Source organism: Pezoporus flaviventris, unplaced genomic scaffold (assembly GCF_033815535.1).
Source record: "Pezoporus flaviventris isolate CSIRO_AGI_PZ_B2104156 unplaced genomic scaffold, CSIRO_AGI_Pfla_v1 ptg000007l, whole genome shotgun sequence".
Classification (NCBI taxonomy): Eukaryota; Metazoa; Chordata; class Aves; order Psittaciformes; family Psittacidae; genus Pezoporus; species Pezoporus flaviventris.
The window spans coordinates 37521241-37593329 of NW_026892555.1; the positions used below are offsets into that span (position 1 = coordinate 37521241).

General features: G+C 40.4%; 1 protein-coding gene across 5 annotated transcripts; it reads left to right on the forward strand.

The window, feature by feature from the left end:
* Positions 1 to 7188: 7188 nt before the first annotated feature.
* CA8 (carbonic anhydrase 8) lies at positions 7189 to 56768 on the forward strand. Of its 5 annotated transcripts, none has more exons than XR_009742525.1 (9): positions 7189 to 7373; positions 7680 to 7997; positions 11762 to 11886; positions 31898 to 31993; positions 34405 to 34467; positions 35821 to 35869; positions 36772 to 36860; positions 38505 to 38617; positions 44994 to 45012. XR_009742525.1 is itself a non-coding variant. In XM_061448417.1 (9 exons), the coding sequence occupies exons 1-8, from the start codon at positions 7295 to 7297 to the stop codon at positions 45126 to 45128; spliced, it is 978 nt and encodes a 325-aa protein (XP_061304401.1). In that variant the 5' UTR covers positions 7199 to 7294; the 3' UTR covers positions 45129 to 45165; positions 56107 to 56768. The 5 variants fall into 5 exon arrangements, 3 of the variants coding, with proteins under 3 accessions (XP_061304402.1, XP_061304401.1, XP_061304403.1); XM_061448417.1 differs by lacking the exon at positions 36772 to 36860 and adding an exon at positions 56107 to 56768 and having other exon boundaries at positions 7199 to 7373; positions 44994 to 45165; XM_061448419.1 differs by lacking the exon at positions 36772 to 36860 and adding an exon at positions 56107 to 56768 and having other exon boundaries at positions 7216 to 7373; positions 7680 to 7871; positions 44994 to 45165.
* The last annotated feature ends 15321 nt before the right edge of the window (positions 56769 to 72089 follow it).

A 72089-nucleotide genomic window follows, 5' to 3' on the forward strand; every position in this document is an offset into this window, starting at 1 on the left:
TCTGGACTGCACGTGCACACTGAAGCCAGCTCATGTTAAGTTTCTCATCAACCAACACCCCCAAGTCTTTCTCTGCAGGAGTAACTGTGTGAAACGTAATAGCTTGTGATATAGGAAGCCAGGCTGCACTCTGAACGTGTGATTTTATAGGGGCACGTGAGCACTTGGTGGATGTTTACATATTGATAAGCAAAACTTAGTAGAATGAATAAAGGACTGGCTGTCCTTTCAACATCATTTTACAGACTCAAATATGTTGTTATTCCTTTGCCATTTGATCCTTATCTGTGCTTCCCATTTCTCATGAGCTTCACAAATGAAAAGCCAACACCTGCTTGTGCTCTTCTAGTGAAAAACTGCTGAGGCTCATTATTTAGCTCATTCTCACCTTTTATGTTAAACAGTAGAAGATAGTCTTTTCCAGTTTCAGTGCTTCTTTCTTAAACATTTAATTTGCAAGGAGTGGACTTAACATCTATCAGTTCCACTGACAGCCACTTAATTTCAACAGGTATTGCATGAAACTCATAATCCTTCAGGAATCTCATCTAATGTTAAAGATCTGAAATTATTACAGCTAGGTAAATAAACAATTATCATCTTATTGCAGATTTTTCCTCTGAGCTTCCCATCTTCTTTCTTGAATTTGGGTCTGGGTGTATCTTTAGTTCTGCTTCCTTCCTAAAGAAATATTTACATAGGATTTTTGCCATGTCAGGGCTCTTGATTATCACTTACATTCTGTGTTTCAGAGACAACCTATTTCATCCTTTATCTCTCTTTTCCTTTTAGCTTACTAGGGGAAAAGAATGTCACTTCCCTTCTACTCTTCTATTGTCTGCAGGATTTCACTTTACTTTTGTACTTACTTTACTTCATCAGCAATTCCTGTTGCCTTTGCTACTTTTTTATAGTTCTTCACAGATTTTTTTTTTTTTTTTTTTTTCATTTCTAGTACTTGTTAAGGCAAAGAAAACCTCCAGGAGACTACACTAGATTATTCTCCAATTTTCACTGGATTATTCTCTATTTTTTTAGTGTGCCTTTAATTACACTGTACTTTTTTTTTAATGAACCACTTCCCTTTTGACTGTGGTATTTTTCTCCTTAGAAATGGCATTCCATTCCTTGGGTTTTCTTTAAAGAACTTGAAGCTATCCTGTTGTAGTGTCCTCTAGCTTTATGTGTGAATTCTCATGGACAGCTATAACAGTTCTGGGTTACATATTTGAACACTGGAAGAATGCTTGCCAATATGCCCATCAGCTTAGAAATATTAGCATGTTCCCCCTTTTTTTTTCCCCTTTCATTTCTTGTGCACTCTTACAGATGCAATTTTGCATGTAAGAGTTTTGTATCTGAACTGTAAAAAAAGCTTGTGCTCAAACTTTCGGATCAATGTGTTGATCTTTTAATTCCTCCCCCAAATATGCATATTGTAAAGTGAAACCTGTAAAGTGTGAACCTGCTCTCCTATTACCTGCCAAAGGCAAGAAGCACAAATTTATACTTGCAGACCATAAACCACACAAGGCCACTGAAACCACCCTTTAGTATGGATGTAAAGGGAAACTGGGTTCCAGCTGACATATTTTGCAGTGTTTGCAGGATGGCGTTTACCAGTGTAAACCTCACTTGCAAACATACAGTCTTCTTAACTGTAAATGGTTTCTCTCTACTATAAATGGCCCCTTTACTGAAACTGGTCTCTCTTTACCTTCTCATTTTGGACTATTTATACTACTCAGCCATCCATTTCCTTTTTGTAACACATTACTTCAGCTGCAGAAAAAAAAAGATAGGCAAATAATATTATTCCAGGAATACTGGACTATTATTCCTTGTAAAGAACTAGTTCATTTTAAAACGTGCACAAAGATTTTCAATTTTGTTACTTAGAAGGTTGTGTTTTAATGGTCTAATTCAGAAACTTCCTGCTTACACTTCTAAATCTGGAAAAGAATCAAACTTATTTGAGAGAGTAACCTGGCAAGAAATAAAGATAAAAAATGGACCACGTGAGAGATGATTGCTGGCCGACCTTAGTCCAACACAGGAAGCAAAACAGAAAGCCCTCTTCCCTGAAAAAGCTAGACGCTCCTGATCCTTTCACTTGCCTGTGTTGCTATATGGACATTGCCTTTTCTTCCAGGACACCCTGGCAAGAACTGAGATCTGGTTTAGAGAAGCATAAATGGACTCTAAATTGCCCCAAATGGAATACTCTAATACCCCACAGATTATTTCTCTCCTGATCATAACATTAAGTCCTGCATGCCCTTAACTACTCTGTGCTGGCAGGAAGGTAATAAAGTGAGTAAGAAAGAAAATACGATCATCTCACAGTCTGCATTTATCATCCGTCTAAGAAGTGACTCTTAGTTCTGTGGCCTGCAAAGAATCCTGCAGGTCAAAATGTACAGTTTTTTAATTCTTGTAATTCTTCTTTTCTTTTTCCTACAGACATAGAATCATAGAATAGTTAGGCTTGGAAAGGACCTGAAGATCATCTAGTTCCAACCCCCCTGCCATGGGCAGGGACACCTTACACTAAATCATATCACCCAAGGCCTCGTCCAACCTGGTCTTGAACACTGCCAGGGATGGAGCATTCGCAACCTCCCTGGGCAACCCATTCCAGTGCCTCACCACCCTAACAGGAAAGAATTTCCTCCTTAGATCCAATCTAAAGTTCCCCTGTTTAAGTTTTAACCCGTTACCCCTTGTCCTGTCACTACAGTCCCTAATGAAGAGTGCCTTTCCAGAATCCCTATAGGCCCCCTTCAGATACTGAAAGGCTTCTATGAGGTCTCCATGCAGCCTTCTCTTCTCCAGGCTGAACAGCCCCAACTTTCTCAGCCTGGCTTCATATGGGAGATGCTCCAGTCCCCTGATCATCCTCATGGCCCTTCTCTGGACTTGTTCCAACAGTTCCATGTCCTTTTTGTGCTGAGGACACCAGAACTGCACACAATACTCCAAGCGAGGTCTCACGAGAGCAGAGTAGAGGGGCAGGATCACCTCCTTCGACCTGATGGTCACGCTCCTTTTGATGCAGCCCAGGATACGGTTGGCTTTCTGGGCTGCGAGCGCACACTGCCAGCTCATGTTCATTTTCTCATCAACCAACACCCCCAAGTCATTCTCCGCAGGCCTGCTCTGAATCTCTTCTCTGCCCAACCTGTAGCTGTGCCTGGGATTGCTCCGACCCAGGTGTAGGACCTTGCACTTGGCATGGTTAAACTTCATGAGGTTGGCATCAGCCCACCTCACAAGTGTGTCAAGGTCCCTCTGGATGGCATTCCTTCCCTCCAGGGTATCAACTGAACCACACAGCTTGGTGTCATCAGCAAACTTGCTGAGGGCGCACTCAATCCCACTGTCCATGTCACCAACAAAGATGTTGAACAAGACCGGTCCCAACACCGATCCCTGAGGGACACCACTCGTTACTGGTCTCCAGCCGGACATTAGCAACCTGTACAGTTCCCTGCATTGGAATCTTCCTTTCAGATTGGTAAAAGCAATAAATACAGTTGTTGAAATGTAACCTCTTAAAAAGAAGTTGCTAGTCATTAATGACAACTTACACATGCAAATTTCACAGTGTTTGGATGTGGAATTTTGTTTCAGGCCAGTATACACATTTAAAGGTATTTAGGGAAGGTATAATGTCTTTTGAAAACAAATCAGTAACTGTATAAAAATATTAATAATTACATCTAGACATAGGAAATACAAAATAGTTGTTTGCAATCTCACCAGGATTAATATTATACCAAACATATTTCAAAAAGCCATTTCTCATTTCACAAAAGGGGATGTCGGAGTCTTTGCTGCCTCTGAACTACTGTCCTCTGAGTTCAAAGAGGAACTGTTAAACTTTGGATCTGTGCCTGGACTTTTTTTTCCTGGTATCATGAAAGGATGTGAATACTAATCCCAATTAAACAAGAAGTCAGCATGTTCCACAGAATTAAAGGCTGAACTGTGATTCAGGAGAGAGGTGAGCTGCTCCTGCTTTTACTGGTGAGGTGCCATGCCACTTACAAAGGTCATGCTGGCTGGGCTTCTCCTATTTTTTACCCATCAATCTGATATTAGCTTGAGGGCCATCACTACGCCTCCTCTCAGTATATTGAGCCAAGGTAGCAAACACCACAAGCAATGCATTTTTACAGAATAAAGAGTGTATTTACATGTATTACATATTTAATATCCTTTCATAATAAAGCCAACTATTGGGAGCTTCTACACAAACATAAACTTTAGATGGCTGGTATTAAATTTTCTAAAGATTGATATAAAGTCAGTTTAAGAGAGAGATGGAACAGAGAATGGCTGGCATAAACCATGCGATCCCCAAGAAGAGCATGCTTAAAGAAGAAAGGACTGTAAAGTGGATATGGGTGCCTTGGGACAACTGTACCAGGTAACAACGTTGCAACAGTGAGTGTTTATTGATGACTGCACAGTACATCAGTATGTGTCAAAGGGCAGTGCATAGGGCGCTCTCAGCCTACTATACGTAGGAACATGACCAGCCTGACAGAGTACAACACTTTCAAGAGTATCTACATCATTAAAGGAGAAAAAATCCCACTGATCTTGAACAAGTCTCAAATTATGCCACAGTCTCCATCTGATTGTCTCAATCCTTTTAGTTGAAGCTGGGTCCATAAATGAATGAGTTGGTTTGTATAGAGATTGGTCAGGTCAATATCCACGTTTGCTGTTGGAGTCAAATGCGAAGTCTCTGTCCTGTGCTCCATTTCATTGTGGAGACATACCCTTGAACTCCTTTGTTACTTACATACTTCACCATTAAAGATGTAGGAATCTTCAGTGGAATATAATCTGCTGATTAGATCATGCTATGCCTGACAGAAGCTATGGAAGAAATAGGATATTTGCACAGAAAACAACTCAGCAGACATATGGGAATAAAGAAATGCCAGCCATTCATTGAGACTTTACCTGCTATGCCTAATTTTGCAGAGAGGTATGGAAAGAATTGAAAGGTTAAAAGGAAGGGCAACAAGTATAAGTAGCTTAGTTCTTAAGTTCAGTAATGAATGGAAGCCATGAAAATTATGGAAAGCCACAAAAAGTATTTATTGCAAAACAGGAACTTGCAGGTCTGATAATGTTGCCCCTCATAAGGATGAAATTCTAGAACAGATGTCCCACAGGAAAGCTACTGCAGGAAAGGACTTAATAGAGGGCATGAATGAAGTACTGTGCTTCAAGGAGTACAGGAATGAACCCAGCCTCCTAGGACTGTTGTTTTTCAAAATGTGAGACTCTGTTTGAAGATGAAAATTAATTTCCAGTCAGATGGAACAGAATCAGTTATGATTTAGGGGAATGTTTGTTTTTTCCCCATGTGGTTGAGCAATGATTCAAATAGACTGACATTAATAGAAACAACTAGTGTGTATTTAAGAAGCAATTAGAGGACAGAACTTAACCAATAAACCCAGTTTGGTACGGGAGACGGGTATGCATATGCAACATGATCTCTTATGTGACTAAAATTCATGTTCAAAAATATGATGTTTCTGTTTGTACTGCTGTCAGGTGATCATTATATGAGGAAATATGCCTATTTGCTTTTTTGTCTCAGTAAGCTGCACCACTGTTACAGTTTGTTTTCATAGTATATATTCCTTTCAGTCATCAGTTGTGAAGATCATAAGTAATGGTCCTGCAGAAGGAAACCTGTTTCTGTTCTGATCTCAAAAAAAAACAACCCAGTACATTCTACTTCTTTTGTCCTATTTTCTTTTCACCTTGCACACAGCTCATGAGCCAGTACTCTCTTGTTCCATTAATGACATTCCAGCTAAGTCCTCCCTCTACTTCTGTCTCACTTTCACAGTGGTGGTAATTTCTACTCCCGTGCCAACACTACATCTTGTATATTCTGCAGGAGAAGTTGAAGCCACACTCCTGGACGTGGCCTAAATGAAGGGGTCACTGTAAAAAGTGTGGAGGCCACAACCCTTCTTCAGAACAGAAGCGACAGAGATGAACTCCCACACTTACTCAGTGGCTCCCTTATCCTCATTGAGGGCCTCCGTCCCTCTTTAGAAGGGGCAGAGTTCTGTGGTGTGAAGAGGAACCTCAGAACTGCAGAATGGCTGAGACTGGAAGGTATGTCTGGAGATCACCTTGTTCAAATGACCTGCTCAAGCAGGGCCACCCAGAGCAAGTTCCCCAGGACTGTGTTTAGGTGAGTGTCTCCTGGTCTGGAGACTCTACGACATCCCAGGGCAACCAGTGCCAGTGCTCGGTCACTCTTACAGCAAAAAGTGTTTCCTGTTGTTCAGAGGGAACTTGCCATGTTTCAGCTTGTGCTGTCACTGGGCACCACAGAAAAAGACTTGGCTCCATCCTCTTTACATCTTCCCTTTAGGTATTTGTACATATTGATATGATCCCACTGAACCTGCTCTTCTCCAGGCTGAACAGCCCCAGCTCTCTTAGCCTTTCCTTGCAGGAGAGGTGCTCCAGTCCTTTAACCATCTTCATGGCCTTGTGCTGGACTCTCTCCAGTACCTCTACAGCTCTCTTGTACTGGGGAGCCCAGAACTGGACACAGCATCCCAGGTGTGGCCTCACCAGTGCTGAGCAGAGCAGCAGGATCACCTTTCTCCACCTGCTGTTATCGCTTTGCCTAATGCAGCCCGGTACCATTCATGTTCTTTACGGCAAGGGCACATGGCTGACTCACGGTCAGTTTAGTGCCCACCAGGTCCCACAGGCCCTTCTCTGCCAAGCTGCTTCCCAGCTGGTGGCTCCGAGCCTGTCCCCATGCCTGGGCTGCTCCTCTCTAAGGGCAGGGCTTTGTCCTTCCCCTTGCTTGAAGCTGCCCCCACCGGGTGTCCCCGCGGGTACAGACCTCCTGTGCCTAGCCCGAGGGGCAGCGGGAGATGCGGAAGCCCTCACCCAGGCGAGGGGAGCAGCCCGCAGGGGAGGCGAGGAAGACGCCTGGAGGACCGGGGAGCAGAGGCCCGGGGGACATCAGTCTGGGCTGCAGCTCCCGTGGTCGCCCGGTGCCCTCTCCACTATCCGCCACCTTTACCCCTCGCCCACCTCTCCTCGCCTCGCCTCACCTCGCCGCGCCGCTGGGACAGCGACCGGCTCCCGGGGCCCGCCCGGCGCTCCTGCTCCACCACACGACGACACCCGCGGGAGGGGGGAGGGCCGAGGCACGGCGCGGAGCGCAGGCAGCCCGCCTCGCCCCTCGCACAGACACACGCACACAGGGCTCCTTGCAGGGCTTCCGCCCATGGCCGACAGGAGCCTTATCGAGGGCGACGAGCCCTTCCACCGCAGGGAGGAGGCTCCGGAGTGGGGTTACGAGGAAGGTGAGGAGCGGGCGGCGGCGGCGGCGCTGCTGGGGACAAACTTTCTCCGTGGCCGATAAGGGGAGGAGGAGGTGGCCGTGACAGGACTTGGGTAGCGAAGCAGAGGAAAATCGGCCTCTGGCCGCCCCGAGCAGGGAAACGCCGGCCCGCAGCGGGCGGCGGGTCCGTGGCCGCCTGCGGGAAGGCAGCGAGGGGCGGCGGAGGCGCAGCGCTATCTCCGGTGGGTAGCAGCGGGGCGGGCGGCAGGGTCCGGCTGTCCCGGAAGCCGCCGGTTGTCCCCGTTAACATCTTTCCCTTGTGCCTCAGGCGTGGAGTGGGGGCTGATTTTCCCCGATGCTAACGGGGAGTACCAGTCGCCTATTAACCTGAACTCGAGAGAAGCTAAATACGACCCCTCGCTCCTGGAAGTTCGTCTGTCACCAAACTACGTAGTATGTCGTGACTGTGAAGTGATCAACGATGGGCATTCGATTCAGATTGCCCTGAAGTCAAAATCAGGTACGGTGAAACACGGCCTTTGCTTTCCCCCTAAACCTTGGGTTGCCTTGAGACCGGCTGTGCTTGTGTCCCGGAGTATGGGAACAGCAGCTGCTCCCAGCAGCTCGTTCGACATGGGCTGTGCTGGTAAGAGTGTTGCTGTTGACTTCAGTAGGAGAAGGAGCAAGCTTTGCAATGGGAGATGCAAGTTTCAGTGCCAAACTCCGGATGATGGTCAGCCAGATTGCTTCAGAGCATGCCTAGAATTTCCTCTTATAGTGGTGTCATCTAATTCACTGGCACTAACAGCTGTCTGCAGTCAGAAGAAGCAGTCCAGACTACTGCTAAGACAGTGTGATGCCCAACTATTGTACAGCTGGAAAAATTTGGCCTTGGTCCAAAGACTGCACAAGTTAAAAGAACTTTTTCCATTGATGGGAGTGGGTTCTGAATACTAACTACGGAACTGGGCAGCTTAAGCTAGATACTCCAGTTATACATGCTTACAATATTGATGAAGAGCAGGTAGCAAAGCAGTCCTCATTTCTTAAAGGGTTTTTTTTTTGGTGTCATTCATCAAATGAGAATCAGAAGCAAATAATAAAAATACCAATTCCTGCTTAAGTGAAATTGCAGTGTCTCATTGAGATCTTTCATCTGGGTAAACTCTTCTGTGTGAAGGAGACAGCTGTCAAGAAATTAGGGAGAAAAAAAGTCTGTTGTGCTTTCCAGCACTGTGGTAGTTCTTACCATGCGTTTGTAAGAGCATCCAACTTATTCTAACCGGTATTAGCTAGTAACAGCCTTCTGGGGGCATTTAAACAGCTGAACATTGTCAAACCATGAGGCATTTGAACTTTTGTTTCCTTTGGAGATCCCAGTAGTCCTTGGAGCTACAGCTGTGCTGAGAGTGAGGGAGTCAGTTCAGTGTTACAATGAATTTTTTAAAAAGGAAGGGTTTCTTATTTTATTGATGGTGATGCTTTATTTTACATTTTCCTTTCTATGACAAATTCCATGTATTATTCTAACACAGAATATTTCTTTCCATAAAATTGCACAGATTTCCAACAGGACAGAAATTTTGTTCTTCCAGTCAGTTTTACTGCCTTCATCAGAAGCAGAGCTCTTTTCCCAGGGATTAAGGTTCTCTCTGCAGGATCTGGAAGGTTCTTAAATTCTCCTGTGGAGGAAGTGAGAGTGACTGCAAACAACATGATAATTTGCATGCCACAGTGCAACTCCTTGAACCCTACCTTCCCAAGGGCAGTTTGTAACTTAGTGGGACCAACACACCAAAATGCATGTGCAAAACCATTGGAGACTTAGGAGAGGGAAGTGCTTCTTTTTAAACTTGAAGGTAGTGTGATGCCAGACTGACGCATCCTCAAATATAAGAAAATGTGAGATAGAATAAAAGTTTACAACAGAAGTATGGAATTATGATTTAGGAAATCTTGTTTTAATTTCAGCTTTCCTTTAGATTCCATGTTCCATAATGTTTCATTCTCCATTTGTAAACTGGGGATAATTTTTCCATTTCTTTGAGGGGGAAGACAATGTTATCCCAGCCAAGAAGAGAAGAGTTAATAAGCTGTGTTTGACCTAGTATTTTGGCCAATTTTCAGGGATTGCGGAAAATCCTGCAGCTTCTTTTCCTCACAGGGGATCTCTGATGACAAATCCATTTAGCCAGATTATTTTAATGGGAACTGTAGAGCACTAAATACTTTTGAAATTCTGTCCAATTAATGTGCAAGAGATCCTCATCTATTGTAATGCTAACAGTCAATGCAAAACTTCTTTGTGGAAAAAAATAAACTGATTAAGATACATATTAGAAATCAATTTGTCATTACTGGTGATTGATTTTATCCTTTAATTCAGGACACACAGTCCATCTGGAATTCCCAAATCCTTCTCATTATTTAATTGCAAACATTTTTGCAGGCTGCCTCCAGTTTGATCATCGTACATGTGTTATGCATTAGGTGGAAGAAGCATGACCAACTGTGTAATGGAATTGTGTACTGAAAAATACTTTAGAGAAAATCCTACTAACAAAGAACCTTCTCCTAAGCCAGCAGTGGATTGCACAGTGGATGATGGTTTCAGAATAATTTTCTACTGAGGATCAAAACTTGCTGAAAGGCAAAGTGAAGTTAAACATTTTTCATGCATTGACAAGGATCAAGATTGGAGGAGAGGCAAAGGAGAGATAAACATGCTTCATGCATTGAAATACATTTATCGCGGGATCAGTGTTATAATTTAAGACTCAGAAATAAACTCTTTGAAGCTCCTGGAGTTCCAGAACTGCATCATATAGAGAACATTTATTCTGGTTGCACCGTCTCTAGGAACAGGATTTTAAAACAGAGAAAATGTTCTGTTGTCCTAAGAAATAACACTAAAGAATATCATCTTTCTTTTTATTTGTTCAGATTTCCCCAAATACTTCAGTTTGTTGTTTCCCTCAATGTTCACCAGATCTGTAGGTTTTCCCTGTAGGATATAGGTACAAATAGAATACAGATGTAGCAAGTTTAATCTGGATCTATAACTACATTTGTAGCTGGTTAGATGAGTTATGAAAAATTATTAAAGGAGGATTAATTGGAATATTTTACTTGTTTCTCCAGTGTAATTGCTTATGAAACCTGTAACTGATCAGTTTTCTTTCAGTTTTTTTTTATAGTTCTGTACATTTGCTTTTGTGTTTGTACAGTTGCAATATGTTTTCATTGTTAAATTATGTTTTAGTTGTGTACTGTGCCTTGTGCTCTAAACTAAGGCTGTTTAGTTTTGTGTGTCAAAAGAACTTTATGTTATGTAACTTTAATTCCCTAAAGCTGTAGGTTATGCAATTAACTAATCTGTATCAATCATCTGAGATTGTAAAAGATTCATTCAAAGTCTATGAAATGTAAGCTATAATTTAATGGATTCTGGGGAAGACTGTGAATGCCCTCAAGTAAGATCCATCCTTAACTAGAAGCCAATATTCAGTGATTTCAGGGGGAAGTTCCCTACAGCTTGTGGAATAATATTTGGTCTGAAGCAGATTCAGAAATGCCAGGGAAAAGGTTCCATTGGTTAATTCCAGAGTAGATTTGGCCTCACAAGGTACAGTTGCTTGTTTTTACTACTTATGGTGGAAGTCTCTGTTAGTGTGCAAGTATCAAGCTACTAAATATTTTTGTTTTGTGTGTATGTGTAGCAATTGTGGGCAGAAGTTTTTTAAGAAATACCAGATGTTTAAAAAACCGAAGTAAAAAAAACCCTAAACAAACCAAACCATGGCTGCCTAGAAGTTGTTTTTAAGTAAATGAGCTATGTTGTTGCTACTGTGTGTAGGTTGATTATATTTGGATATGGAAGCATTCTGTATCTCAGAGGCTTGATAGGTGGTATATGCCTGAGAACCTTTGCCTACCAAAATATTGGCAATCAAAAGCTTTCTACTAGTTTCTGTGACTGACAGCAAATACAGGTGATGGAGATTAAGCATCTGGACAAGTTGAAGGTAGTTGCCAGTTCAGTTTAGAACCCCTGCCATCTGTTTAGAGCACACAGGTACTGTCTTGATAAACGCAATAAACATATTCACTGTTGTGACTGATAAAGGTACGTTTGTATTTTGTGTTATGACCAGCTGTTCTACCTCATAGAACAAAGAGTGCAGCATGATAGCAATTACACTGTTGGTTGCAACTGCCTGAATTCAGGTTCTCTACTGGCATGGTATTTCAAAAGCGAAGATACAAACTCTGTCAACTTTACTGTTCCCTTCTCTAGTACTGTTTATAATAAAGAAGCTTGCAGCAATTTCTGCATTGTATTTGGAGAATATATTTGGTGGCTTCTCTGCTTTGAAAACCAACTTCCTTACCATTTGTCTTCTTTCCCAGTGTTAATAGGGGGACCATTACCTCGAGGACATGAGTTTGAACTACATGATGTTCGATTTCACTGGGGGAGAGAAAATCAGCGTGGTTCGGAACACACAGTTAATTTTAAGGCATTTCCCATGGAGGTAAGAGAGACACTGCATTGCAATGCAAAAACTAAATGCAAAAGATTTTTCTTTCATAACCTAAATTCCTGGTAGTTGAAAAGAGTTTCTTTTAGCTCCCCATTTTATTGCTTTGTATTTCCACAACAAAGTTATCTTGCTGAGGTGTGCTTTAGTGCAGGTAAATTAGGACATGCATCTGTAATAGAATGCCTCCAGCACTCATCAGATTGTATGATTAATTGGTCATAAAGTTAACTTGCAGAATTATTAACTTCTGTCTTAATAATATTAGTGTTCTAACAAGATCTGCCATTTCAACACTTCCTGTGTCACCTTGACTAATAGCTATAGATGGGGAGACCTAGCCACTGGAAATACTTCCATGGTGAATAATAACAACCTAGGTAAATTTGGAGTAAGTGTAGAGCAATTTGTTTATGAAATAGCATTACATACCTGAAATTTGAAGATTATGGGATATTCTTGGTTATGTTCCATTATAACTCAATGAATTACAAAATTAGGAACACAAGCAAAGTGATAATGCAGTCTGAAAAAATTAATCTGGTCATGAGATGTCATTTTGGGCTCCTGGGCAACCCAGGGACCTATTTCTCCTGCCCTCCAGCAGCCATCTATCATACTACTTCACATCCCACTGTCCTATTGCTTACATTTGTCATGGAGTGGCTTGGAGTATCCCTTAGACTCTGGGCTGTGAGATCTGATACCCGCTGCGTTGTTTGGCGACTTTAGCTTTGCATCTTTTATTTCATTTGTTGTGCACTATTGGTTTTAAAGAAATTCAAGATTTTTTCAGAGTTCTATGAATTATCCTTGCTTTATTTATCTATCATAATTGCCCAGGAGCCTGAAACTCTGTTTACTTTTTCTCTGTGTGGGTCAGTGCTAGAAATTTGTTACTGTAGCATTATATTCACAGGTGCCAGACTGGAATAAAACCGCTATATGGAAAAGGATATAAAAAGTATTAGAGTAGGTATTGCAGACCTAAGTGTAAAAAGTCTGTGGACTTACACCATCAATTCTTAGGGTTGTTCAGGTACTTTCTTTAAGAGTTGTGGGTCAGAGCCTGGTCTCTGCTGTTCACTATTTTGCACTGGTCCATCACACCCCCCCATATATAAAATCACTCATAGGGGCTTTGCAGGTTGAATTGAGGCAGATCATAGAATCATAGGATCATTTAGGTTGGAAAACACTGTTAAGATTATCAAGTCCAACCATTAACCTAGCACTGCCAAGTCCACCACAAAACCATGTCCACATCTGCATGTGGATCCACTTTGCATGTTGATTTCAGCACATCATAGCAGTGCAGGAGAATTACTTGAATGGGGAAGACTCATCAACAAAAGAGAAAGCAGAAGATTCATCTCTTCATCTTGGTTACCTGGCATATTATATACAACATGATTTTTATGGGCGTTAAGACCTTCAGGATACTGCAGTGTTCTCCTGAGGGAGGAGTAGTTTGCTCATTATGAAACACCTCTGCATAGTGCTTTTCCTCAAGGCTGATCCAGCATGTGGTGATCAAGAAATATTGTCATAAACTGTGTTGAGATCTGTACTTGGGAGTCTGTCAGGGACTTCTGTATCCTTGTTTATTAAGGATCACTTCTCAAACAGCTTTCGTGGTGTGTGGAAAGAGTCTGTTGATAATCTGTGGAAACCCTAGAACTCTACTCCAAATCAGTCCAGAGAAAAGTATACTTGACCCAGAGATGTAAAACAACAAACTTAATCAGTCATGAAGAGATTTCATTTTTCACCTACCATAAAAGCTGCATGGCAGCTGCACAAACAGAATTCTGGCAGAGTTGAAGAACATCACCTGGCAGTGAGCAAGCTGGTGTTATCCCATCTCTTGTATCAAAGCAGCTCTCAGCTAGATTGATCTCCCAGAAATAATTACTGAGGTAAAAATTCTGTAGCAGAAAAAAACCCTGACTCATAATATCCTTTGAATACAGTGTGAACGTTTAATTTTGCAAACAGATCCTTATGCAGATTAATTCTTCTGGCAGAAAATGACAGCATAGCATGCCATATCCAAGCTCACTTGCACACAGGTGTACTGGCTGAGCCAGTTCATCGCCTTCTGGCCTGTGCTGCAAGGAAGTGCAGGGCAGTTTGTTTGACAGATGAGCTGCTGTTCCTTCTGCTATATGCACAAAGAGCTGCTATATTAAATTGTCCAAACCAAATATTATACTTGAGCAATAATAAAACACGTGCTTGTGACCACTGTACATGTTTATGAAGTCTGAGACTCCAGAATGGGAGATTTTCTGTTTCCATTCCAGAGATTTCCCCATCTAGGTTTTTAGTTTTTTTTTTGGTGAATAGCAATCATTTTAAGCAGGGGACCAGGAAATCTTACTTTTTTAACTTCTAACATTAGCATTGATATATATATTTGTTGGAAAGCACCATATTCTGAACACATATTGGGCTTGAGTTTCACTGGGTTTGTTAGTTACTGAACACAGTGATGAGTGCCTATTTTGGCTATATACAAGCAGTCTGTTGTAGTCTATGCTTTTGTCCAGTACTAAATACAAAATAAACTGGCAGTTGTTTGTGCACAGATGTATGCCTAGAAATACGTTGAGCACCAAATGCGTAAGTTTGGATCTTCTGCCAGTGGAGTAAATCTAGTAGGTTGTTTTCCTAAAAAACTAGAAATGATTTACAAAAATTATAAGGATTTTCAATTCTCCTCTCTTTGTGGGAGGAACACAGGTCAAAGGGATAAGCAATATCTTGAAAACGTAAGTGCTTGGTTTAAGTGGGTGCATTAACAACACAACAAACTAGGCCCAGATTATATACTCCATTATGCTGTTATAAAACCTGAGCAGTTCTACGTAATCCAACTTTGAGTCTGAAGAGATCTATGTGAGGTGAGTATCTAAGACTATTTATTGACTGGAACAGCAGTCTGTTTTTTTAGGACTGCAGGCTGTAAAGCTTTATTTTATTACCTTAGACCAAATAGTTGTGGAACAGCTTCAGATTATCAGTGTAATGGTCTTCGTAAAGAATGACTAAAAAAGAGTGTTATTTTTCAAAGTTTGGAAGCTTACTCTTCAGTTACTTCCTTAGTCTCTTCATCTTTGATACCATAACTACTTTTTGAGAAATTAGGCAATATCCTGTATTAGTTGGGTAATATCCTGTGTCTTTTAATGTAATCTATTATTTATTTCTAGACAGCTGGGGCCTTTGCATGTGATTAGTATATATAGGTTCATGGTGAAATGTGTTAGACTACTAAGCTTATGTAACCCCTGGAAAAGCTCCTTGAAATAAGTCACACTGTCAATAAATGTTGTTCATGTGGCTTGGAGGTTGAGTTTATTGTAATTTTTATTATTATAAGAAGTTCAGCAAAGATGTGTTTCCACCTTCCTTCACTGAAGAAACCAGAGTGTTGACAGTAATACGCTGGTGTTATAATTTCCACCAAAACATCTGTGTTTGCAGTCATTCAGGAGGACAGGACAAAACAATAAATAGTTATCAGAGGTAAATACTGTAACATATCTTTTTAAACAAAGGAAAGCAGAGAGCTGTGCATATTGATACAATACTCCTCTCTCTCTCTGTTCCATTAAAACAAGAGCATGAGGGCCGTTCTTGCCTTTTGGCCAGAAATTGGAAGGAGACATTTGTGCAAATTTCTCCCAAAACCTTCCTTACCAAGTACTTCTACTGCAGATAAGCAGTTTTACTTTGCCTTTTGGCATTGCTTGTGCTAAAGATTTAGTAATGGTCTTAACAATGAGAGACTCTTTCTTGCCAGCACATGGATGCAGGTACCCAAGATTAGATTGTTCTTTACAGCACACATTTTCACAGGGAAGTAAAATCCACAATTATACATGTGATTTGCCTGGAAGTGTAAGAAAGATACAAATTATTTGATAACAGGAAGGGGAAAATGGATGAACCAGGGAACTACAGACCAGTCAGTCTCACCTCTGTGTCTAGCAAAATCTTGGAGCAGATTCTCCTGGAAGGCATGCTAAGGCACATGAAAAACAACAAGGTGCTTGGTGACAGCCAGCATGGCTTCACTAAGGTGAAATCCTGCCTGACCAATTTGGTGGCCTTCTGTGATGGGGCTACAGAATTGAAGGGCAGGGGTAGTGCAGTTGATGTCATCTACCTGGACTTGTGTAAAGCGTTCGATATTGTCCCACACAACATCCTTCTCTCTAAATTGGAGAGACATCAGTTAGATAGGTGACCACTCGGTGGATAAAGAACTGGCTGGATGGCCACACGCAAAGAGTTGTGGTCAATGGCTCAATGTCCGGCTGGAGACCGGTAATGAGTGGTGTCCCTCAGGGATCGGTGTTGGGACCGGTCTTGTTCAACATCTTTGTTGCTGACATGGACAGTGGGATTGAGTGCGCCCTCAGCAAGTTTGCCGATGACACCAAGCTGTGTGGTTGGGTTGATATGCTGGAGGGAAGGAATGCCATCCAGAGGGACCTTGACACGCTTGTGAGGTGGGCTGATGCCAGCCTCATGAAGTTTAGCCATGCCAAGCTCAAGGTCTTACACCTGGGTCAGAGCAATCCCAGGCACAGCTACAGGTTGGGTAGAGAGGAGATTCAGAGCAGCCCTGCAGACAAGGACTTGGGGATGTTGGTCGATAAGAAACTTAACATGAGCCGGCTTCAGTATGCGCTCACAGCCCAGAAAGCCAACTGTATCCTGGGCTGCATCAAAAGGAGCATGACCAGCAGGTCGAAGAAGGTGATCCTGCCCCTCTACTCTGCTCTCGTGAGACCTCACTTGGACTATTGTGTGCAGTTCTGGTGTCCTCAACATAAAAAGGACATGGAACTGTTGGAAAAAGTCCAGAGGAGGGCCACGAGGATGATCAGGGCACTGGAGCACCTCCCGTATGAAGACAGGCTGAGAAAGTTGGGGCTGTTCAGCCTGGAGAAGAGAAGGCTGTGTGGAGACCTCATAGCAGCCTTCTAGTATCTGAAAGGGGCCTATAGGGATGCTGGGGAGGGACTCTTCATTAGAGACTGTAGTGACAGGACAAGGGGTAACGGGTTAAAACTTAAACAGGGGATGTTTAGATTGGATATGAGGAAGAAGTTCTTTCCTGTTAGGGTGGTGAGGCACTGGAATGGGTTGCCCAGGGAAGTTAAGAATGCTCCATCCCTGGCAGTGTTCAAGGCTGGGCTGAACGGAGCCTTGGGTGAGATGGTTTAGTGTGAGGTGTCCCTGCCCATGGCAGGGGGGTTTGGAACTAGATGATCTTAAGGTCCTTTCCAACCCTAACTATTCTGATTCTACGATCTTTATTCTTCTCCTTCATGCCAGGAGCATGAATTGGAGAAGAAGGGAGATCAAATAAAGAGCTAATGAAATGCTGACTCCCTTACCTTTGATGTATAATGGAGATAGAAGGGAATAAAATAGCAAATTACTGCTATTAATTTTTATTGTTAACAAAGTTAAAGCAGGGGCAGCTAAAAATGGGGACCCACTGTACTCAATCTCTGTATAAACACGGCATACTATAGTGCAAGGCCAAATGAATTTACAGTCAAAAAGACAGGAAAGACAGCAGGAGAAAGTGAACCATATGATGGCATCAATGCTGTTTTATGGAAAAAAACCCAAACCAAACCAAACAGGTTTTCACTACTTCTGAAGTGAAGGGAAGCAGGGAAAATTATGCCTTAAAGTCATCTCTTCCTCTTAGTTACTCAAGTGGTGGTGTGACCAAAGGCACAATCTGACCATAAGGGAACAATCTGACCATAAGGGAATTTCCAGGCCACTGCTCTGAAATAAAACTCTATCTGAGAAAATAAAAAGGTTCCTTTCACTGCTTGCACTATAAGCAGGAGGATAATTCTCTGTAATCCATCCTCTTTAAAATGTAGGATTATATTAGCTGTGAACCATGTGAAAGCTCTCAGTAGAAGAGGATTGGCAGTAAATCATTCCAGTTTCCAAGATGTGTAGGAAGATTAAAAACTGTATTATTGTCTGTCCTATAGTTTTTGAGTAGAACAGAAGAAAATCTAGTTGCCTGAGGGACCAGAATCAGTTCTGTACAGTAGAAAAAGATGTTCCTTTCATTTGTGTAATGAACAGCAGACTAATTCATTCTGTAGACTGTTTCAGAGCTACTGAAATATCTGCTTCAATGAAGTTAAATAGAATGCAAGAAACATATCCTACCCTCAGTCTGATTTAAACCATTAAGTTTTCCTTTGTTCACATGAAATGGTGCCTGCCTAAGGATCTCATCTAACAGAGTTATAGCTTTAGGGCTTCAGGTTAGACTGTTAACATTACGCTTATCTACCCAAGTCTTTACAGTATTTGGTTTGGAGTTTTCTCTGAGCCTGACTCTGAAGTCAGATATCTGCACACTGCATCCCCTTTCTGGTCTTTCTGGAGAGGAGGTGTGTCCTGGGTTCAGCAGTAGCAGTCATGTTTTCAACATGGAAATTTATTCTTTGCCAACTTCTAATATTCTTTGCCAACACTACTTAATCTTGCAGTCCTTTTTTTAATCAGTTCATTTCTAGTTTGTTAGCAAATTATTTGGGTTAAAAAAATAAAACAGAGTATTTGTAATTGTGATAGAAGGCCTGGGAGATCATGTGCATGCAAATATGTCTCTGTCTTTATGAAGAGACTTAAAAGCTGCAATGGGGCTGGGTAGGTGTGAATGGCAAGTGGGATTTAACCTGTAGTGACAGTAATTTCTAATATGCGAGCTCAATTCTGATGCCTATGGATTTTTGCCAGTAGCTTTAATGGGACTATGATACTAGCTATAAACCCTAAAAGAGAAGGTTTTAAACCAAGGGGTTTAAATATTGTTGCCTTAGCTGATTGCACTGATCACCTGCTTGTAAAAAAAAAAAAGAAAAAACTCATTCCACTCTAGCAGCACAAGAGCTGTGAATGGAGAATCTTGCTTAGGCTGTCATGAATTTAACAGGAGGCAAAAAGAACATATTCCAGAAGGGTTTAAGTAGCTGAGGTCTGGAATTCTCAGAAATTATCCAAGTTTTCTAGTGGAAAGTTAACTTGCTACTCCAAGGCTTGGACAATTTTCTAAATTTTGGGATCACTGCAGATCAATACTGTGAGCTATGATTGAAACAGTGTGTCTTATAAGGAAATGTCATTTGTGTAATAGCTGTATACTTGACAGGTTATGAATAAGAGATTAATAATAGTTTAAAGTAGATACGTCCATTGGACATTATCTAACTTTTGAGGACATAATTGTGGAAAAGCACAGGAAAATCAGGCCAAAGTCTAAGCAGATGTTTTCAGTTTTATTTTCCAAATCTGCAATGATTTATGTAAGAATTTTTTGCACATTATGTAGATGCTATTTATGAACATAACAATAATACTTAGCTTTACGCAGCACTGTATGGACAAAATTGGTCCAAGCGCCAATCCCAGGGCTGTCAGTGAATTGTATTATGTGGGATACTAGCCCCATATGTGCAGGTCTTTAAGAATTTTTCTTCATTTTTCTATGTACTGTACACTCTGGTCCCCAAATTGATGTGACTTCTGTTTGCTTTTTTTTTGTAGTGGTCCAAAGCTAGGAGTTCTCCATCCCCTCCCAGTATACAGAGAAACAGAAAACCAGCAACAAAAGAAAACCAAAATTACCATCATTTTAAAAGCACACATGAAGAGCTTATGACTCTTGACACTGCTAGTTGCTAATCTCTTTCAGTATTATATTTTTATTGTGGTTGAGGGTTAATTTGACCTAAAGAGGCACAGCGCAGTCTCTGAAGTTTACCTTGTTTCTAGGTAATTTGTCAGTATGAGCTTGGATTGGCCTTTGTTTTGCTCAGTCACATACAGTTTGAATTTTTTGTATTATGGGTTTGTGAAAGCAGGTGCAAAAATGGGCTGATGTGCTAGCACAAACATGCTTTTATCATGGCTGTCACCTGAGAAATGCTTCGTTAAGCCCTGTGGAAGAACTGTACACATCTTCAAAGATATCAAATGAGAATTCAGTTCTGTGCAATATCTGCAATTTATTTGTTGGATCGTAAAGGATGTACAAGCTGCGGGACATCAAGTGAGAGAAGAGTGGCATTAACAGTCTGTACTGAAGCTTCTTTATCCTTTTGTCTCCCTTTTATGAGTTATCTTATTAACAGTGAGCTGTGTGTGTAGAAGCTCCATGGCTCTGAGGTGGCAGTTGCAGCAGTCCGTAACTTCTACCAGTATAGAGAATTTCAGTATTCTTTTAAGAAATGAATGGTCCAAACTACAGATGACTGAACAGAATTCTTCTAAGGAGAAATGTCACAGGTGGAGAGAAGTTGGGTGAAGGACATGAAAATGAAAAGAAAATGAAGAGTGTCTCAAGGAAGGCCCTTCTCTGGGCTCCCTGTTCTGTCTTACCTCAGCTCATTGGTTTAGTTCTGCCATAAGCTGCAGACAGTTTTTGTGCTTCACATGTAATAGACATTTTGCACAAAATTATATTGCAGTTGTGCTTGGCTATGATGCAATGTTCAGTTGCAGCCTGTAGTAACAGGTCTGGTGGTGAGGTAGGCAAGAGACTGAACAAAATAGGTTGTAGCAACCCCTGTCTGAGGTGGAAACAATATAGCCCTTGATGCTTTTTGAAAAGATGTGAATCTTTTTAAGTCCTTGAGCAAAATTACAGCACTGCCTTCTCCTTTCTCATACAAGTGTCTTGGTGACAATGCTTGTACTTTTGGATACAGAGGCTGCTATCATGGCATCCCTTATTGTGAACCCCATTCTAAACTCTAATATGGCTGCATATATTTTCTCTCTGCTGTAAGAGAAGAGCTTGTGTAATCACTTAGGAGATGGCGCTTCTGAAGAGAATTGAAACCCAGGTTTGAGTACAAGAAGATGGCTGCTCTTGTCTCTTCCTTGTCATTTTTCTTGCTGTGTGCCTTCGACACAATTTGCTTCATTTGTACATGATTTTCTAATTTCTGCCATGATTGCTGCTGGCACTCTGCTCCTATCTTACTTAAGTTTCCTGGTGCCTTGGTTTTCCTGTTTGGTTTTCCTTAGCACTTTGCCCTAACCACTAGGCCTGACTGCTTTTCTGTCTAAGACCTGTCAGTTGGGGAAGAAGCTGAGAAAGGAGATTCCCTGTTTTCCCATTTTCCACACTTTGTGCTTGAGTCAGGACCAGTTCCTAGGGTGGCCCTGGTGCATGAGTGAATACCCTGAGTTATAATAGCTTTCTAATGCTAAACCCAAAATTTTATGTTATTTGCTCTAATGGTGCGCTCATGGCTCTTAAGAGGTAAAGGATGAATCTTGTAGATCATCTAAGAGCTGAAAACCTTTGAAGGTTTTCATAAGCTTTTGCTGTCATGCCTGAATCCTTTATAAGCGCAAATAATTTAATCCTTAAAACATCAGTACAAGGGAGACAAGTTCTGATATTGCAGATATTTCTGGTAGAAAACAAGTTCAAAGGGATTAAGTTGTTTAGCCATGGTCACACAGGATGCCTTCTTCAGAACTGACAGAGAACTGACTCATGATTCCTAGATGCTGAATTCTAAGAGTTTCAGACACTGTAGTACTGAAATACCTAACTTAGGCTGTAAATCCCAGTGCAGCATTTTAACCATGGGGCTGTCTGTTGCCCCAGTCTGCCGGCTACGCTGTTGACAATGAGAGAGTCTCACTGCACATTCCTGCCTTTTTGCTGTGCCAGCATCAAGCCACATAATGAACTGGACTGGGGAACAGTTAAGTTTGATAAAATTTAAGGAGTTTATGGAACTGTGGGGAAGGAGAAAAGTGTTAACACCATTATGCAATGTGCATACTAGCAGTTTGAGAGAAAACTGTTGGAGGTGTATAATGAAGTTTATTATTTCAATGGAAGCTTAGCCAATATTACAGGAAAAAAGCCTGACAGAGTTTCCTAGAGGAGTGTAGTATGGAAGAGCAGCTGCTCACTGGAGAGCAGTCAAGATTATGGCTTAAGAAGATAAAATGCAGCTGCAGATTCTCATCTCTTTAGAGACCCTTAGCTTTGAAACACAGAGGGATTCAAAATGGTTGCTAATAAAACTTAGTAAATTAGCAGGGAAGGAGTGCTTTTTATTCTGCCTTCATTAGAGAACCTATTGTTGAAAATTAAATCAGTGATTTAAATCCTTCTACATACAGTCTGGGTTTAAATCCAAGACAACAGATTGCCGCCAACGCTTTGTGGAATTGGACATGCTTATATTAAATGCTTAGTCATATAAATAACACTTCCAGAATTAAATGCTTAACCGATAGCACTTTGTGTTTTCTGTCTTCTTGATGTAATATCGCCAGCTATTCATCAAAGGCCAGTCCTTTATCCAAGCTTCGTGTTTTCTAACTGTGGAGCTATAAAGGAGCTTTATATGAAAGCACATGGAGACACACCCACACCCACTCAGGCTTGCAAGAATCCAGAGTAAAAGCAGGCTGGAGAGTCCTGCACTAAAGTACTTGCATTTTCCTTCCTGGCCTTCATAGTTCAAGGGAAGGAAAAAGAAAAGCTTAAATGTGTATTTGTTCCTGTCAGCACAGGTAAGGGCAACCCCAGGGCACCTCAGCCTACATGTTTGCTGGGGCCAGATGTAGTATCAGGGAACAATAACCTGCTCTGTGTGCTCCTTGCTTCATGCACTGAGCAGAAAGTTGGCACAGTGAAGAGTCTGACCTATGAATTTGACAGTAACAACTGTGTAGCTTTTGTTTTCTTATAGATTAGGTTATCATCAAAAGAGATGGAAACAAGGGTATTTTGTCTTTTTCATTCCTTTTCTTAGCCTGCATACTTTTATTACAGTTGGAAAAATGTTAATTTTTGATTAATTACTGTTTTCATCTCCTGTGCCTGCCAGTAGAAATAAGCAGTGCCTGTGCTTTCAAATGGGAAGAAAAAATAAATAGACACAAATGATGAATTACAGCATCCTCAGATTCCCCTACACCCTTCGATGTATTGCCAATGGTTTTCCTAAGAAACAGGCAAGCTGATGTTGCATGTCAGCAGCTTTCATAGGCAATCAAGGAGATATTTTGATCTTCTATTCAAGGCCTGAACAAAAAAGGTCTACAGGGGGTTTGCAAAGCTTTCTGGAGACTGGTGTCCTTCATAGAAACTTAAGATAGGTAAAGACATTGGCATGGTTGTGTTACCATGAAGATAGTTTTTGCCTCCCTGTGAGTGCTGAGAACTGATGTGGTGTTCAGCTTTGTGTCATCCTTCATGTGTCCCCTTCCTGTTTCCTAGCCTTGTATATGCTGGAAATGAAGCCTCTCCCTGAAGAGTTAGTCCATCTCTGGTTAGACAAGGGACACTGGATTTAACCTGCTTTTCTTTTTTAAATTGTGTTTAAATTAATTTTTTTGTTTTATTTTGCTGAAGAACCTTTTGGCGTCTTTTGCCAGAAGAGAAAGAATACCACTCGAGTGGATTTTTTATGGTTCCCATAACTTCTTTTTAGCTTACTATTTGTAGCTGCAGCCTTCTGAGTCTTTCCATATATGTCAGTGCTTCCTGCTGTTACTTTCATTTTTTTCAGTGGGCCTGTGGTTCTTTGTCTTATATGAAATGAGGCTACTGCATGTGATTAGACTGTTCAAAGGGAACACAGATTCCTGCTTACTATTAGATGTTGCAATGTTTTTATTATTCTTTTTCAGTATAGGTTACCACCATAGGTACTTCTTTAGAACAAGCAATTTGCCACAGCAACTGCAAGAATGTTCCCTGAGGTGCTGCAAATAATTCAGTAGTTGCACTGTTCCTTGCCTTTTCAGTGGCACACCTGAAGGTATGCCACACAATTGCCTCGGCTACCTCTGCTGTTGCTTGGCTGGCTTTTTGGAAAGAAAACAGATTTTGGAAGATATGTATACCTTCCTTTTATGATCCAGTTAGAAGAATTTATTTAATGTCAAGTTACAGTTCTGCCCTCTTTCAAAGATACTTGTGGAGAGAACACCAGTCAACAAGCGTTCTGGACTATGATGTCCCAGTCAAGTATCTGTTCTGCATGTTGCAGGTGTGAATTTAGTTTTTGAGCTGAGACGTATAGTATTTCACACTGTGACCGCAAAATTGTTTAAATAGTGTCTCCAGGATACCTTGGACTCTGCTCTAACTCGATTTGTTTGTTCCTAATTTCTCTGATTTTAGATTACAGACTTCTTTGTTCAGGGAATGTCATCTTGTTCTGTACAAACTTAGAGTCTGATGGTCAACCCACAGACTAGACCTGCTATATCTTTAACACTTTCAGTAAACTGTAACAGGCAGAAGTTCAGCAGAAGCTGGGCTTTCCCTTCTCCCATGTTGTATTGATAAGCAGGTTCTTAACGCTAATGGTGTTGTCATCTGTGTTTCTTGGTGCTGCTTTCAGTTGTCTCAGTGCTGAATTTAGCACTGCATTTAGAGTTCTTTTTTATTTTTTTTTTTTAATGGCAAGGATCTATGTATGAAATTTTGAAGGCTTAATTTCTGCTGAGATTTGGTGACATTTTGCCATCTACTCACAACAGAAGCCTTGAAAAATTCAAGTCTGCAGGCATAAACCAAGTCTACTGATTAAGAGCCTAACTCCCTTGGCTGCTTCTTCATCCTTTTCTTGATTTTGCCCAGAGTTCAGGATCGAGTAACTTTCTTTTATTTGCTTTTGCATTTTCAAAGGAAGCATATTGACCTTGACTGAACTGTAATGTTTAACCATGAAGGCTTTGTTAAGGTTTTATGCGGTTTTGTTTGTTTGGTTTTTTTTTGTGGCATGGTGTATGTACACATACTCCTGCTTCTCCTAAGATGTTTTCAAACAGCCTCTGTATCAATTCCATTAACTTTAATTTCCTAAACCTGTCCTTCAGGCTGTTAATAACTAACTTTCTGCTTTCTTAATCACTTTTCTTAAAGCTTTGTGCCCTGGTCATATTCGTGGTTTGGTCCCCTTGTGAGGATTTGGAACTTAATTACTGTACGTTATGGTCACTGCCAACAGCTTAAGTCAATTGCTTCCTGAAACAATTCAGTGCCAAGTCAAGTATCAAGTCATAAATTCTTGTGTGCATATATAATAGCAAGACACAATTTTTCCACATTTTGTCCTCCTGTGATGTCTTTTATGAAATATTTCTGATGTTGAAATTACACATCGTTATTGTACAAGTAGGCTGTGTTGCCTTCCATTATTACCAGCTGAAAACCTCAGCTTTATTTCATCCTCTCAACCCAAGAAAAAGACTTTATGCTGGCCCTAGTTAGGTAGCCAGAGTTTCCCACTTGTACTGTTCCCTCCTCAGCTTTTATGGCATACTGTGAATTAAACTGGAATATACTAATCTCTAACAAACTTGGGTGAGTTCAGGACAACAGTTCTGAGATCTACGATCTTCAGCAGAGCAGCTGTAAAGCTGCTTTAATTTACCTTAGGGATATAGATTCATCCCTGAGATGATATTTATGTGGAATCAAAACAGAATTTCAGCTCCACTGTCTTTCTCATCAGTGACAGAAATATGGCAAAAAAAAAAAAATGCTTAGAATTTCCAGACTTACATGTTTTAGATGCAACTCTGGTTAAGATATGGTAATGCAATATTGGCTTATTAGTCTTCTGAAATACAGCCTATGTGAATTGAGAGCAGGGACACGTCTCAGATCTCATCCTGTAATATTACTAGACTAGGCAGACTTTTCTGGAGCTTGTAATTGCTAGTTGCACAGCTAACAAGAAATAGCTGCATAACCTAGTCCTGACCAAGGAACAAAGCTTTCCCGAAGATTATTTTACATATGATGCAGAATGCATTGAAGAAAGAAGCTTTTGTAGTAATTAGCTCCTTAATAAAGACTAAGAATATAGACAGTGGAAAAAGTACAATGGGTGATTGCGACAGCAGCATAGCGTCAAGCAAGCCTGGTGATGATAGTATCACAATCTGATGTATAATAGGTTAATGTGCAGGTCTGACGAGGAATTATTTAAAAATTACCATCTTCTATTGTGTATAGAGCATAAACAGGAGCCAACTGAACAAAAGGATCCCCTGTGTCACAACCTCTTGCAATATGGGCTATAATTACAAATGAGGTTGAGGCAGGACCAGGACCTACACCCGGGCTGGGCAGGTGTTCCATGTAGCCTCCTGCTGCCACAGCTGTGGGTGGTTTTATCCCACATGAGTCCCCTGTAGGGCCTGTGTCTGGTGCCAGGAAGGTCAGGAGAGGTTTTGTTGGCACATTTCCTCTTGACTCCCAACTTTCTTCCCAACTGCCTGGCATAGCCAGTGGAAACACTATACATTGAACAGTGTTTTGTAGGGATCCCAGTAACAAATTAGGGTTTCAGTAGTTTAGCAGCAAACATTCATAAAGAAAGCAATAATTCTATGTGGGCTCCTTTTTATGGTACTAAGTCATTCCAAATTGTGCAGATTTATGGTAGATTTGTAACATTAAGATTATATAAGAGTGCAGAAACGTTGGACTACAGTCCTTCTTCTCCTCTTACCATTAATCAGATATGTCATAACAAAAGAGGAGCTGTGATGTATTTCAGAGTGTATTTTCCTATATGGGATGAGCCTGTCTCATGTTTGCTCTGGCACTTGCGTGACAGGTGCACACTAGCATGTTGTGGTAAGGAACAGAGCTAGCAGCAACTGTCCTGACATTGCAAGAATCGGGTAAACTTAGGTTAAAGTAAGCTTAGAGGTGAAACATGGCCATTCACATAGGTGGATGACTGAGAGGGTCTGAGAAAGAGGGGTCATTCAGCAGTCAATCAAGAAGCATCACTTTGGTAGTCATGGGCAATTCATGCCTGGGCTCCTGAACAGAGACTCCTGGGAGTGTGAAAGGGCAAAAGGTGAGGGACATAGGTTGCAACAAGAGAGATTCCGATTAGGTACAAGGAGGGAAAAGCCCTTTATGATGGGGGAGGTTAGACATAGAACAGGTTACCCAGAAAAGTTGTAGAATCTCCATTGCTGGAGATAAGCAAACTTAGACAAGGCCCTGAGCAGCCTGATCTCATGTTGCTTTGATCAAAGCATGATCTCATGATGACTTTGAATTAGCAGCTAACTTTGAAGCTGGTGCTGCTGTGAATGGGGGAAGGAGGCAGTTGAACTTCAGAGGCCACTTCCAAATAAATTATCCTGTCATTGTATGTTTTTATGTGTGAGCTGGGAATAAAGTAAGATCAGCAATAGAGCTTAAAGGATCATTTTTTTTGCTCTTAGTGAGCTTAGGACCCTGCAGATTTCCTCAGAGTAGGCAGTGCCCCGGACCTGAAAAATGTACATGTTTTTTGCAACTTTTTTTTTTATTAGAGAGAAACTGGCTTTCAGAACAGCTAAATGTGCTAGGTCATATACAGTAACTCTGATTCCTGCCAGAATCTGTCATTCCAGGGACTGATTCCGTGTAAAAATTTACCATCCCAGTCCTTTCCTTTTTCATATTGACATAAAAGAGATATGTGTAGTAGAGAAAGGAATGGATTCAAGTGCAGAGTTTTCATTTGTTGATTTTAAAGCCAGAATTTTTAAGTCCTTCCTTAGTTTTGAGAATGTTGCGTTGAGATGGGCCCCTTGTTCATGTCAGTGTCAGCTTTTCCTAAGCAAGGACATTAGGACTGGGATCAGTAGTCTTTTGGTTGAGTGGGGACTAGATGAAAATTGGGAAGATTCTCAGAATATGTCCAATGCAGAATAATTCTTCTGTGGGGTTTCATCTGCTACCTGGAATAATTTCTTAATCTTTCCTGTGAAGGAGAGTCCCTCCAGTCCCTTCACAGAACAAATATACTTTATCAGCACTTTATTATTATTTGTCTTCATGAGTTTACAGCTTACCTGATTTAAAGGAAGTCACTGCTACAATTCTTTGATTTACAGCTGGAATATTAAAAGGCTCCAAATTATTAATTTGCCTGAGAGAAAAATGCCTTTTTTGAATGCTCAAAGGCATTTCTCACAGTTTTCTGATTATTTATTGTAAAAATATACTGCCTGGCATGCTGAGCCAGATACCAATAATCAGTGACAGCATGGATGACTCATTTTGGTTGTATAGAACCATCCTATCTACTGAGTATCAAAACATTAGCTAGCAAGTTGAGCAGAGCCTCTCCTGCTCTACTGGCATGTGCAGCTTGTTTGTGCTCTGAATGAAAACCACACAATGGTAAGCTGCCAACACACTGCAGCTGATTATTTAAAAAACCCCACATGCTTATGTTCATATCAGAGACTGGCACCCCTTGTGAGTATGCACTTTTTACGTAGCTGTCTCAAATCAACGTGAAACTGAAGGTTACCAGAAATACGGAGCACTAATCTAATAAGCCTCTCTTGCTATTCCTACTTGTAAGATATAGATGTATGGGTATGAAGCTGTCAATGTGCATGGCCATTATATTACACTGACAGTTTCAAGATTTGTAAAAGCACTTGAGTCTTTCCTCTCTGCACATCTGAGTCCCATAAAATATTAACAAGAGTTACAGGCCATGTTGTTTGTGGACTGTACTCTCTAGAGTTCAAATTTTGTAATGTTTGTGGACTTTTTGCTATCTTTTTTTTAAACTGTTATCTGATGTTTTCATCTGATGTCATGTTACAAACAAAACCAGAGCCAACAAAAGGCAGAACAGCTCCAGAGAACCACACAAATACACAGGATAAACCACAACTTGAAAGCAGTACTTTGCTCCACTCAGGCCTTACCACTTCCTTGCTAATATTTCCCTTTCTGAATCATTTTTTTTGTACTTACCCAGCCCCCATCTGAGCTATATTTTTCCTGCTCTGTAGAAGAATTAATTTGATTTGACTTCCATTTATTTAAGTGCATGTTGAAAACCATTTATTTATTTCGGTGTGCATGCATGGTCTTATCAGAGAGCAAAAGATGTGGAGCCTGTTGGTATGTTGTTAGGAAATATTATGGTATTAATTATTATTTTCCATTAGGTTGCCTGTCTGATTTCAGTTTGTAAATCCCTAATGACAGAACCTTTTCTTTGAATAGCTATTCCAAATATCACCTTGCTGCAGAACATGGGAATGTAATAAATTTGCTGCTGGATCAGGTCAGCAGGCCATTTTTTCATGTTGATACATTTAGTAATATTGGTTACTAAACCTGAAATTAATTTAGGGGTGTCTACAGAAGCCTTAAGTACATCCCTTTTCTGTCTTTGTGTGATGCTGGGGTTTTTTTAGTAGACCATCCTGACCTCTATTGAGCTGGTAGAAGGAAAGGAGGCCTGGAGGGGATTCAGAGCCCTAAATATACTCTTAAAATGCATAGCTAATACTTAAGTTACTCTCCCCATATCTGCTGGAGATGTGGGAGGAGGTGCCGGCCAGTAGGTATGTTCCTTGGAAAGCAGTTTCAGCCACAGGGCTTTTTGCACTGTGCCCCCACCCCCCCCTTTAAGCAGCAGCTCAGTATATTTTGCAGCATGTCTTCCTGTTAGGCTACTTACGCTGCTGCACAGACTAATTCTAGACCTATTCATGTTTTATAGTATTACAAAGAAGTTTTGGCATCATTTTTCTAACTGCTGTATGGCCTTGTCATAGGAAAGTGTGTCCTCATGAGCCTGCTGCCTAGGACAGAACAGGAATCTGTTCCTGGATGAACTGTAGTCATTGCTGGTATGGTCAGAAGCTCTTGCTCATTTTCCTCTTTGCTGGGGCTCAGCATTTTGCTTAAAAGCTTCAAAAAAAACCCACCCCAGTGTTGTCAGAATGCTGACAAACGTCAGATTAGACTTCACCTGCAAAGGAGTGTAACATGCTGAAAGCCACGGCTGCTTTAGCCGAGACCCGCCTGTTGACACAGTCAAAGTCATGGTCTCATTATATTTGGCGATAGCCCTCAGTGCTATTGTTCCAGCTACCAAAGGACAAGCTTGCTTTGACATGTCCAGCCAACCGCGTCCCGGTGCCATGCTGCGCTGTTCTCGCTGCACCAAGGGCATTGCCATCCCGACTGCGAGTCGTCCTCGTCTTTCGTGTTTGCTTCTTAACGGCAAGGTTTAGGTGAGAACTGTGGGGCTCTCTGAGCCCCCTCTAGTGGATAGCTCATGGAAACGCCAGGCTAGTCTTTGCGAAAAGGCAATGCTCCGGCTCTGTCTCCTCGGGTGGTGGTAGTTCTGTGTCTGCTAACGTGAGCCTGGGAGACTAAAGCCTCATTATTTGATCCTGCGGTTTTGTTCCTTTAAAAGCCAAAGGAAAATCAAATGTGTAGCAAAGCTCTTTATAGCTGATAAAGTACACGGCGCCAAGTAAATCCATGGGCAATAGATAACTTAGTTCTAACAGAGCATTTGTATGTCTAGAAGTTTTATAGCTGTGGGCAAGTACATTTGTATTAGTGTTCTCATGTACAAAGGGATTATGGTATTTTTAAAGAAAAATGTTTCATATTTTTAGCACAGCAGGCACCTTTGATCAGCAGGAATGGAATTATTTGTGTGATAATTTGGAATTAAATTTGATTTACAGTATGTTAATTTAAAATTTTGTATTGACTTTTGAAATGACAGTCATCAAGAGGAGTGCCCAAAATTCTCATCAGAGATTAAATAAAGGGAGAGTGATTGCTTGAGGAACTGGTCTTCTGAAATGCTGAGATGCCTGACTAAACTCCTGTTGTCTGAGGGTCAATAAGCATTTCAGAGAGGCTGTAACTGTGCAGAAATGAAACACAAACTAGGAAGGCACACTTATCTGTTTTAAAAACTAATTTTGCTGAAGGTGGAAAAAATGTTAGATAACAGCGTGACATTTTAACTTCTTAGACACATGACTGAGCAAAGCGTTGATCACGATTTTACAACAGGAATTAAATCTAAGAGTTTGTATTTTTTAGCTGTTCTATCTATCTGAAATGTGGAAAAGTTGTTGGCAGATAAACTTCAAAGCAGCTGTGCTCAGGATGTTGAAGCTTTGCAATGTTATCAGACCCAGCCACAGAGATTGCATTTTAGCATTAGTGCTGGAAAAACTCATATTTGAAATGCATATTACCTCTCAGTACAGTAGATACTGCCCTCCCTCCCTCCCTCTCCTTCTCTCCCTTTCTCCCTCCTTCCCTCCCTCCTTCCCTCCCTTTCTTCTGCCCCCCCCGCCTTCGTTTCTGCCTCTCTTCTTCTTTTCAATGTCTCTTTCCAATTGTTCTGTCTTCCAGAACTATTTTCAAACACCACTTCCCAAATCATGCTGTGACATCTCACCAGAAGAGACTTTGTGTTTACTATCCTGTGTCTGTTGCCTGACTTGCATTCATGCATTACCTCCTACAGGCCCTGCTACCATGTAGGAGAAGGCGGTTGAGGGCTCATATTTTACTCTTTGGCATCCCTTTCACTGCTGTCCCTAAGGTGGTCCTCCAGCCATTTTTCTCTGCTTGACTTTCTGTATGTTTAACCTTTCCTGAAATCACTTCTCCTACTCTTACTACTGACATTTGGGTGACTCATCTTGGGAGTTGATAATGTGAGACAAGTGACATTAAAATAGTACACAGTCAAATGTGTGTTTGGACAGCCTATGTCCATAATCGTACTCCTGCCGTGGAAGAGTGCTGGATGGCTGAGAGGTAAAATTGGTGGGTTTTATCAGCGACATTATTTCAGTACTCAAAGTGAGGAACTTGGTAAATCGCCATTAACTTCATTAGCATAGTTACACTTTTGTTGGTAGACATTTGGTAACATCACTTTTTCTGCAGCTGACGCTTTTTTTTCCTTGGGATTACTTATGTTTATAATAGGAATCCACTTATATATACGTGCACAGCCATAGGCATACACGTATGTATACTCTAGCATGCACACACATGCCGAGTCTTTGTTAATTGTTGTTAACTGCTGGTGGTTTTTTATTACAAAACATATTTCTCTATCAATCTGTTTTCACTGCTTTGTTTTAGCTTCACCTAATGCACTGGAACTCCACACTGTACAGCAGCATTGATGAGGCAGTAGGGAAGAAGCATGGCATAGCTATTATTGCTTTGTTTGTGCAGGTAAGTTTCCTGTGTTGCACTATCATTTGTCTGAAGAGAATGAGTTCCTTTCCATTTTCTTTCATTTTTAATGATTTCATAAAACAATGTATGACTGCTGGTATTCTATTTGAAATATACTTCTCAGTCATGTTTTCTGGGTGTGTGTATTGAAATTCCATTGTGAATTAAACAAGTAATCTTTGTTTAAATGGGATGTTGGGAGTATGTTAGTTAAAGAAGGGATGATACATAATTGGCCATCTCTCTGTGACTCTGGCTATAAGCAGATATCCACTCTCCATTCTTCTGAGGACAGAATGAGGTTGTCAAGAGGCACAAATGCTTCACTATATCCGTGATGTGTTGTTCTCCATTCCTGGCCAGGCCTGCTGTTTGGGGATTGAGGAGCTATACAGAGGAGGTGAGGAAAGGGGAAGAAAAAGCCTAACCCATTGGCACAGCTGAAAACCAATAGTAGGCTTGTGCTTTTCTGAACACAGGGACAAGTGTGTTTCTTCACACAGAGTGCATGTGAGGTGGGATGACATCACTTCTTCAGAGATGCCAGGCTGATAGTGTAGCAAGACTTGCCACAGACCCCAAGAAAAAGCCTGTGACAAAGGAGGCTTAGAGCTTCCTGGGGAGAAGGTGTAATGCCAGCTGGGAAGTTAGCCCCATTGTCTATTTGCTATTGAAGGTGCTTCAAGGGATGTACACTATAAAGAAGATTTTCAGTGTTAGTCTCAGACACCATCCTCCTCATGAGAAATGGCAAACTTTTATTTAAATGGGTTTGGAGGAAGAGGTTTAGAGTTCATGCTTAGATCAAATGGATTTTCTTTCACAGTCATATTATTAATTTGTTGTATTTCATAGCGAGTTTATGAGTGCCTTTGAGCTTTACTTCTGTTTGAATTTAAAGGTATGTTGGTTACAGCTCCAACACTCAGAACTGCTAAAAATGGAAGTTAGTCTTCAGTTTTGTATCTGGAGGGCTGTGTAATAATTGCTTATGTAAGTCACTTTCTAATTCCAGCAGAAGTAACCTTTGAATTAGTTAGAAAGTTATGTATAAGTTCTTAAATAAATCTGAAACGTCAATGATACATTTTCCATTTCTGGTCTCTCACCTTCATCAGAGTTTGTAAGTATTCTAAAGGGCTTTTTCATTAGCCAAGAAAGGCATCATATAATTACAACTGACCAAGAAATAACAGCATTTATGCTGTTTATTAAAGAAGTAGGAGAGGAAATTTGGTGAACATTTCTTCTGTTTCAGAGGCATGGAAATGTTGTAGTTTTGCATCACAGTTCTCAAAGACATCATTTTAAGTTCAATGAAAATATTTTCACTGATTTAAGTGTCATTTAAGTGTAACCCTTGGTGATTCTTAAAACAGTGTCTTTGAAGTGATTTCTGTATCTTTTATGCATGTTGAAGGTTTAAAATTGAAATTCCATTCTGAAACAAAAGAAAATCTTCTTAAATTCCAAGAAATAACAAAGTACATTTTGTTTGACATTCAGTTGTTTCCCTCCAGTGACTACTGTGCTGTTCTATTCCAAAAGAAACAAAAAACAAACAAAATTTTCAGGGTCTAGCTTTCCTACTCTCACTCTTGCCTGCTTTATTCCTCACCTCAAATGTGTATGTGTTGGCAAAGAAATCAAGTGGAAGGCTGTTCTCTGTCTTCCTATTTCCGAAATGTTGTTCTGAATGTAAAAGCCAGGATCCTAGAATGGGCAATTTAGAAGCATCTGAAATCGCTGTGCAGAGTGAGCAGCATACGTGGAAAATGAGAATCTTTTATTTTGACAATGGGTTTCTTTTGAAAGCCCCATCTTCTGTGCATTTAGTAAAGGCAGTGCTGTAGGCTGCCGGGGTCACTGGCAGGAACCCAGAGATGCCATGAGGGAGATGATCTGCCATTCTGCACTCTGCAGGCAGGAAAAAACTCCCCCAAGCTTCACCTTGGGCCAGATTTGCAACACTGTGGGGACAAATTTGAAAAGTGGCTGTCATGTTCACTCTGTTCCTTTCTGTGTACTTCTCTGACAAAAACTGGTAAGGACAAACTGTATCCTTGGCATTTATATGCCATAATGCTGCATGATTTTGACTCCACATGCAGTATATGCTGCAAAACAGGGTTAGTCAAAACTTGCCAGTCTTAACTGTGACTCTGTCTCTTGTTCTGTGAGTTTCTCTTTCTGCTTTAAAGTTATTTACCTCATTTCCTTCTAACTGGTGGCTTTACAGTGGTTTAATTGTTTGGAGGTGCCGTGTATCAGTGTGTTTGGTTAACACAATGCTGTGTAGTTTGACTGAAACAAACTACAGAACTTACTGTTCTGGCTGACCTCAGTCTTGCCTTAGAGTTTCTGAAACAGCAAAATACTGCAACTCATCTCTGCTTGCTGCATTTCAGATAGGAAAAGAGCATGCAGGCCTAAAGGCTGTGACTGAAATTCTCCAGGACATCCAGTACAAGGTAAGGCATTGTATGAAGAAATGCTTCCTTCATTGACCAGGTAGAGAGAAAGTAAGCGTGTGTGAAGCTAAGAGATGGGTTTCAAATGTTTTTGGGGTAAAGCCATGTGTGAAAAATGTAATTTGGTGGCCTGCATCAGAACCTCAGCGTTTTACAGTATTCAGATAATATGCAGTCTTTGTAGTTGCTTCCTTTTCTGGTGGCCAGAAAATTTGATCTCCTATACCAGTAACTGATTGCAAATAGTCCCTTTTCAGTGATTTTCATGGAGTCAGTGTGAATGTAAACACTGCACCATGCTTAGCGAACACCAGCAGCACTATCTCCAAACTATCTGGTTTTCATTTGTAGAGGAAAAGAATAGATGAACTGAGCACCCATATTAACTTGCAGTGGGAAATCAGTGAACACAATGCCATCTTGTCAGGTGGAGTATGTGTGGGGCTCCTGAAGGACAGATAATAAACCTAGCAGGACTGAGGAGATATGAGTGCTTTCCAGAACATTAATGCTATCTTAAATGACCTTGGGCAAGTTACTTCCATCTCTCTGCTTCATGTCTCTGTCTGTGACATAGAAATAATCATTCTTACCTTTGATTTTAAAGGACTTTGAGATGTATTAATGAGATGTTCTGTATTGGTCTGGAGACATTAGCCATTCACCTCAGTGGATGCTGAAGTGTAGAAAAATTAGAAGCTGTTATTAGAATGGAATTGAAAATATGTCAGTCAAATAATATATGGTAAACTTTAGTCATGATGCTTAAGATTACAAACTCATTGTTTATGAAGGTGTCAGGGAAAATAGTTAGTGTTTAGAACTCCATATTTCATTACTGAAATGCCAGCCAAGTAGAGGAAGGTCATGAAAGGACTTGTCATTGTGAGTGTGTTATAATAACAATTTTCAGAGGATCAGCATCAAATGTACTTTTGGCATACAAAAAATTTTCTTGCATTAAATATGTGAAACCAGCTTTATCTTATTAAGTGTCATCCACATTGTTCAAAGCAAAGCTCACTTTGGCCCTTGGATTTTAAACTCAGAAACCCTGAGTTTCATGTAGAGAATTTCAAGGCTGGGACCTGGAAGGAGCTCAGGTACTAAAGGCAGAAAGTTAGCAAATTGTTGGGATAACCTTAGAAATAAAAAATAAAATACAATAAAAAATGTGTTTGCGTAGCTGCAAGGACAAATGCGATGATGATTAAATGGGGGCTAGTAATGAGGTTACTTTGCACAGAAATTCAAGTCTTAATGTTATAAGAGCACACAGCGTGTTTTACCTCTCCATTCATCATCATTTTAATAGAAACTAGATATGAGATTTATTTGTATTCACTTTTTCAGGGAAAGTCCAAAACAATACCCTGTTTTAATCCCAACTCTTTATTGCCAGGTAGGTGTCTTTGCTTATTTTTGTGTATGTGGATTAGTACCTAGTTGCAGAGGCTGAGACAATCTTGAGCTAAAGCACAGTCTAACTGCAAGCCTGGGAGTATGTCCCATAAGGTGGTAATACATTTTGCACCTAGTGCTGCTAACAGGAATAGGGATGAATTCCCTTTGGAATTTATGATACAACTGCACCTGTGAGTGGGATGTGATACTGTAGTCCGTGCACTGCTGGCAATACTGCTGCTAATTTTCTTGATGATTTCTCATCCCATCTAAAGGGGGAGCTGTGTGTATTGCTTTCTCTAGTTTGGCACAGAATAGGAAGCTAAGGTTACCCACTTACCAAGGTAGCCTTTTGGCAGCATCAAAAGGCAGTGGATAATGCAGTGACAGTTCTGTAGTATACAAGGAGTAGTGACAATGGAAAGCAAATTCAAATTCATATGGCTGAAAGAGTAATAGTGAGAAACAACGACTACCTTTACTACTTGTCTACTACTACTACACTACCTTGTCTTAAAAAGAACATGACTTTAAAAAAAACCCCACATTTCTACAAGATAAATGTTTCTGCAAGGAATCTTTGTGAGCTAAATTCTGCACTGTAGTAGCAGGATCTTAAATTTTCAAAGTACTCCGGGTCTACCTGAAACTGTATCAATTATATATATCAAAAGAATGCTATTTAGGTTGCAAAGTCAAGTGCTCAGCAATTAGGAATTGCAGGAATTTAGGCTGCCTGTGCCCCTTTGTGCATATATGTTAGAAGACATCTTTTAATTGCATGACCATAAATTATTTTTTACAGGACCCCTGCCTCACAGTTCCTGTTTGATGCTGATTGAGTCACATAAACCAAAATTTTCATATGTCATCTCTAACTATGTGTTCCTCATTTTCTAGGTGCCCGACTTGAGATCATGGGGTCTGATTTGCAGAAGTGCTGAGTGCTTACGCCTCCAACTGAAGTCAATGGGAGCAGTGCTCTGACTGTATTAAGTGCTATAGAAAGTTAATTACTCTTGAGAAATCAGGTTCTAAGCATCTCATACTGAACACCTCAAGTGAATAGATGCATTTGACATTAACTTCTCTGTACTCAGTTCCCCATCTTTAAAATGTGGCGGTAATTGTCTTTCCTCACACCATGGGGTGTTGGAAGGATAAATGAAGTCACGTTTGGGAAGCACTCAGACACTGAAGAAATGAGTGCATTAGAAATACGAAAAATGACAAAATGTGATCCTTGTAACAAGCAGGGTTCGACTAGCATGGAAAAAAGAAGACTAAGACCGCATATTGTGCTGAGAAATCAAAATGTTATTAGAAGGTTTTCAAAACAAAATAATCCATCTTTTCAAGTAAATGATGAAAGGTTCTCTTGAAAAGACATACGATCATGTAACAAGATGGTGTCACAGAGCATGCACAGGATGGGCTGGATTAATTCTTGCAGTTCTTAACTCCTGACTGATTGATAATGCAACTTGCTTTCAATGGATTTGCCATATAATTCCCTAACTGAGAAAGAAAATTACTCCAACAAACCAAAATCCATTCACTGACAATCGCAGGCTTCAATAGCAAGATTTAGTTCTACTGGTACTCCTCTAAGCTAGTAGTGAAATGGCAGTAACAGGTTAGGTCATCCAAGCAAGTTTCTTTGTCTCACATTCTGTACTTGTCAAGCCAGTGACAATCTTCCCCCTAGCTCTCCATGGCATGATTAACCACCCTTTGTTTCCAGTTCCTCTCTAGGTTCGTTTCTTGTCCCTTCTTTTACAGTCAGGCAGTTTCCTCTCCATACATCTTAAGCTCTGTCAGAGAGTGATTTGTGAGTATGGCCTACAGCAGCAAAGGAAAGCACTGTGTAGTCTTGCAAAGTGCAGTGTGACTCAAATCTTTGAAGAATTGAGGTTAAAATAATTAACATCGAACTGTTGTATGTTGTGTTGTCTTTAGAGTTAAAACTCTGCTTGGACAAACCATTGCACATTTTCTTGAGAGACAACAGTTCTTTATAAACCTATTAATAAGCTTATAAACTTATTAAAATAAATTTATTCTTAAAGAAACCTTGATTTTTTTCCCCTATGAAATTCAACTCACTTTCCAAAGCTAGGAGGCTCCAGTGCAAATCGAAAAATGTCACCAAAATTGTGAACTGAAAAGTTTGGCTTGAGCTGTTTTCACTGACTTTTTATAAAAAACGAAATAAACTCATCCTTGAGACATGTCCTAAATGTGGAAGTCAGTGAAAATTTGATCACCACAGACCCTCTGCCTTCAAAATAAGATGTGTCTTGTAGCTTTGTCACTAAGAGGAGTTCTTTATCACCACATTATTTATTTGCTGTGTTAGTTTAATGAATCATGCACATTATTTTTCACATCTATGAAGTGGCATTTTCATCTTTAAAATGGTCATCTGCAGGGAGAAGTTACTGCAATATAATGACCAGAAGACATGAGCTAAGTGGTGGACAGTGCTTGGCAGGTTATAAATTCACACTGTAGCTTACTATGTACTAACTTCATCATATGAGCAAGCTCGTGGCTGTCATAAGGTGTCATAATTGAAAAACAGAGTGATGTTTCTTAATGTTGTTAAAATTCCACATTTCTTTCAATTTCAGATCCTCTTCTGCGTGACTACTGGGTGTATGAGGGCTCCCTAACCATTCCACCCTGCAGTGAAGGTGTCACCTGGATATTATTCCGCTATCCTTTGACTGTGTCCCAAGTGCAGGTAACAGCTGTGCTTAAAGTGACCTTGGAATATGGTTATGAGCTAAAGGTTATAGCGTGCAAATATATATATCAGGACATTATATCTGTTCTCCTTGAAGATCCTATTAGATCAGTACATGGCTTTTCAAATAAAGGTTAAGCCTTTTGAGTCACTGAAAGCAATGCAAAGGTCAGAGATGAAAAACCTTATCATTTATCATCTGCATTTAAAATAATTCTTTATTTAAGTGAAAGAAAAAGAAAAAAGTCAATGGGCAAGAGAAATTCAATTCTTTGTAATTGTAAGCTTTCAAATATCACTGCTTTTTGATGTTAGAAGAACAAAAAGTCACAGGGAGACACTATGTCCTGGAGAATGAAAAATGTTAACGTAGTACAGGCTAGCTGTATTGCACTGAACTATATTTAACTTGTCTTGCTTTTCCAATTCTGTTTTGTAATGTATGTCAAATGGAAACTGCTTATTTAGGTTTGATTTTACATGTATGTATGTTAAAGTTGGATTTTTTTAATAAATTTTATCTAGCAGTCATGTAAGGCTTTCTGTAGAAAACATTTCAAAGCTGTCTGTAAATAATCCTGGTAAAAACAATGAAAATTCATGATTCTCCCACATTCTGTGAATCCTCGTTGGAGAAATGTGGGTTTAATTTAAGTGAAACTGTTGAGAATCCCTGAAGGTGAATGTCTTAATCTTCATTGCCTGCTCCGAAGCATGTGCAAACAGAAGGGAAAAAAGTATTAAAGGTGATAAATTCAGATTTACATTATTTCATCTTTAATACTCTAATTTTTTTCTAGTAATCCCAGCACAATATTTTCACAATTTGGCAGTGTTTCTTTTCAATGAAAACTGAATCCTAGTTCTAATCATATGATAAAAGCAATAGCTCCCAGTAAGCTTATTTGCATGGTAGCTGCAACTTAAATGTATCCCATCATGAACCTGGTATTTATTTGCTTGTGAAAGGGAAAGTCTTATGGCTGGTTACTACTGAGTAAAGAGGAAACAGAACTCTGTTGGCATTATTAGATTCAGAATAACTTTAAAATTAGACCCTGCATTTTGTAACTTGGCAGCTAATTGTCCAGGTATTATATGGATAGCTAAGAGTATTTAATCAGAATTATAAAGACCATAGCTATGACACTGAGACATTATATGATATTTGATTTCATGCTACTTGCAGATTTTGTAGTCTCTATTCCCTTTTAATCCAGTCGATGCACAGAGGGCACAATTCAAGCCATCCACATATGGTGGGAGATGGAAGGCCAGGTTGAACAGAGCCTTGGGCGACATGGTGTAGGGTGAGGTGTTCCTGCCCATGGCAGGGGGGTTGGAACTAGATGGTCTTAAGGTACTTTCCAAACCAAACCATTCTATGATTCTATGATTCTGTGATTCTATGGTGAGAGGGTGAATAAAAGAGCAATTAAGCAGAGAAATGTGAGTTTAGTTAACATTATTGTGTACTCATTTACCACAAGGAAACAAGGTGTTGGAGCATAGTGTGAAGGGGCTGAGTCTCCAGAAGATAATATTATGCCTGGGGAAAAGATTTTGACTCATAACCATGGAGTTCTTTAAGTGAGGGGTAGCTGTTTTGTGTTTTACTGCCTTAAATTGTTATAAACCAAATCCAGTGAAAGCATTGCAGTGACAAAGAGTGCACATGTCATGGGGGGCTTTTTCCCTGCCACAGACAGGTGCGTATGCAGGTGAGATGTGGCACTGGACCAGAGCGAGAGACTGGAATGGGCTTATGCCAATGTGATCCACAGTGCTTTGAACTTGTAGATCAGCATCCCTTAGGAAAAAAATAATTGATAATTACAAATGCAGCAGCATTAAAATTAAGGTTGTGCAGAGGCAACTTAGTAAGCACATGAAGGACTTTTGCCAAGATGGGATAAAAATTTTACTTGTATCAGATACTGCTTTCAGATGTCAATTGAAAATAAATATGTGAACAAATAAGTGAGAGATGGTGATTCTGGGATTCGGAAAAGGGACTGAGAGTTCTCCATGGTGCCCAAAATATGATTTTTAGGGTGCCGGGATAGTTTGCTATAGCCTAGGCATCCAAGATTTTAACTTGTAATTAGCATTTTGGCTGCGGTTAAGTATTGGGCCTCTTTTGTGCATGTGAGCAAGAGTGCCTATGAGAGATTCAGTTTAAGGAGATATGGGAAATATAAGGGCTTTTCTCTATGGAAAATGAGAGACGTAGTATGGCATATAACATTCTGAAACATCCATGGCAGGCTGGTAAAGGCATTTAATTTTATTAATCCTGCTTGTAGTGTTAAAGCATAGATTTCAGCACAAATGCATTTCTAATGGATTTAAATATACTATTTTACATGTGTCATTAACTTGTAGAACTTTCTTCTGTGAGATATTAATGAATACAGCTTATGAAACTTCAAGCCATTTATATAAATACTAGTAGCATCTGTGGTTATAGCCAATAAGAGACAAATTTGAGGCTTTCTACTTTCATTTTTCAGGCCATAAATAATCAACTTCTGAGTGTCAATAACAAGAAACAGTAAAGAGCAACACAGTCCGATATGCAATAGGTTTTATTGCCTTCCTCCGGTGAAGCTTGTTAATATATTGGAGACAAGATACTCATTCATATTCTCTTTTTCTGTAATTAACACAGTAATATTGGTTAGCTTAGCAAATTGTAGGTCATAAGTGAAAAAAAAGAAGAAAATTACAATTCTAGTTCATGGTCACATCTGTATATTTTCACATTTGCGTATTTTTTGAAACAATGAAGAAGTAACTATTTTAGCATAGACATAACAGGCTGATCATTGCAAAGTGGAGAACCTTTTCTTGTTTCTTCTGAAGACATTTATAGGTAGTAAAGTTCAACTGATGAGCTGATTTGCTCCTGATCCAAGTCAATGTTAAGTGAAAGGAGATTCATCTCTGCGTGCACCTCACTTCAGCAGCCGGCATGTGAGTGTGTTTGTTATATGAACAGCAAAAGAGCAAGCCAGGACTACAGTTGGGATGTACTTTGCTGGAGTCCAGTGCTGTCTCCTCATTGGAAGTCACTGGCTTCACTTCCATCAGAGAGCTGTTTCCTTCATGGGTCTTTCTGTGAGGTCTGAATAAAGTGTGCAGGCAACTCTTCTCCCTTGGAAAATAAGGGCTTTCCAAATCTGGTTCTAGGAGTTTTATTACTGATCTCAGTGGAAAGGAGCTTGTCCGGGAAGCAGCACCCTGCAGTGCTCTTTTAGCATATTCCTGCTCACCTTTTGTGTTTTTTTTATCATCCTCACATGTCTTATGTTGAAATATACAGCCCAGGAAGAACTGTGCTGACTGCTTTTGTGAGACACCTCAGCCATGCCTGTACATTGCTGAAATGCAATGGGAGAAAATAGAACCTGTTAGGCCAGTAAAGAGCAGAAAATAATTGAAAAAGACTTGCTCGTGCTTCTCTTCACTATATTTTTTAAAAAACTGGACATTTGTGAATAATGTGCTTTGTGGTTCACTGGAGCCCAGAACAAGTACATTGTCTAAGCCACTCAGAATAGGGATTTTAAACAATGATGCAGCATGGAGCTGTCATTCTGCTGTACTCATTGTCAGACTTAACTGGCTTTGTATTGAATGGCAAGGTCTCTAGTCCTTTTGTGTACCTTATTCAAAACCAAGACCTCCTGAAGCACAGAAATAGTAACTAGCATATGGTGCTGGAGTGGGAATTGTGTAAAATTTTTGTAGTCTGTGAAATAAAGTGCTCTGACAGGTTCATGGTATTCAGGCAAAAGGATAGTGCTTCTATTCCTCATATAGAAGAAATGTCTGTGGAAAACATGCAAATTCTTTGTTTTGTGTGTTCTATTCTACAGCAAATATTTAAGGAAGCAAAAAAAAAAAGCAGTCTTCAAGATCTGAATAAAGGGAAGTGGTAAAAACATTCTTGCAAATTTTTTCAAAATATAAGCTAATAGTGACTGTTCACATTGTGGCTTTACTTCTTCACTGGTTAGAATTTGTTCCTGAATTTCAGTCTGAACAAGCCTAAGTCATCCTCAGTGTCTTCTGGGAATGAGAAAAGTTTTTCTAAATGGCTATTCCCGTTGAAAGTATGTGAATATCCAAGGATGCTTCACCATGTGCCTCTAAAATATCTATTTCCTTGGCAGTCCTACAAGGTGTACTTCACAGCATTGACTTGTGAGGGGTTGGGAGGAGAAAGTAAGCAGTTCCGTATGACATTGAGCAGGATGTGTGCGGCACACGTATTGCTTTCTCATGTGGAAATTTAACAGGGGAAGTATTGTCAGCACAGCTGGTGTCCTTTTCTGACAGAACTACTTCTCAAGAGTGAAGTAGACAACTGTTGTGTATAGAAGGTCTCTGTCTGAATCATGATATGAAGGACTAAACAAGGAGGCTGATGATCTCAGAGGCGATTCCCCTTTGGAGGAGGGCTACAATTCTTTACTTCCCTAAAGACCAAAGAGCAGGCATGGGGATCAGGTCAGTCCTACTTTCCTGACTGAAGAAACTGGAAGCTGCTTTGTGAGGAGTAACTCCGGGAGAAAGATTTTACTGTGGGGACTGAGACAGAGCATTTGTAGTTATATTGGGAGACAGCTCATAAATACCAGCTTTGCAGAGTCTGCTCTTCCTTCTTGATCTGTGTTTGTTTGAAGTCTCTTTCTCAATAGATCAAACAAAAGCCACATTCTTGTAAAATGTTCCTTCCTAAACTGCAAGTATTTCAGATTTTTGAGAGTTGATTCAGACGATGAAAGAGGCTACCTTTACAAAATCCTTTCAGTGATTTACTAGTGTCTGACTCCTGAAGACTTTTTCAGTTCCAAGCCTGTAGTAAGTTTGTTTTCAGTTTGCTTTAAACAAGCAAACAGAAATCATCCAAAACAGGATTCTGTTCTCAAAGAACCTTCAAAGAGCTTTACAGTTCATTCTGCTTTTCATCTTTTGAGTCTAAGCTGTTGTCTTATATTTCAGCTGTGGGAAGCTGAGTGTTGATTTTCAAGCGCGCTGCTTTCTGAGGAAAATAAAGCAGAACAGAGCTAGCCTCTAAATCAAGTAAATAAGTCTGTATCAGTTCTGCTGTAGAGTGGAAAACAGCAATGAAGGCAGTTGTCTTCCAGGTTGCAGTGAGAAAGAGTTCTCTGCAGGCAGTAAAAGAATAAAAATGCCATTAACTGCTATTTAGTACCTCATTTCTTTTAATCCTGGAATCACACTTGCATCCTCTCTGTAATCCTTCACTGGGTGTTTTTCATGGAGAAATTAACTCTCTATAATCTCTTAGATGATAAAATGATTAAATACTTCAGGCTTCATTTTGCTTTTTGTGTAGCTTGTTTCAAGTCACAGCTGAGCTGAATAGTGAGGCATCACAGGGTCAGTACAGGCTCAAAGGCTCCTGCTAGAGGAGTCAGCCTTCAAATAGGTTTGCTGTATCCAGCTAGTGTAGCTTGTCAATATGCCAAAGCAAAACCAACCACAATTTCTTACTAGTTGTAACTGCTTATTTAAAATATAATTCTCTTAAATCAAACAGCAGTGTTGAACAATAAGGTGTAATATTGCTGAGATATGCATTGATTTTCTTAGTTTTTTATCATACAGAGCTTGATGCTGATATCAGGGATGGAGAAGAGAGCTGCTCACATTCTTCCCTACACATTTAGAAAAATCTAAAGCAGAAACATATTTGTTTTGGACCAATAGAAATGTTTTATATTGACTTTTTGTTTGTATTTGATTTCTAAGTACACTTAACACCTGCATCTACAGAACCACCAGAAGGAGTATTTTATTTTGATGGGAAAAAACATATTTTTCCATATAAAATTTCAGCAGACTTCCTCTAAAGCTGAGAGTCTGTTCAGAATTCTGGTTTAGAAATAATTTTTATTTAAATGAAGCAACAGTTTCAGGCAATAAATAAATTACTGGAAGAAATTCAGAACCATTTATAGTCAGCCAAGTTATTAATGAAATGCACCTCTTTGAGGAAGACCAGAATGATTACTTTCATGTCACAACTGTGAGGTTGATTCATAGAGTGTAATACACAATGGCTAGGAAAGTTATAGATCCCAAAAGAAGCTGTGAAAAAGCAAAAGATAAGTTTATGCACATGGCAAAACTGTGTGCATAAAAGTTATTACTTTTCTCTGTTAAATGCTTTGACAGTGCTGACAACTATTTTTAAATGTTACTAATGATGTATGTTGACCTCAGCATGTGGTACCCGAACACTCAAATTATCAAAGCTGCAGAAGTGGCTGATTTTGATCATTGGTCATTAGTGAAGAATGTATCTCAGCTTTTTCATGCCTGTTTTTCTGCCTTTCAGATAGAGGAATTTCGTAGACTGAGGACACATGTTAAAGGTGCTGAGCTTTTAGAGGGCTGTGATGGAATCCTAGGAGATAACTTCAGACCAACTCAGCCACTTAGTGATAGAATCATCAGGGCTGCATTTCAGTAGCAGAAGAGGAAGAATAACAAAAATTAATCTTATGCAGGTAAGTAAAAGCTTAGCAGAAAAATCAAAAAATTGAAGTAATTTTCGTAGGGGATCTTTAGCTAAAGCAGAAAACACACTGAGTTTATTTCAGCTGATGTTATGATATATTGTCACAGTCATAAATTTTGACACTACTGTTTTGTTCTGTCCTGTGATATAATAGTTTGGTTCTTGGAGTAGTTTGATTACTGTTAGGTTCTTTAGTGGCTGGAATCTAATATACAATTTGGTGAATTGAAATATTTGTAGTGTCTTCAGTAGGCAGTGGGTCATTCACAGATCACAGTTACTTCCTGTAGCTTTAAATTTCTCCTATTGCAGTAAGCAACCGCACAGTATATACTGAGGTTAGTTCAGTAGTTGATATCTTACTTTTTTTTTTTTTAGAAGAGCAGTCATTGGTGAATATTTCTAGTGTTGCCTGTTAAAAAACAGGGTAGTAGTTCTGGAAGGAAGCCTTTACTTCTCAAAGGAGGCTTTTTTTTTGGATCCTTTCTCCCTGCTTTACAATGCTGTTCTTTCCCAACAAGACTGAATCTTGGGCAAAACCAGTGCAGATGCAAGAAGAAACTAATTAACTTCTGTCATGACTAATATATTTCATTCACGGAAGTAGTTGCTGCTTCGTGTCATCAGTGATGTTTTCAGCCGTCACTGGCTCACAGAGCAAGAATTTAAGGATTACATTGAATTCAAGGCGTAAGAGCTAATACATACATGAACCCACATCATCCGCAGTTCAGTTATTAAAAACCTCCCATGTCATGTTCCCCTAGCCTCTCTATCAGTTGCAAGATACATTCCCTCAGTGCTCAACATTTATGCCTAAACCTCATTATGTTTAGTTAACCAATGTTGTACTATAATGAAGAACCTTGTAATGAGATTTTTAAAGTCCAGGGAAGTGGTTGAGTCCCCATCCCTGGAGGTATTTAAAAGATGTGTAGACGTGGCACTTAGGAACATGGTTTGGTGGTAGACTTGGCAGTGTTAGGTTAATGGTTGGAATCAATCTAAAAAGTTTTTCCAACCTTACCATTTCCATGATTTTAAGACAATTCATTACCTTGAAATTAATGAGCCAAGACACTAACAATTATGGCTCATTTTGTAATGAAGTGGCTTCAACTTGATATAAATAGTAAGACAGCTGATCTAGGAAGTCTTCAAGAAAAGAATGGATCTATTAACTTGCTTTCTTTAAATTAAAGTTCTACTACTTTTTTAACATAGTATAATTTTTCATCTACTATCCTACCATAAACTTTATTTAGGTAATAAAGACACTGGGTACTCTACCCTATTTTACTGATATATTTTCATATAAAAGTATCAGTTTTTCTATCTGCACATTTCTTCAAAGCTATATGCTCACAAGAGAATTAATTAATGCAGAATTTGGAAAGGAAGCATGCTTCTGGAAGGTTTTTGATGAACACTTTTGGGTAAGGACATCTATTTGTACATTAATTTTTGCCGTATCTGAGTCAATGATGGAACTCCTTAGTGCGCATGAAACTCTGTTATGGAGTTAATCCTTTTCAGAGCATGCTCTGGGCCCAGCACCCATATTGATACGAAGTTAACAAATGATCGGGCAGCTGATAATGCCTAAAAGAAATTGATAATTTCGTGCTTCCAAAAATGGATCCATTAAAAGCGAGTGGGAAGATTATCTTTATTCCTGCACGTGACAAGAAATATTAAATAGGCTGGGACAGTGGCCAACAATTTCATGGTCTTTCCATGTAGCATAAGCATTCAATATAGTGTATCCTTCTAAACATTTTTGAAATGAGGGTTTGTTTGTATTTTATAACCCTATTTAATATCCACACCCCTGAAGTTAAGCAAAGAAAGCAAAACATCGGTACTTTTATTACTACTGTTTTCTCATTCTGCTATTTAATTTTGGGCACATCCCTAAGCCCAATTCTCAATTACATGGTTCTCTGCAGTCACCAAATGTCATCACTTTAATCTTGAAATGGATGTTTCAAATTCATCCCGGCTTCTGCATAAAAATTACTCGGGAAAATCATAGCAATATTAAAGTACAATTTTTCTCAGAGAGTGAATAATGCCCTCAGGCCAGTGCAGGTAATTCAAGTCTGTAACAGTGAAATTACTTGACACGCTGAGTTTGAATTTTCAGCATGAAAGAGTTTCCTTTACAATGCTAGAATTGAAATGTAAAAATTTCCCTTTTGCTTTCATGTTTGAAATTTTGTTACATTTGCCAATACTTATAAAGATTTGTTTAAAATAATAAGATTTATCTTGGCCATGGTTCACATAATCTGCAGTTTTAATTCCCAAATGATGGAATTTTTAATGTAAAGTAATAGTCCTTACTGTAGGGCTATGCTAAGCACAGAGAAAGAACTGTGACTTCTGGCATTGTGTAGCCCACAGAAGAAATGGCATTTGGCTCTCTATATCTGATTGAATTACTTATCAGAAATTCATTTGGCCAGGTCTTCTTTTTAGTTTTGGATGCATCGGTCCAAATAGCACTGAACCAATCAAAGGTTTACAATATATCCTTGCTATTGAATTTGTCTTTGGGGAGCCAGAAGAATGAAGTCTAAAAAGAAATTGTGTGGCTTTGATCACCTTTTTTCTATTCAAACAGAGAGAAAGAAAACAATTCTACTTCCTTTGTAGTGATTTCCTCACACAGTTCTGTCCAGAAGGAAGGTGTTGAGGAACTGTAGCTTCCCGCAGAGATCTCAGACATCCTCAGAAGACACCTTCCCTCATGCATAGGAATGGGTAATGGTCCTTAAGCTAGGACTGCTGACATTGACTGAATATTGTGATGAAGACTCAGTAGCAAATGGGGAAGTAATGGTTTGCAGGGTAGCATCTATATAGTGATCCAAGAGGAATAATTTCTTTCTTTCAAAGAGATTACCTTTTATTTTGAAGCTCTGGTATGTCTTGAATATATACAATTACAGACACACTGGTGGACTTCTTTTCTGACATGATGCTCCTCTGCCAAGGCTGCTGGAACTCCTGTCAGTAAAGGTTTCAATATTTTCTATTATTCCAAATCGGTGTGGTACAGCCACTTGAAGAACCTCGAGGAACATTAGTTTTCCATGACCTTGTCACTCTGTCAAGGAAAGATGGATACAAATGTGTCCATAAGTGTTATATACACAGGAGTAGAAAGAGGTTGCTTGAAAGGTCTAATTAGTTTTGACTGAATCAGAATGCAGGCTTTATGCATGCCATGATGACAAATCTTCAGAACATCTGCTCTTCAGCCTTAATTTAAACCCTGACAGAACTGATCCCTTTGTGGCTTCCGATGAAATGCCTTATGTTGATCTTTGATGCAGTTTGTGTTAGTGTGTCGACATGAAGGCAGAGTTGACACAAACATGATATATCATGGTGTGTTATCTCAGGTAAAGAGCTGCTTTCTCCCCCTGCCCCCTTCGATATGGAAAAGCCCAGATCTAAAAATACCCCTCTCTAGTTCTAGAATAAATTTTGGCCAGGCTCTAAAGGAAGCCTTCAGGAACATAAACTGGGTAGAATGTTGTAGCTTCACTGCTCACTTTAACCCAGTGGGCCTTAAAATCAGTTTGTGGCTGTCAAGTTGGCCTCTTTTGGCTCTGCATTTCTGCCAAAAATGGATCTCCCTCCTATAGCTTGGGGTTAATGTGCCTTTGGACGCTGTTGTCTGGGTGTTTTTGGAATACATTCCTTATACAACAGCTTTTGCATCCCTTTCTCTCCTGAAGTTACATGGAAGGTGAAAAAATTGAGTTCAGTTTTAGCGATGAAGAACAATAAAAGCACAGAATACCTGTAGTTGAGATAGTAGTTGGCCTTTGGAGATCTACTAGTCCAATCCTCTGCTCTAAGCAGTTGCCAGGTCATGTCCAGCTGGGCTTTGAATATTGTAAGGATGAAGACTGAACAACCTCTTGGAGCATCCTGTTGCTGTGTTTGACCCCCCTTGCAGGGAAAAAGATTTTTCTTAATTTTAAATGAAATCTCCTGTATTTCTGTTTGTACCCACTGCCTCTTCTCCTTTCACTGGATACCACTGAGAGTCCGGTGCCGTCTTCTGTACTTGTCTGCATGCATTGATAAGATCCCTCTTGACACACCTCTTCTTGAGGCTAGCCTCTCAGCCTCTTTTTCTATGACAGGTTCTTCAATCCCTTGATCATGTTTGTGGCCTGTTGATTGTATCACTCCAGTATGTCCATGTTTCTTGTGAACTGGGCAGCCCAGAACTGGACCCAGTACTCTGGATGTTTCGTCAGTCCTGAGCAGAAGTGAAAGATCATCTCCCTTCACCTGCTGACAGTGCTCTTCCTAGGGCATCACAGGAGGCTGTTCTCCTTTGTTGTGTGGGTGCATTACTGACTCATGTTTACCTGGCTGTTTACCTGGACTCCTAGATCCTTTTCTGAAAGAAAAGAGAGAAAGGATAAAATTGTGACTTCCTCAGTGCTGCCAGTAGCTTTTTTGGTACTTCATACTTGACTCAGAGCCATAAGGTTATTTCTTGATAGCCTCAGGGGATCTTGGAATCAGATTTGTAATTCTTACTGTTTTACAGCAAAGCTTAACAATGGGGACAACAAATACTACCACTCTTGGAAATCGAGTGAGAAAAAACTTAAATATTCCCTTTTGTTAAAGGCTATTTTTTTTGGCAGTTTGAGTCCTGGCTCACTGTTTTTAAACATGTGAACTGAGACTATTCCAACAGGCTATTTTATTCTGGGGCTTGCCACCATACCTAATGGATAGGTTCTTTTTCAGTAGCACATTCTCCACTGAAGCCAGCATCATTTGTGTTTTCCAATGGATTTATTGCCCTCTCTTTAATCCTTGTTGCTTTACATGTAGCTGATCTGATAGGCATGCCTTTCTCTTCTATTACATCACTGAAACAGCTTTGTCTGTGAATGAGCAAGTTGTCTGATTTCAAGCACTTGAATATCAACTTGAACTGATAATGATACTAAATTCATTTTGGCATGCCTATGTGTCTTCATCCCTGTATAAATCAGGTTTTATAAGCATGATTCAGTGCATAGGGTAGTTAAATGTCATTGCTCCCCTTTATTAAGAGAAGATAAAATAAGTGCCTGGTACAGAAGTCATTGAAATCAATGAGATTCTTTAAATAGAAGGCAGTAAGAGCTAGTTCTAAAAAATAGCTTGCTAAAATAATATTGAAAGAATATTTTCTTTGGAAAGTGATGAAATAAATTTCCACTGAGCATAATTACTAAAGAATTTGATCTCCAATGTGTTGTCTCAAAAGTGCACATCCCAGACCCAATTTATTTTGTATCCATAAATAAAGAATTGTCCTTCAAGTGTGGTGATGGCTTATACTTACACCATTTTCCTATATACATTACTCCAGTTCTCCTGAACAAATTTTTTTTGTGATTGATTCAGAAACTCCTTTTATATTCACAAATGCATGTACACATTCATACATACATATACATATACGTATTTGGTAGACTTCAGTTTGTAAGTAGCTGCAAATTCATCCTTATAAATTAATATTCCTTTAAATTATGATAGCAGAAATGAGTTTGGATTAAAAGCCATTGTTAATATAATTGCTATTTTCCTAGTTGTACGTTCAAGATTAGAGAAAAGAAAATAAACGACATCATTAAAATACCAAGGTTGTGCTAGGCTTGAGGAACAGGAAGGAATAATTTAGGGTGGGAGGAACACAGACTTCATGCCTGATACTTCAGAGACTGTCTGCATGATACTAAGAGGTCTAAGCAGAAATTGGTGCATCATTAGTTTCAGAATAAGGAGAGAGGGCAATGTGGTGACAGTGACTGCTGCGTTCAGTGAGTGGAGAGTGCAAGTTACTCGCTTTTGAAGCTTCTGAGCTGCTCTTGTGGCAGCAAAACTATGTTGCCCTTTCCATAGGACATTGAAGAGGGCATCAGTGCTGCCAGTGGGAACGAACTAGTACTAAACAGGTGGTGGTGCATTCCCCTTTGCAGCACTTTACATTGTTTAGTAACGATTATAGAGTATGAAGGGACATTCAGGTACAGCATGAGCTATGGAGCTGTGCCTTGCCTTTGAGAAATGGAGACGAGTGGCACAATGCTGTGATCTGTATTTTTTTACCTAAGCAGATCTCAGTGAGCTTCACATTTGAATGGAAGTTTGCAATACCAATCAATATGTGTCAGTCTAGTTTACTGGTAGCCTTTCTAGTTCCTGAAGTTCACAAACACATTGCTCTGCGGAATTTCCAACACTTAGGGATTTTATTCTTTCCTGTTGTGTAGATCCAGAGATGGAGGGAGCTTTCAGCAGCTATGCATCGTTAGGCTACTATGACCATTCTTCTCTTTTTCCTGTTTAAAAAAAAAAAAACAGTGCCACCACAGATATTATCAACACTTGTTCTTTAGAAATACAAACAGCAGTTTCCTAGATTTGATGAAATAGGAGTATTTATATTGCTTTGCAGCAAGGGATTTTTCATCGGTCATTCTTTGTCTCCATGAGTTTAGGGTTTGTACTTAAAAGGTAGCTGGTTTAATTGCTGAGTTTGTCTTTGAAACCGAACTTCGTGTTATCAATAAAACTGACTATTGTTCTCTTGTTTTTAAGATCTTCTGTATAGTGTCTAACACTCTGCTGTTACTTCAGAGTACTTGAGAATGTTCTTACACGTGAGTGTGTGACTATAGTACAGACGGCTGTGGGCCACACACCATAATTGGAGAGCTGCTTGAAACATACCAAAACTTTTGGACCGTTTGGGGACCAGGAGCTTCAGGAATGGCTAAAGATGGTGCCTTTTCAGGTTGCTTCCCACTACTTTGTTGTAATAGCAGGGAATGTAATGTGCTCTGAGATTGTGAACCCTATCTTCTTAGCCTAACTTGTTTTCCCACTGCTGAGGATTCAAATTAGTGAATAGCAAAACATGCTTGTTTGTGTGACGTACCTCTGTCGCAGGAGCCATAATTTACTTATTTGGTAGCCACAGGCGGCCCAAAAGCCATAGACTTGTTCACTGCTGTAGTAGGAATTTATGCTGTGTCCAGGCCAGAGCATTAGTATAGGGAGTGATCAAGCCCTAAGTGAGGAAGAAAACCATTTTGAGTTTTTTCTGAGGAAGAAAACCATTTTGAGTTTTTTCTGTTTCCAGAATTGGTACCATATTGCAATTGTCCTTGTTCAATCTTCTTCTGAGTTCTTATTAGAAATACACAAATATTGATGGAGTGGGAAGCAGTTGAAATCCCTTAGCATGCTGAAGAAGAAGCAAAGAAGAAACAAAATAACTGTGCTTCTTTTTCAAAGCTAAAAATATCACAAGGTAGCCTAGGAATTAGACCCCTGCTTATGCTTTAAGTGAGATACTTCATTCTGACAAGGGCTTCCAAATTTCGTGACCTGTGAGTCTCTGTCAGCATCACACATTCTTTGCTATCCACAATGCACTGTTATCATCAGCATTTTTATGTAAAGGGTTTTGAGAGTAAAATTTCCAGCTGCTTGCCATAAACCATGTATAGTTTGTACACTGCTGCTTGGGAAGTGATGATGTAGCCAGGAGTGCCTGTCATAAAGACATCTTCACAGTATATTTATTGGCAATTTCAACATGAAAGTTAGGGTCTGAACACACACTGAAGCTCTGCCATGTTATTTTCAGTTATGAGGAAAATGCTGCAAATTAGTGGTAAGGCAAAATGGTAGGAAGCTTAAATCATCTTTGATAAAAATACACCTGTTTGTTAAGATATAGAGACTCCAGATTAATACATGTGAAATATAGTAATGTAACAGCTCTCAAATGTCAAGGATATTAGAAGGACATGGAGATGCATGTGTCTAACCACAGCAGAGGGGAAAGCCTGCAATATGCATTCTTCCTTCAGCAATGTACATTTTAGGCAGTGAGAGTGTACTCTGGTTTACCTACATGAAATAACACAGGGAGTTTAAAGCAGAGCATTTTTACTCCATTGAAAATGAAGATCCAGGTAGTCCCAGGTCCTTACTCTTATAGGAATTTGTAATTCTAATTATTTTATGTGGACAAAAGCAGTGCAATGAAGGGATGCAAAAAGACTCTTGCTAAGCAGATAGCAATGTTTTGAAAATAAATAGCAAACAAAACCAGATGAGTTATTTTGGTTATTGAAAATGTTTTTGCAACTGATAATTGTCACTCAAGAGAATACCAGTAGTGACTGTTGTTACCAACATTTTAAGACAAACACCAGAGCAGTGCTGCACAGCAAAACTTACTGTAACTTTTAAAAGATTTTTAGACATCCCCAGAGGTCAAGAGAATCAAAGGTACACTTTAGGTAGCTATATGTTGTTAAATGCCACAGAACTAGATGTGGACTCAGTAGGTTGTGCCCTGGTCATGGAAGGAATGCAGTGTTTCAGGATAGGTAAGGTGGTCAGTTCTCTTTTCTGTGACACTCTGTATCCATGTCTGGCTGTATTTTCAGGTGCTCTTTTTAGGACGGAATAAGATAATAGTAATGCATAACCAGTATTAAACTGGTTTTGCCACCCATGTCCTTTGATTTTCTTTAACATGTTAAGCTTTTTGATTAAACTTAAGGAGGAGAAGGCAAGAAACTTCTAGAAGGAAAAAAATAGAAATATTGTGTGAGACAATAATGGTAAGGATTATGGTATTCAAAAGAGGTGGAAAAGCTCTCCAGAAAGCAGATTGACTACTTTTAACTAGCAGAGGAAAGTTTTTGATCTTATATAGTGATCTTGACCTAAGGCTGCTACAGTGAGGCGTCTTATTTTCTCCCTATCAGATGGAAAGGTATATGATTTTGGCCATCCTATTTCATTTCTCTGTAGTCCGTTTATTTGTACTTTCTCAACAGTTCTGGAAGACTTTGAAAAATAATCCTTTTCACTGAAGCTTTCATATATCTTCTTTTTTAAATGTGTTCTGTCTATTACTAGGCAAACATTGGAATCTTTGGTTCTTTAAAATATACCACCTTGGTCCTGTCTTTGCTCCTGCTGCTGCTCGTTTCTGAGAGTTTCTGAGAGTCTTGCATTTATCCTGGTTTTATACAAAAAAATCTAGGTGAGGAATATAAGTACATAAAATTTTTATATGAAAGAATTAGAAATAAGTATTCTTGGAAAGATAGTGATATTTTTACATTCTGAGGATGAGTTCTGAATTTTGATTGTCCTTGTTATTATTTATTTATTTAAAAACCATGGGTAGTGTAATAATAGCTCTCAGATTTCCCAGGAACATAACTTTATGGCACTGATCCTGGAAGCTTTTCTTTGGGGATGGTTTTCTGATCTGTAGAGGACTCCACCAGAAGCAGTGGGACTCCATTTAATATATTTAGGACTCAACCCAAACAAAAGAAATTTCAGAGGCAGAAATATGATCTATAAACAAGCAAGGCATCTAGGCAGTTTCCTGATTGATTGATTATAATACATTCGCCCATTTGTACAATTGTAGCTCAAATACTACATTTCCAAAAACTTTTCAGAAGAGTAAGGGAAGCAGGTATCTTCATATCTACATAAACCTTTAGCCTGAATAGTGTGTTACTTGACCACAAATATTATGGAACAGTTCTATTAATTTAGCATAGGAGAAAAATTACTCTTAAACAAGAACAAAACGTAGACATGAATAACAACACTATCAATGTATGCGATCAGTCTTCTGTCAGACGATATCTTAAGTATTTCTGTAGCAAACAACTGAAATCTTCAGGCTGGCTTGTAATTAGGCCCCTTTCCAAAAGTAATCCATTAATACAATAGCTGCCCAAATCCTGGTTCAACTTAATTTCACTGACTTTGATTTTTGGACTAAAAGCATTAAGCTTGAACTAGTGAAAAATGTACAAAATGTGCATTCAATTAAGGAGTAATTAGATACTCAATCACCCTTACATCACACTAGGGATTATCCAAGAACAAAAAGAGATAGTACTCACTGCAGTGTATAAAACAGTTTTCTTAATTAGTTTAGTACTAATTGAGATTGAGAAAGTGTCACTGTGTCACAGCATTAGTTTGCCTACACAGAACCTTAAGAACACAGGGTTTGGCTTCTTTTGAGCTTCCTGACTCAGATTTTGCAGTCTAATTTCCCGATCCAGTATCTTCTGTCCATGCAAGATGAAACTTTCTGTTCATTTCAGGGAGGGAATGGGTCCCTGAACCCTTGTATCAGTAGCCCACTGAAAAACATGTTGAGTTTTTCCAGAGATGGAGAATAACTTATGATTATTACATGGTTTTTTATGGTACATCTTTATAAAAAAAAACATGAAGAACTGGGAACCTGAGCAGCTGGTTTCCTAAGGTTAAGCCAAAGCACATGAATATGTGTTTGCATGAAACCAAGTATTGATTTATCTCTGCTGCAAATGAATATGAATATCGCTGCTATTAGGAGGGACAAATTGAGTGATTGCTTTCTATCTCCTGAGCCCACCTGACTTAGATGAAAACTGCATACTCAGCACTTCACTTGGTAGGGTCCCTAAAATAGTAACTGTTAAAAATCTATCTGTGACTAATATATTTTCCTTTCTAGTTTACTGCCATGCCCTCCACATGGGAATCAATTACCTGATTGATTCAGAAAGCCAATTGTAAAGCTTTGTTTCAACTTAGTAATTTTACCACTGCATTTAACTTTTCATTTTTATTGCCATTTCCTCCATTGCTAGTAAATCTTCCAGCACTGGCTTTACCCTAAAACAGAAGAATCAGGACCATTATGTCACTGATGTATATACCCTGAAATTGCCCCCACCTGCTGTCATGAAATCCCAGCTTTTAGTTTTCCCTCTCTCCCTGGCTGGACATAAACAGTCTTTCAGACCCACTGTGGAGGAATTTCAGTAACATAATTGTTCCATTCTCTTTTCAGAGAGGGGGAAGACAATGCTCCCACAGTGCCCTCAGATGAGAAATGGAAACTTTTGAGGCTGCTGCTTCAGTTGAACCACAAAGCCTGTATTGTTTCTCTTCATCTAATTCAGCCATGATAGACAGCTGTGACAGTTGGTCTGTCCACATGGTCCAGTGAAATTCTGGGAATGGGGCTGTACATTAAAAGAAGAAAACACATTAAATCTTCCAATTCACACTGTTAGCTATTTTTAAATGGTAATTATCATTGCTTATATAGTTTCTTTACCACAGCATTCAGCAGCAGTCTGTGATCCAAATAGTACTAATTTTAAGCTTGGTATGAATGTTAATATGTAGACATACTCATTATTGTTTTAAATGTTAGATTTAATTTTTTTCCATGTCATCTCTTGTGCTGTTAGTAACCAGCTTGTCTGTAGAGGGGAGATGCATTCTATAAAGCTAATAAAAGCATTGTTTGTTCACAGATAGCATTATACAAATTCAGAATTAATTTCTGGGCAGAAAGGAGCATTTTTCTGCCAAACATATGCACTTAACATGGCTTATCTAAATAAATCTGAATGACATTTGCATTACTAGAAACCTTACTGAAATAATGGCTGATTTTGAAATAAGGACATTTAACCAATATAACAATAAACAGAATCATCTGGATTGTTTTCTACTTGGTGATTCATGGAACTTTGCAAAGAAATGTTCAATTCAGGCAGAAAATGATCAGCCTTTGTTCTCTTGTGAATTATGTCAGTTCCATTTGTTCTGTACATTACTGAGGATGGTGGTCAGGGGACCTGCTCTGCATGTCCTGAGCTCACTACACAGCATGGGGATTGTCATGCTGGGCCACACATGACACATTCTGACACAGCAGATGATAAGGGAACTGTAGTCAAAGCCAGCTAGTCAATCTCATAGCTTCTGATTCCTGCAAAACACCAAGAGCTGAATGATCTGAAGGAGAGTCAGTAATAATGTGGTGGGCAGTAGCTTTGATCAACGTAGCTCTCAGTGAGGTCCACTTTACTAGCATGAGGAGGGCAGGTTTATGTAGGGACCTGTGCGAGCAGAAGAACACCAGAGGCACAGATGGCAAGCTGCAGGCGGGGCCACAATGGAGATGCAAACCAAGGGTTCACAAAGGAGAGATTACTCCCTTGGAGCAGATTAGGGAGTCATCAATCACAAAGTCATCACCAGGCCATGGTAAATGCAGTGTCAGAAGGCATGCTTAATCCATCTCATCAACAGCTATGGAAAGAGCTGCTGCTGAGTAATGAGTTACGAATTCTCTGAGCTGTATTAGGGACGGCAGAAACAATAGGACAAACCCACCCACAACACATGAGCTGGGTGAGGGGGAGTGGATACTACTCACTATTCATGTGTTCATAACTGTACTGCAGAAACACGTACTTGCTTTGAAGAGGCACACAGCTGCCCTTGACAGCATGCATTGCAATAAATGCATAGAAAATGGACAGCATGCAGCCCACCATGAAGTCATCTGTGTTCACTGGGCTTAGCAGAATAGCAATTGACAGGTTGTTCCTTGGGCCTACAGAAACTTTATGTCTTAGGGTTATGTTTAAGAAAGTCTCTCTCTCCCTTCTGCCCAAATTTAATGAAGTGTAGCCTCATTATCCAGTGAAGAGGTTCAAGATTTCAGTGCTGGCCAAAAGCACATTTTCCATCTTCAATGTCCCCACCACTTCTATGATGTCCATGTAGCAGCTTTGCTGGCTTCTGTCCCTTTTCCTTCATCAATGACAGCCCAGGCAGCTGCAGCTAGAGCCCAACCCCAACATGCTGGTCACCAGAGCCTGGCCTCCCACCGGTCCACATCCTGCCACAGGGGATAAAGTTGGCTGCAGTGGCCTGCAATAGCCTGGCTGGAGCGTCTGTAGTTTTTGACAGGAGCCTGATTATTAGTCCTAGTTGTCAGGCTTGGTACTAAAACCTTGAGAAAAACCAACCCCCAAACAAAGCGCTGTGAGATGGGAGTCAATTGGTTTCTGCTAGTTGAAGACCTATTGCTATCTCTTTGCAACCAGTAAAGAAGGAGCCCTCCAAAAAGCAGAGTGAACCATGTTCCAAACCTGGCAATCCCTGGTTATATGCACATCTCATTGGAAAGATCTTTTCCTTTTGCACACAGTATATTATTAACTACTGAGTATTAACTGAGAGGAACATTAATATGGCAAATATTGACATTATGATGTTATCTAACTAGATTTATTCTCTAAATAAACATGTTCCTTATCTTGGAACTGGCTGACATTATTTGGGCTGCGATACAGATACGTTGCAAAGCGAGTGATGTAATGTCTCCACCAAAAAGTCGATGGTTTCCCTTTCCTGTGCTCCCTTCCTGTGTTTGCTGTTCTTTCCTGCATTGCCTTGTACAGTGAACTGCTGGTCATATAAATATTACTACTGAGGAACTGAGCTTAATAAATTTGTCTCAACACTTAGACTTTTTCTAGGCTGGGCTTTGAAAGAGGAAAAAAACCCCAGCGGTAAAAATACTTAGAACTGTATTTTGTCTTTAGAACTAGATCTAATTATAACAACAGATTCATTCATGAAGCACACCCATTCTAATTACAGATTGGTCAAACCACATTTGTGGTATGTTGTGAAAAGTTAAATTAGTCTTTCTGGGTTTGGTAGAAGTCTGCAGGGAGGAGTTTCCAGGAAGGGCTCTCTATATTACTTCAGTTACACTGCACCCATGAGAGGTTTTATTGAGTGTGGCAAGGCTCTGCTACTCCCCAATTAGAGTTCCACATGTGTGCCATTGTATTAGTATTCTTAAGAAATCATAAACACTGATAAAGGCATTCTGAGGGTAGTGTAATAATTTCCTTTTCAAGCCTACAGCCGCTAAAATTCTGAATCAGATTGCTATCTTCTGTGAAGGTATACGAAGAAATACTTCTTCGTATATATGAATATATATATATAGATATATGAAGAAATACTTCTATGGAAGTATTTTTAATGGTAAGTATTTGTGTCTGTAATGTTCCACATAATTGTATAGATTTATTAGAAATGTGAATTACAAATTTCCAAGAGGTGTTGAGTGGGTTATACACTTGTTGATCCAGAAATCAGTGGCAATAATACTTCAAAGCAGCTATGTGCTTCATGAGGTAAAAGCTGGACCTGCAGCATTCTGGTAAACTGTAGGAAGAAATCCAGCTCTTGGGAGAAGGCAGGTGACTCAGGGCAGGATGCCTGCTGTTGAACTTCCTCCTGCAGGTGATGTATTCTTTGTGTTCCTCTGTAGTTTTCTGGAGGTCCCCAGAAACCTTAAGATGCTTTAAGCTCTTAAGTTGACTTCAGACTATGGTGTGGTGTGCTTTGCACTCAGGGTTGTGATGATGGGCAGATCTTGTTCAGATCAGAGGAGCCTCTTAGAAAGCACCATGGCTCCCTATGGCTGCCTTCTGCCCTGGCTCTCACATTTGTGTGAAAATCAAGGCATAGCTGGAGCAATAATGAATACTAGGCCTGTACCCCAAATACACCTAGGAAGTGACCAGGCATAAATCAGTGTGTGTTAAAGGCTAGGCTTGATCCCAGACATTACAGTGGCAAGCATGTTATGGTAGCTGTGTATAGAAACAGGTGTGAACTAGGACACTGAGTCTGAGAGGAAGTAAGAGTGGTCCCTGGCTACTGTCTGTCTCTTAAGGTTGGTTCATTGGTGTTCTTGAATCCTAGAGGGTAATCGAAGCCTACTGTTGCTGAAGAATTAAAAGTGCTTAACAACAGCGCAACATAAGGGAAAAAAATATTTTTACTAAGAAATTTCAGTTGAATTTTGCTGAGACTGCAGAAGCAATGAGGAGGGGGAGATCCCTCCATGCACAGGCAGCTTCACAAGGAGTCATACACATCATTCTCCAGAACCTGCCAGGGGGCAACTGCCATGAGCTCAGACTTACATTCATTGAGTGGTGGGCACAGCATCGGTGTAGTAATAGCTTTATGTAAATTAATCCTCTCATGGTTGTCACATCAACTCCAATGAGAATGAGGAGAAGCTTCCTTCCTTGTAGAAGTGGGGGATCCTCATGATGAATGGTGGCTGCAGAGGAAAAGAGGAAAACCCTCTCTTAGGGTTGAGGATCATGGAAACAGGACAAATTTTGTCCTGTCTTTTCCTCCTTGGCAGAGTTTCATGGTGGCATCATCAGCCATGGAGTTAGCTTTGAGGTGGGTTTTTCCTTTAAACATCAGTGCTGTGCAGCTGGAGAATACATCTGAGGCTGGATCATGGAGGATGTGTTTTTAAGTGTTTATGTGCACATTTGATTATGAAACCCTGTCATTGTAAGCATACATCTCTGTGTGCATTCCTGTCTTTAGAATACTATATATAGAAAAGCTATTTTTAAACCAAGGACAATTTAAAATGAATTTTAGAACTTCTAATTATAGTTAATAAATTTCAGTATGAAGACTGACTAACATCATCCACCAGTACTGTACATATACTGTTGGTATTTGTATGATGGGATATTTTTCCATTTGCTTAGTCAACATGTGTTAAAAGTCCTTTTCCGTTCTCTCCCTCCCATTATCCATTATTCAGTTCCAGGTCCTTTATACTGAATAAAGGACCTGGATACTGTTTGAGACTTGTGCTCAAGACATAATAATTTTTCTCGTGGGACTTTCTCTGTTACAGTATTCTTTTGAATGCTTCAAATGTATTAATAAACTTATCTTTACACTCACTTTGCAAATGCCTTCTCCCCTGTATCATGTGAGGATTCCTCTGTCATCACAGACTGGCTATCTATTTGATGCCGGCTATAAGAAAAAGACTCAGCGGTCAGCCAGTTAGAGATTCTTCATGTTGACCTGCAACACATGTGGTCTTTGCCCAGAACTTGTTATGACCTTATTTGGAAAATTAGAAACCCAGCACTGACTCAGTGTGGAATCATAGAATAGTTTGGGTTGGAAGGGACCTTCAAAGGTTATCTACTCAAATCCCCTTGCAGTAAGGAGGGACATCTTCAATTAGATCAGGTTGCCCAGAACCACATCCAGCCTTCATTGAAGGTAGTTGTCAGGTTACCTCATCAGTCTTTTCCCTGATGAATTTGCAATAGATGACTTTTATTGCAAAGGTTAGTTTTTCAGAGCTTTTGAGCATTAGTTAGTTTTTCAGAGCATTTTGAGGCCTTTCTGTCCAGTATCTTCAAGTCCTTCTCACCAGTGTTCTTACCATGCTATGCACAGAGGCTGTGGCAGCTCTTTATTTCTGCTTGGCCTTCTCCAGAGCCTAACCCCATCTTGATCCAGAAGCTGTTAGCCCAGAATATCAGGCAAACAATGAAGATGGAGTATAGTAAGGGGAAATAGTAAATAAACTTGAAAATAACTTGCTCTGTAAAGTACACAGTGAGCTATTTAAGCCTTGAATAACAAAGAAAAAAGAAAGCATAAAGAGAGCATGAAGCAAAAACAACATAAAGAAGCTTCCTTAAGTGTTCTTTTCTCTAGCAGGGATGTGGTTAGAATATTCCTTCTGTATTTCCATCTCAACTCGCTTGTATTGGAAATGGTCCATTCTGGGTTGTGAAAAATCCAGCTGACTGACTCAAGCCAGTTCCTAAATCAGCAATTAGAAACCATGTCTAACGACTTATTCCCCAAGCCTGCTGCTCTCCTGCCCTTCTCCCACAAGTGCCAGGGAATTAGAGGGAATTGGTTGTTTGTCCTTGGGTACCAATCCTTATCCCTGATCCTGACTGTTCACCACATTCCATGTTTTGGGTAACCTTCCCTACTCACCCACTGGAAGACAACAAAGAAATAAGGTCATAACACAAACTCCATTCTTTTAAATAGTAAAGCACTTCAGAAGGCTGGAGCTTCAAGTGCACAGGCAACTCTTGTGCTTATTCTTTAAGGTAATGTTTGTGCCTGTGATGGAGACAAAAACATCTTGATCTTACATAGCCATAAACTCTTTGCCTCCCTTGAGCTTTAATATAAATATACACTATAAACAGTGTTTTCTGAAGAGCCTCCCATGTAAACATCTAACAGTGGTGAGCATGAAAGAGATGAAAGCTATGATAAGTCAGTGAAGCACATACAATGGCATATGACACACCTTGTCAGCAGTATTTTAAATAGCAGGTATAAAGCAGTACTAGGCAATGTGTGCTTAACCTCACATTGTGAAGATACCTGATTTTTTTCTCCTGATGCACTATAGTTCAGTTGAAGTGAATTTCATTATTTTGAATCATAATTAGAAAAAGGTTTGGTCTCTTTATTTGGGTAAATATATGTGTGGCTGAGCAAAAAGAAAAAGGATGCAAACCAAAGGTAGTGGAAAGATTTATTCATGGCTTAGAAATGTGTAGTAATTCACATAGATAAGGAGATGTTTACTCAAGAGACAAATAAAAAACACAAAAAACCCTGAGAGCTGTGTGCTCTTGGCAGGGAAGCCAGTAATGACTACCAAGTGCATGAGTCTCAGTGTGAAATTATAGGCTGTGATTTAGCAGATGTGCTTCAGCATTTTAAACCTTCCTGATTTCTTGGCATTTTATGTTTTGACCACCCTAGTTCCACACAATTTAAAATGAAATCCTAGAAATGCATGAGGCCAGAGCATCTCCAAATACCCGTGAAGAGGGCTGAATGAATGAAAAAAGGACTTGCAGAGAGGCAAACAATGTGTTTCCAACAGAACCTGAGGTGTCTGACCTTCAGGTGATGATGTGACAGTGTGAAATTTGTACAGGTGTCCTGTAAAAATATTTAATTGCACTATATTATCTAACCACTAGATGTCTGCATGCTATAGAGCTTCAGAGAGGGTTTGCTCCCCAGCATAAAACGAAAACAAAGAAAATCCATATCTGCAGATGTCTCTCTCTGTATCATAATTTGGCATCTATCTTTTCTGAGCTATGGCCTAGTTCACGGAGGGGTCTGTGGGAAGAGACGCTTTGCAAGAAAAATTACATATACAACAATTAAGGCTGGTTTTTATTAAACCTGGAAAGAAAACTGTAGATTAAGCCATTTATTGAGATCACACCAACTCAGATAAAATTCACGAATAAACACTGTAGGTTAAATCCAAATTGTCACTACCTAAGCCATCATGAATTCCAATTAAGCAGGTCATGTGGCGCCACGGAGCAGCAGTAACCTGCAACAAAGACAGTGGCAAGTCCGGCTGTGGTAGCAATGCCCCCAGGAGTAAGGGTGGCTAAAACATCAGTCCTGTGGCCCCAGCAGGTCTTTGGCACACCCAGGGCACCGCTCTCCCAGCGTTGCTGCAGTTGTATCAGAGATCTCCACGGTGTTGGGGTCAGTGGCAGCAGAGCCACCAGTGGCTTTGAAGAGCACCATGAGTCCTGGTGCTGGTTTGTCTCCAACTCCTGAGAGAGTTCCACTGTTTTTTGCTGCTTCTTATTTGCAAAATGGAGCTCCTCTGTTTGTTTTTAATGCAATTGGTGCTGTTAGGAAATGCAAACCTGAGAACTGTGAGCACAGTGAACCCAGATATAGTCTCCAAGAGCTTCCTTCATAATAACTTATTACATTAAAGCAACACACACAACTTTCCTGAACAATAGGATAGCCCAGCCTAAGTGTGTGTTGCATGGGCAGATGTTTACATAACAGCATAAACAGTTTTCCCACAGGATTTCCCCAAGGCACAATGATCGGGACACCTTTGTATGTGCTCACTGTGCTGAAATTGCAAGAATGGGATCGGGGAAAAAAATCCTGTGCTTTCAGGGTCTTTGCCATTATCTGGAAAGCAAGTATTGCTTGAGTTTAGACACCCAGTTTCAGAGGTCCCTGTTATCTCTGGCCACAGTCTGGGGATAAGTGAAATTTGTAAAGGTTTGTGAAGATTACTGTTTTATGCAAGGCAGTACCTGCAGTGCCATGAATGAGCACCACTATAGAGACAGATTAATGGTGTCCTATAACACTTAAATTGGAACTCTGCCTCCTCCCTCCAGGGGCTTTTGACACCTGTATCCTGTTGCTTTTGTTTGCTTGCTCTAAGATACAACCTCCCCTTGCTTCTCCTGATCGGATGCCTTCTCTTCCTGGTGTGCCTTCTTACACAAATGCATTTAGTATCAAGTGGCTGCAGAGCACAGCTGCTTTTTGTGTACTGCTTAATATCATAATATTTACCCTTTCCCAAAAGGATTTAGGTGGTGTATTATGTTCAGGCTTTCCCTGCTTCTTTGCATCTCTTGGTTAGTTAATCAAGTAACAGTTCTTAAATCCAGTTTCTCATTAACAAAATTGAATCTAATATTAAGGATTCATTCTCATTTTAGAGTTGATTGCCATAATTGTGGTTAGTGTGCCATCACAATTAACTTTGTTTTTAATCACTAAAAGGCTAACAAGCTCATTTCACACCCTCTTCATTTAGTAAATGCAGAAAAGGAAGATCCGACTGGTGTCTTGCAGTTATGACCTGCAGAAACTTTCTTTTACTGTCCATAACATCAAGTGTCAAACTCATAAATCTGAGGACGAACTAGATGATCTTAAGGTCCTTTCCAACCCTAACTATTCTATGATTCTATGACTTTTGTTTTTAAGAAGTGGAGATGCAACCAATAGGCTGCCCTTGCCACTTCTTTTTGAATTAGAGCAGAATCCTGTTGCTGTTTACGTGCATGGTAGAGAGACTGTCATTCATTGCATTTCTGCACAATAACGCCTTTATTTTTTTAATTCACAAAACCCCTGAAATTATTGTAAGTAGATGATTTGTCTTGAGAGGACAGCACAGGGTGCATAATCTTGGGCTCTCAAAAGTAAGGAGCCAGAGAAGCCCTTGGAAGTTGGATCTTTGTTTCAGCTGCAAGGAAAGAAAGTACCCTTTTGAACATTTCTAGTAATTTTCTGAACCAGAATTAAATTTTAATTATGTTAGGATCCACTAAATTATGGAGGTTCCAGATTTCAACCAGTTTTATTCATGCTTATATGCCTTTTTTATATTACCTATTTCTCTTTTCATTTAGCCTCCAGCTCCTTTCTAGACCAACCTGCATGCTACATTTGCTAAGTAATTGTTTTTCTTTCTCAAGCAGAAAGAAAAATTAAAAAAGCATGCTTTTTGAGAAAGTATCTGGCAGTTGTCCTGTAAATGAAGAGAGTGATAATGTGTGGTTATGTTGCTATCTCTAAATAAGAGAGATTTTGTGGTCTTGAAAATACATCTCCTCTTGCAGTACTATGTATAGTTCTGGTGTCCTCAACGTAAGGACATGGAACTGTTGGAGCAAGTCCAGAGGAGGGCCATGAGGATGATCAGGGGAATGGAGCACTTCTTGTATGAAGATAGGGTGAGGAAGTTGGGGCTGTTCAGCTTAGAGAAGAGAAGGCTGTGTGGAAACCTCATAGCAGCCTTCCAGTATCTGAAGGGGGCCTATAGGGATGCTGGAGAGAGACCCTTTATCAGGGACTGTAGCAATAGGGCAAGATGTAATGGGCTCAAACTTAAAGAGGGGAAGTTCAGGTTAGATACAAGGAAGAAGTTCTATATTGTGAGGGTGGTGAGGCACTGAAACAGGTTGCCCAAAGAAGTGGTAAATGCTCCATCCCTGGCAGTGTTCAAGGCCGGGTTGAACAGAGCTTGGGTGACATGATCTAGAGTGAGGCATCCCTGCCCATGGCAAGGGGGTTGGAACTGGATGATCTTAAGGTCCTTTCCAACACAAATCGTTCTATGATTCTATGATTCTTGCTACTTAGGCAGTCAGAAAACAGTGATCAGATATTACTTTGGTGATCTTTTCTTATAGAAAGACATTTAACTATGCATAGATGAGGCTGCTTTTGCACTTTTTTAATAATGCTGCTTTCGCACTTATTTCTAAGAAGGAATTACTTAAATATCTTCAACTTTGGCAAGCTCATTAGGCAACAGGAAAGCTGCAATGGATGTCTACATGCAGGGGTGAAACTGTTGTCACCCAAAACAAAGCAGTTGCACCCATAAGAAGCATACATTTGGCTAGAGGAAGGAAAAGAGTTAGAAATCTGTCAAGTCTAAATTTGCTCTCAAGAGTTTTTCAATTACTAATTTAATGAGATCATGTGGTATTTTTTATCTCCTTAGTCTCTTAAATTGTCTTTCATTAGCTTTTAATGAGATTTTCTTCATCTCCTCCAGATAGAGTCCTCCCATTTTATCTGTGCATTCTTCCTCTTTGTTTCCAGCTGTACAGCCTTACTTTCAGAGCTGTAGTAAAAATACATTGAAGTCCATATGTGCAATCCAGACTGCTTCACCAAAGTGACTTGCAATTACTTATGATCAACCAACATTAAAGCAGAAAGGTTGACTCTATTTGGCCTGGTCTTCATAAAATAGACCACAGATTTTCACCCAGTAATTCCTTCATCAGGTTCTGAAGTGTGCATTAACCTTTTGCCTAGTTTTGAGTTACCTTTAATCCATATTCTCAATGCTTTAGCTTTTGTACTATGTGTAACCATATTTGTATTGCATGCAGTTTTTTGTGTGGCTTTCCCATCTTTTGTTTCACATGCTTTTCTTTCTCTTTTTTTCTTTCTTTCTTTCTTTCTTTCTTTCTCTTTTTAAGTCAGATATCACTCTCTTTTGCTCATCAGCTTTCCTCCAGCTTCTATACTTTTACTTTCTTCCTAGATTCTTTCCATCACACACCATTTCTGTCAGCAGGGTGCACATGGTCTGTGCTTCCACAGCAGTAAGATCTGTGTGCTCCTGGATCCGCCTGTGGGACAAATCTGATCTGAATGAGGCATGGGCATGTTTCTGAAGAATTAGCCAGAGTACAGGGTATGGATATATGCCAGGCTTTATCCCAGCTACGGGTAAACAGATGATGTGTATTCGGCATAAAATCAGAGTGGGCAGGATGAGCTAAAAACTGATCTGTCAAGACAGATTGAAGTTGTACTAAGAATTCAAAATATTTGGAATAAATTTGAACTGACAGACTGAAGTTGTTTTAGTGTTTTGTGTCATATGGCCACAGGGTTTTTGATCTTGTAATAAGCATCTTGAAACAGGTTTACCATCTTGTCTAACTACAGCCTCAGTAACACCAATGTCAGCAAAGTAATAAACTTCCTGATGTGAAGACCAGAAAGAATCGTTAGGGTGATTTAACCCGATCCTTGAATGGCCCAGACTGTAGAATTTCCATCATTAATCCACATTGTGTTCAATAACCTCCTCTTGTTCTTTAATATCAAGGCCCCGTGATAGCATCCAGCAATACAATGTTGTTTGGCCAATAGTCAACACATCATTTAGGCAGTACGTGTCTGGAATTTGTACCTCAAGCCACTCTTTCACTCTGAAACTTGGCAAATCAATTAGCTTAGAAACAGCCATCTTTAACCTGAGTCTTGGCACTTCCTGAGCCCCCTCCTTTCAGGTGCTACTCAGCCCATCACACTGAACCATGGTGTGCTGTAAGGAGAAGCTGAAGACACACTTGCCATAGGATGTTGCTTCCAGATGCCTTTCAGTAGCTACTTGCAACTCACCCTTGGAGCATGGTATGAGAGGGCTTTGCTGATCTTTTCCTTCTGAGAAACTGCTTTCTACGAGACAGGGATGTGGGCACTCTCCTGTGGACTGAGGAGAAGTCATTCATATTGATCTCATCAGGAGACAGTACTGCCTATTCTCTTCTGCCAGTGGAGATGGGGCACAGAATGAGTGTGCTGCTTGGCATGGCTTAGAAGCCCTCTGCTCCCCTGATGCTGGCAGCTATTAGGCTGCCAGCAGACTGGAAAGAGCTGCTTAGGCAAGCACTGGTCTTATCAGGGAGATGCAGACATCAGCCATTGCCAGCACCTAACCTGTCTGAGAGCTGCTTTGCCATTGCTGTGCTACAAGCTGAGCAATGTGGCTGTCAGCATCAGCCTGTCTGGGAGATGGGGGCTGTCAGTGTTGCCTCCCACATCTGGCCAGTGTATGTAGCTCAGGGTAAGGTACCAGCTGTGGATAAAAAATAGCTGTGGCTGATGGTTTCCACCCTGGGTAACTCCATTGTCTGCTGCTTGCCAGCTGAGTTCTGCATTTGGCCGTTGGAGGCAGACCACTCTTGCAAGGGGTTAGCAGGCTTGGCACATCCAGGTCCTATGCCTCAGCCAGACATAAGATTGAGATGCAGTCTAAGAGAGCAGCACCTGCCCCTGAGACTGCAAAAGACAGCAACCTAAGGAAAAGCTCCTCCAGCCCTAAGGGGAAAAGCCAAATCTGAGTCAGAACTCTGAACTTTATGAGATAAAAGTTGTCCTCCTCATTCATGTATCTGCTAAGACTAAGTATACAATTAGAGGTGCAGTTGAGTGGGAAGATGAGAAGGAAACCAGATAGATAGGACAAAAAACAATCAAAACAAATCCAGAATCTTTCCTGTCACTGCAGCCATGTGATGAGTCTTGAGGGAAGAGCTGAAAAAGGCTGCTGACCACTTCTAACAGAGACATATGAATCTCTTTGTGTATCCAGCCAGAGTGACAGAAATGTTTCACTCTTTCTCACTCTCATTAGTCTTTCAGCATGGGTTGCAGGATAAACGAGTCAGTTCTCTTTTTTCTGACTCACAGATCTCCAGGACCTGTGTTTTTAAACAAGAAATATCTCTTTATTTCCTGTTTTTCAAGTACTGGAGAATCAGTAGGGATAGTCCAAAAACTTCACTTATTCAAAGCTCTTTTCAGGATCTGTCTCTTTGTAGTACCTCAGGCAAATCATCTCTGAGCAGTAAGACATGGCCTAAAAGCTATTTGTCTGCTTATCATGTTATGTACTTGAACACATTTTGCTCTTGTCAGATCTGTAGTAAGACATTCTAATACCCAGAGAACCTAATAGTTTGCCCTTCTAATAATGCAGTTAAATACTGAAATGCTCAAATAAATAATTGAATATTAGGGTTTCAGGCAGTAATTATCGATTGTTCACAACAAATCACTAAAAAAAGGGCATTGGTTCTGGCTAGCCATATAGTCAGTCTCTTGAAAAGCGGATTGCTGGTATGGCTGGAAATGGATGGGCTCGATGGTACCTGCAGTCAGATCACCTCTGCTTTGGGAGACAAAGGCAGAGCCACCCCAATGGCCCTGGTGGGCCTTTTGGAGGTTTGAAATTTCCAGGTACTCAGATCTTGAGCTGGAAGGACTTAATGAAAGCGCTTGATAATTCCTAGGTCACTGAAGGAGGGTTTCAAAGTGGTAGCCAAAATAATGCTTCATCCTCCCTCCTATGGGCCTTCTGCGGGTGAAGTCCAATGTGGCACCTTCAAGCAGGCTCCATGAGAAGATCTCCTCTTGCCTTATATGAGATTGTTGCTGCTGTAAAAGCACAGGAATTTTGAGCTGCACTGTCTATCCAGCATTGAGGCAAGGGTGGCTTGTGTGTATTTGTGTAACTTGCTTTAGAAAGTTTCTCATGTGAACCTTCTCTGTTTCAGAAAGCTTTTCCTCTGTGCTAACTACACTCAACTTCAGTGACCACATCCTCTCATCTTGCCTCCATCCCTCTTGGGTCCTTCAGGGTATGGATGTGATAGTGCAGCAGGGCACCATGAGAACTGGGGGCTCCCTGCAGGGCAGCACATAGCAACCTGACCTGTCCCACCACCTCAGCTAGGAACAGCCAGGGACAGTGAAGCAGCCCCTGTCCTGTGGCACCTCCCTGGGGACAGGGACAGGCCTAGCAGTGCCCTCAGGCAGAGACACAGAGATTGTTCCTGATCCTAACAGCCCGTTACCACCTCAAGGCTGTGATCTCACACACAGTACACAGTCTCACACACAGTGTGCTAGAGATTGGAAGGGACCTCGAAAGATCATCTAGTCCAATCCCCCTGCCGGAGCAGGAACACCTAGATAATGTTACACAGGAATGTGTCCAGGCGAGTTTTGAATGTCTCCAGGGAAGGAGACTCCACAACCTCCCTGGGCAGCCTGTTCCAGTGTTCCGTCACCCTCACTGAGAAGAAGTTTCTTCTCAAGTTTAAGTGGAACCTCTTGTGTTCCAGTTTGTACCCATTACCCCTTGTCCTATCATTGTTTGCCACTGAGTAGAGCCTGGCTCCATCCTCGTGACACTCCCCCTTTATATATTTATAGACACTTATAAGGTCACCCCTCAGTCTCCTCTTCTCCAAACTATAGAGACCCAGCTCCCTCAGTCTTTCCTCATAAGGGAGATGCTCCACTCCCTTAATCATCTTCATTGCCCTGCGCTGGACTCTCTCCAGCAGCTCCCTGTCCTTGAACTGAGGGGCCCAGAACCGGACACAATATTCCAGATGCGGTCTCACCAGGGCAGAGTAGAGGGGAAGGAGGACCTCTCTCGACCTACTAACCACCCCCCTTCTAATACACCCCAGGATGCCATTGGCCTTCTTGGCCACAAGGGCACAGTGTTGGCTCATGGTCATCCTGTTGTCCCCTAGGACCCCCAGGTCCCTCTCCCCTACACTGCTCTCTAACAGGTTGTTCCCCAACCTATACTGGAACCTGGGGTTGTTCCTGCCCAGATGCAGGACTCTACACTTTCCCTTGTTCTATTTCATCAAGTTATTCCCTGCCCAACTCTCCAGCCTGTCCAGGTCTCGCTGGATGGCAGCACAGCCTTCTGGCGTGTCAGCCACTCCTCCCAGCTTAGTGTCATCAGCAAACTTGCTGATAGTACACTCAATTCCCTCATCTAAATCATTGATGAATATATTAAATAATACTGGTCCCAGTACTGACCCTAGTTACAGGCCTCCAACTAGACTCCGCCCCATAGACTGCAACTCTCTGGCTTCTCTCCTTCAGCCAGTTCACAGTCCACCTCACTACCTGATCATCCAGACCACACTTCCTCAATTTAGCTGTGAGGATGCTGTGGGAGACTGTGTCAAAAGCTTTGCTGAAGTCAAGGTAGACCACATCCACCGCTCTGCCATCATCCATCCACCGTGTTATTTCCTCATAAAAGGCTAAGAGATTGGTCAAGCATGATTTCCCCTTGGTGAAGCCATGCTGACTGCCCCTCATAACCCTCTTATCCTTGATATGCCTTAAGATGGGACCAAGGATAAGGTGTTCCATCACTTTCCCAGGGATGGAGGTGAGGCTGACCGGTCTGTAGTTACTCGGGTCCTCCTTCTTGCCCTTTTAGAAGACCGGAGTGACATTTGCTTTCCTCCAGTCCTCAGGCACCTCTCCCGTTTCCCAAGACTTGGTAAAGATGATGGAGAGCGGTCTAGCAATGACTTCCGCCAGTTCCCTCAGCACCGGCGGGTGCATCCCATCTGGACCCATGGATTTATGGAAGTCCAGATTGCTCAACTGGTCTCTAACCCATTCCTCATCGACTAAGGCAAACTGCTCCGTTGACCTGACTTCATCTGAGGTCTCAGGGGTACAGGGCTCTTCAGGACTGCCTGCAGCAGAGTAGACAGAGACAAAGAAGGCATTCAGTAACTCTGCCATCTCTGTATCTTCTGTCACCAGGGCACCCATCCCGTTCATCAGTGGGCCTACATTGCCTCTGGTGTTAGTTTTATCTGCCATGTATTTAAAAAAGCTCTTTTTGCTGTCCTTGACCCTTCTCGCCAGGTTTAATTCTAAGGAGGCCTTAGTCATCCTAGCTGCCTTCCTACATCCTCTAGCAGCAGCCTTATATTCCTCCCAAGTGGCCAGCCCCTCCTTCCATGACCTGTAAACTCTCCTCTTCCACTCGAGCATACCCAGCAATTCCCTATTTAGCCATGCAGGTCTCCTGGCCCTCTTCCTTGACTTCCTACGTGTCAGGATGCTCCAATCTTGAGCTCGGAAAAAGCAATCCTTGAATGTCAACCAACTATCTTGGGCCCCTTTACCTTCAAGCAGCCTTGCCCATGGGATTTCCCCTAGCAATTGCTTGAAAAGGCCAAAGTT

Coding starts and splice junctions, on each gene's coding strand:
- CA8 (XM_061448417.1), top strand. CDS start 7,295: ATGGCCGACAGGAGCCTTATCGAGGGCGACGAGCCCTTCCACCGCAGG. Junction 7,374..7,679: donor GGAGTGGGGTTACGAGGAAG/GTGAGGAGCGGG, acceptor CTTGTGCCTCAG/GCGTGGAGTGGGGGCTGATT. Junction 11,887..31,897: donor TTAAGGCATTTCCCATGGAG/GTAAGAGAGACA, acceptor GCTTTGTTTTAG/CTTCACCTAATGCACTGGAA.